Consider the following 71912-nt stretch of genomic DNA (forward strand, 5'->3'; position numbering starts at 1 on the left):
CTCAGGAGGACATGGAAATCTGTTATCAAATAAAACCTAACAAGACGAGTGCAGTAAAAACACAAAGACAGCATTCTGTTACTACGAATGATATATTAATAAACCATAACATTCTGGATAGTGATTTGAATATTTAGAAGTAGAATGTTTAGTAAGAAGTTACTCAAACATTTATAACTACTGCATTATAGGAGCAGTTGGTAGAAGATTTAAGAACTACTTTTCTTTGCACAGTTCAAAACAAAACAACACTGAAACTGTAACATACCTTCTGATGACAAAAGTTATCTCAGAATATTATTTCTGTGGCTATGGGCTACAGCCATGATGATGAGCATTTTAGAAAAGCCCTGCCAACATATACACATGCGAGTAGTCCCACTGTCTTTAATGAGACTGTATGCAGAGGCCCTTAATTAGGCAGCAAGACCCAAAGGAAAAGATATCACCAAGTCTCCTAGCTATCCAGAGAAAATAAAAGAAAAGCGTCTGATAAATAAATTACTGTCCACTGGCTTTGTTCTGTAATTTTTTTTTTCACTGATCAGGACACTGTTCAGTTTTTGGACTTTATGTCCTGGTCCCCTGTAACAAGTATTTTTCAGGGTAATATATAAAGTTCCTCAAATTAGAGCCCTCTATGGCAGTGATTTTCAAAGTGCGGATCACGACCCAGTACTGGGGTCACAGAATGGAAGGCACTGGGTCGTGGCAGCTCTGGTCAGCACCACCGACTGCGCTGTTAAAAGTCCCATCGGTGATTCTGCCCAGCTAAGGCAGGCAAGTTCCTACCTGTTCTGACACCACGCTGTGCCACAGAAGCAGCCAGCAGCAGGTCCGGCTCCTAGGTGGAGTGGGGGAGGAAGGTCCATAGGGTTCCGCGTGCTGCCCCCGCCCCAGCACTGGCTCCGCACTCCCATTGGCTGGGAACCAGCCAATGGGAGCTGGGGGGATCGGTGCCTGCAGGTGAGAGCTGCATGCGCGCCTCTGCCTAGGAGTTGGACCTGCTGCTGGCCACTTCTGGGGTGCAGCGCCGTCTGCGGTGCCAGGACAGGCAGGAAGCCTGCCTTAGCACCCCTGCTGCGCCGCTGATCAGGAGCTGCCCGAGGTAAGCTCACGCCCCAATCCCTTGCCCGAGTCCTGAGTCCCCCCTCCAAACCCAGAGACCCCTCCTGCACCCCAAACCCCTCATCCCTGGCCCCACCCCAGAGCCTGCACCCTCAGCCCAGAGCCCTGACCCCCTCCCACACCCCAACCCCCTGCTCCAGCCCAGAGTCCCCTCCCACACCCTGAATCACTCATTCCCAGCCCCAACTCGCAGCCCTCACCCCCACACCCCAACCCTCTGCCCCAGCCCTAACCCCCTCCCACACCCTAAACCCCTCATCCCCAGCTCTGTTGGGTCACGGGCATTAACAATTTTCTTCAACTGGGTCGTCAGAAAAAAAGTTTGAAAACCATTGATCTATGGCAGTGTTTCCCAAACTTGGGACGCCGCTTGTGCAGGGAAAGCCCCTGGTAGGCTGGGCCGGTTTGTTTACCTGCCGCGTCCACACGTCCGGCCGATCGCGGCTCCCAGTGGCCGCGGTTTGCTGCTCCAGGCTAATGGGAGCTTCAGGAAGCAGCAACCAGTACATCCCTCAGCCCACGCCGCTTCCAGCAGCCCCCATTGGCCTGGAGCAGTGAACCAGTGGAAGCCGTGATTGGCCGGACCTGCAGACGCGGTAGGTAAACAAACCGGCCCGGCCCGCCAGGGGCTTTCCCTACACAAGCAGCGTCCCAAGTTTGGGAAACACTGATCTATGGCATTCAAGATATACACACAACTCCCATTGATATTAACTGCAGTTTCAGTTTCATCTCCTTCAAGGACTTCTTAAACTGTTATGTAATGTTGCTGTGCAATGTTAAACAGTTGCTCCACTTCACTGCTGGGTGAAAAAAATCCTGTATATAGTTTGTAAATCTATTGGTAATGTTTATATAGCACTGTGGGATCCTTCTGCATTAAAAGTGCTATATAATGTCAATATATGGCTGTTGGAATTATTGTTATATATAATAGTAATATAGGATACCCCCAGACATAAATGTAACCATCAATTCCTTTATTAAATCCAAAGGCCCAATGGTATTTATACACTTGCTCTGAACATGTCTAAAAGCCTAAATAATCAGCAGTTACTACACCCAAACAGTAACAAACATTCATAAGCATTTGATCAGAATACTCACAAAAGGGTAAGTCCCAGAGTTAACCCTCTTAACCTGGCTTGCTCCAGCATATCAGAAAGAATCTGATAAATACTCCTAGCAAGCCTGGTTCTTTTATACAGTGTAACAAACAAGTGATGTCTTACTGACCTTTATAAAAAACAGGTTTTGGCCAGTTTGTGGTTGACCTCTTTCTTGGCCTTGGCTGAAACAAGATATGACAGTGAGGCCTCTTTCTTTCAAATTATCTTAAATTTATGGATCTTAAAGCTAGGTTCACTTCCTTACACAAGCCCATATTTTAAGATAACACTGGTATGTTGGAGGTTACTATAAGTTTATCACATCACAAGACAACTTCTCTTTGTCTATTAGAACCAGTTTGTAATAATTTCTTATAGTTGAGAAGCCCCTTTTCCAGAAACTTCCTTTTTATCTTAGCCATATTCCAAGCTCAGCATCCTCTCCAGATCTTGTCTTGCTAGATTCCACTTTCTAACTTAACATGTTATTCTCAAGGCCCTGTTACATTTGCTTAACCACATACAGACTACACAAGCTACAAAAAACGTTTTCTTAGCGAAGCTTAACTAACCCATTTATCTTAAAACCATCTTACAAGGGCCTTAAGTGCAGAGCTCAGCTTGAGCCAGAATACCCAGTATACCCAACCAGCACTTCTCCAGGTGCTAATGGCCTTTCTGTCCTCCCTAAGGAGTTCTTTTGCTTTCAGGATGGAAAGTACATGTACATGTTCCAGCCAGTACGTGAATGGACAGAAAGGCCCTTCAACTGAAAACCCACCCCAGGTGTGGGGACGGAGGAGGCCAATGTCAAACCAGTTCAGATCCAACACTTAAAACACCAGAGAGCTGAAGGCCAGTTGAGCCTGCTTAAGTTCTTGTGCTGGGGTGCCATTTTCCAACAGGGCAGAAGATACTGAGGCCAGACTTGCTGGATGAAGATCCTGGAGCCCACCAGGATAGAGGTAGAGGAGAAGAAGCCAACAGTCATACTCCAGAGCACAGACAATTGCAGAGGCGATTGGTTTGGGCTAAAGAAAGAGGTGAGAGAAGGAGCCAGGAAGACTAGAAAGGGGAAGGCAGATGGGAGTGCAGAAACATTGGCTGATTGTGTTTTAGAGAGAACTATATCAGCACTTCCTTTTCCATTAGAGCATGGTCTAAGCATCTGATACAAGTGGTCAAAATAGGGGGAGTATTTAGAACAGATCCATTCCTCCGTCTTAATCAAAAATAAAGGTGTCAGAGTACATTTTCTATGAACCTCATAAGCCTAGAGCCCAAGACAGGTCTACGAGCAAGAGTGAAAACGTAAACCTGGATTGTCTCACCTACTGGAAATACAAACAATTCAGCAACTCTGAGCAAGAGACAGCTCCTACACTGATTTGAGTTGTAGGTATATCCTGCAGCTTATTAACCCCCAGGACACTCTGGGGGGCAGGAAGGGGCAGGGGTTCAAACAACCCTGATAAAATACAATGTAGTCACCTGCAGAAATGACCACAGTGGTTAGGGTGACCAGATGTCCCGATTTTATAGGGACAGTCCTGATTTTTGGGTCTTTTTCTTATATAGGTTTCTATTACCCCCCCCCCCCCACCCCCACACACACCCCCTGTCCCGATTTTTCACACTTGCTGTCTGGTCACCCTAACAGTGGTACCAGCTACATGAGCTTCCCAACAGCTTGGGGGCTCCGAAGGAATGTAACTGTGCCCCTCCAAGACAGCCCCACTGGCTTATACAATTACAGAAGTGTAGAACTGGCAGGGATGACCTTGAGAGGTTATCTAGTCCAGTCCCCTGCACTCAAAGCAGGACTAAGTAAAAACTAGCTCATCCCTGACAAGTGTTTGTTTAACCTGTTCTTAAAAACCTCCAGTGATGGAGATTCCACAATCTCCCAAAGCAATTTGGTGTGCTTAACTACCCTGACAGTTAGGAAGTTTTTCCTAATGTCCAACCAAAACCTCCTTTGCTGCAAATTAAGCCTGTTGCTTCTTGGCCTATCTTCAGACATTAACGCGAACACTTTTTCGCCGGCCTCCTTGTAACAACCTTTTATGTAGTTGAAAATGGTTATCATGTCCCTTCTTCTCCAGACTAAACAAACCTTGTCTTTTGAATCTTTCCTCACAGCTCATGTTTTCTAGACCTTTAATCATTTTTGTTGCTCTTCTCTGGACTTTCTCTAATTTGTCCACATCTTTCCAGAAATGAGGCACGCAGAACTAGACACAATATTCCAACTGAGGCCTAATCAGCGCGGGGTAACCTGGAAAAATTACTTCTCACTTCTTGCTTACAACACTCCGGCTAAGACTTCCCCCTTCATCCCAGGGCCAGGGCCAGGGCCAGCCCCAGCCCTGCGCTGCCAGGAGCCCCGTCCCCTCAGCCCCGCCCCGTCATCCGCCGAGCCCGGCCCACTCCTCGCAACCCCACCTCAGCCCCGCCCCGTCATCCACCGAGCCCGGCCCCCGCCCCTTTCCTCGCAGCCCCGCCCCATCCCCTCAGCCCCGCCCCGTCATCCACCGAGCCCGGCCCCCCGCCCTCTCCTCGCAGCCCCGCCCCGTCATCAGCTGAGCCCGGCCCCCCGCGCTCTCCTCGCAGCCCCGCCCCATCATCCGCTGAGCCCGGCCCCCCGCGCTCTCCTCACAGCCCCGCCCCCGCGCTCTCCTCGCAGCCCCGCCCCATCATCCGCTGAGTTCCGCCCCCGCGTTCTGGCGAGGCCGGACAGTTTCCGGTCTCCTCACTTCCGGTTCGCCGTGTGCGCTGCGTCTTGCCGCTGGGAGCTGGGGCCCTCTTCCCGCACGTGGCCGGGTCCTGCCGCGCTTCCCCCGGCGGCGCTGCGGCCCCAGTTGTCACCGATTCTCGCTGACCCGGTCCCGCAGCTCTGCCCGCCATGCTGGTGCTATTCGAGACCGCGGCCGGATACGCCGTCTTCAAGGTGAGGCGCGGGGCAGGGATAGGCCGCGCGCCGCCGCCTCGCCGTTCCCCGGGCGGCCCGTAGCTCTCGCGGGCGCTTCCGCGGCAGCAGCAGCGCTCGCCGTGCCCGGGCTCTGGCTCCGGCTCCGGCTCCCACCCACGTGGCTGCGGCGAGAGCCCAGCCTCCGTCAGCCGCTGGTCGCCCTACCCAGGCCGGCCCCTCGCGAGCTGGGCCTGGCGCCCCGAGCCTAGCGCCGGTACCGAGCTGGGGAGCGGGGTCTGGCAGGAGTTAGCCTGGCTCTGGTACGGAGTCTCATCTCCCTGGCTTGCCCCAGGTGCGCAGGCGGCGGGAGCAGGTTAACATAGGAAAGGGAGGATTTACTCTCGCTCCCTGCGCCACGAAATCGTTGTCTACCTCGCGTGGCTCCTTGGAGGATAGCTCTGACCCTTGCCTATGGCAGTGGCAATTGGTGGCTCCGTCTGGTGGGGTAAAAGGGACGTACCCCCTTTGGGGGGGGAGGGATAGCTTTGTGGTTTGAGCATTGGTCTGCTAAACCCAGGGTTGTGAGTTCAGTCCTTGAAGGGGCCACCTAGGGATCTGTGGCAAAATCAGTACTTGGTCCTGCTAGTGAAGGCACGGGGCTGGACTCAATGACCTTTCAAGGTCCCTTCCAGTTCTAGGAGATGGGATACCTCCGTTAATTTATGCAAACAGGATGTTAGGAATCATTAAAAAGGGGATAGAGAATAAGACTGAGAATATATTATTGCCCTTATATAAATCGATGGTACGTCCTCCTCTCAAATACTGCGTACAGATGTGGTCTTCTCATCTCAAAAAAGATATACTGGCACTAGAAAAGGTTCCGAGAAGGGCAACTAAAATGATTAGGGGTTTGGAAAGAGTCCCATATGAGGAGAGATTAAAGAGGCTAGGACTTTTCAGCTTGGAAAAGAGGAGACTAAGGGGAGATATGATAGGGGTATATAAAATCATGAGTGATGTGGAGAAAGTGGATAAGGAAAAGTTGTTTACTTATTCCCATAATACAAGAACTAGAAGTCACCAAATGAAATTAATAGGCAGCAGGTTTAAAACAAATACAAGGTAGTTCTTCTTCACGCAGCGCACAGTCAACTTGTGGAACTCCTTACCTGAGGAGGTTGTGAAGGCTAGGACTATAACAGCGTTTAAAAGAGAACTGGATAAATTCATGGAGGTTAAGTCCATTAATGGCTATTAGCCAGGATGGGTAAGGAATGGTGTCCTTAGCCTCCGTTTGCCAGAGGATGGAGATGGATGGCAGGAGAGAGATCACTTGATCATTGCCTGTTACATCCGCTCCCTCTGGGGCACCTGGCATTGGCCACTGTTGGTAGACAGGATACTGGGCTAGATGGACCTTTGATCTGACCCGGTACGGCCGTTCTAATGTTCTTAACCAATCATGCAGTGTAGTGCAGAGATAAATTCATTCCTAACCCTGCAGAGGTCCCTTTACGTATGAGGTTTGATTTACAGCAGGGGTTCTCAAATGGGGTCGGGACCCCTCAGGGGGCCGTGAGGTTACTACATGGGGGGTCACGAGCTGTCAACCTTTGCCCCAAACCCTGCTTTGCCCCCAACATTTATAATGGTGTTAAATATATAAAAAGTGTTTTCAATTTCTAAGGGTGGGTCGCACTCAGAGGCTTGCTGTGTGAAAGGGGTCACCAGTACTAAAGTTTGAGAGCCACTGATTTACAATATTCTGTTTGACTAAGTGTAATTGTAAATGTTAGGTTTCAGCATGTAGCCGTGTTAATCTGTATCAGCAAAAACTGTGGTGTTTACCCCTCACTAGTCCTCAATGATTTCCCTCTAAATATGCTCACATTGCATCTATTTCTGGCATTTCTATTTTAGCATTTGTTGTAATTGCTATCATGCCTATAGTTCCTAAGTGAAAGGACTGAGACACACGTAACAGCAGTGATATTAATATATTTTAAATACTGCATTTACAGGGTGTGTTGAATTTAATTTTGTCTGTTATTGTTTATGTAAAATGCTTGGCCTGACTGGTGTACACGTGTATTTGCATGCTGGCTGAAATTGGGAGAATTCATCCGCTATACTTGAAAAGCAAAGATTCAGTTCCCACATCTTTCACTGGACACACAACCCTATCATTACATAATCATAGATAGGCTGATGTGCCATGCTGCTGAACTGGTGTACTCTGTAACCTGTGTGCCAGGTGGAGTCAGCAGCAACCAGGGCCTGGTTTAATGTCTAGGGGTTCCCTTTCAACAATACAGCACAAAACCAGTAACATGGGAAAATTACACACCATCCCTTGAATGCTTCTAAGAGGCAGTACTTCCCCTCTTACAAGCACAAAGTCTGAGTGTAGAAAATAAATTTTTAATGAAAGGAGGGAAGTCACCCAGCATTAAATAAACAACAATAATAATATATGGAGATATACCTATCTCATAGAACTGGAAGGGACCTTGAAGGTCATCAAGTCCAGTCCCCTGCTTTCACTAGCAGGACCAAGTACTGTCCCCCCCCCCCCATCCCTAAATGACCCCCTCAAGGATTGAACTCACACCCTGGGTTTAGCAGGCCAGTGCTCAAACCACTGAGCTATCCCTCCCCCCCATTAATTTTGGAAAATGCCACCAGCAGGATTCAACCAAAAATACCCACCCTAGGGTATGTTAAATTATTTTATGATATTCATATTGCAATAGTCTGAAGTAGAACTTCTTAGCTGATTTTACCATTTGCTCTACTTAGCTGCTGCTTCCTTCTCTAGATGTTCCTGATTGTGCTATTGCTGCTAGGACCACATTGTCTGCCTGTAAAATGATCTAGAAATCCCGAACTCCACAGGGCCAGGGCTTCGTTTAAATTAGTGGTTTTCAACCTCTGGTCCGTGGAGCCCTGGGGGTTTGCAGACTATGTATAAGGGGTCAACCATAGGTTACTATGAAAATGAAGTTTCATAAGAATGACCATACTGGGTCAGACCAAAGGTCCATCTAGCCCAGTATCCTGTCTTCTGACAGTGACCAGTGTCAGGCCTCAGAGGGAATGAACAGAACAGGTAATCATCACCCATTCCCAGCTTCTGGTATACAGAAGCTAGGGCCACCATCCCTGTCCATCATGGCTAATAGCCATTGATGGACCTATCCTCCAATAATTTATCTAGTTCTTTTTTGAACCCTGTTATAGTCTTGGCCTTCACAACATCCTCTGGCAAAGAGTTCCACAGGTTGACTGTGCGTTGTGTGAAAAAATTACTTCAGTTTGTTTTAAACCTGCTGCCTATTAGTTTCATTTGGTTACCCCATGTTCTTGTGTTATGAGAAGGAATAAATAACATTTCCTTATTTACTTTCTCCACACCAGTCACGATTTTATAGACCTCTATCATATCCATTCTTAGTTGTCTCTTTTCCACGCTGAAAAGTCAGTCTTATTAATCTCTCCTCATATTGCAGCCGTTCCATACCCCTAATCATTTTTGTTGCCATTTTCTGACTCTTTTCCGATTCCAATATATCTTTCTTGAGATGGGTCAACCACATCTGCGCACAGTATTCAAGGTGTGGGCATACCATGGATTTATATAGAGACAATATGATATTTTCTGTCGTATTATCTATCCCTGTCTGAATAATTCCCAGCGTTCCATTCGCTTTTTTGACTGCCGCGCTGCACATTGGGTGGATATTTTCAGAGAACTATCCACAATGACTCCAAGATCTTTCTTCAGTGGTAACAGCCAATTAAGACCCCATCATTTTATATGTATAGTTGGGATTATGTTTTCCAATGTGCATTACTTTGCATTTATCAACATTGAATCTCATGTGCCATTTTGTTGCCCAGTCACCCGGTTTTGACCCCCTCAGAGAATTCTAGGAAATTGGTGAGGCATGATTTCCCTTTACAAAAACCATGTTGACTCTTCCCCAACAAATTATGTTCATCTATGTGTCTTATAATTCTGTTCTTTACTATTGTTTCAACCAGTTTGCCCAGTACTGAAGTCAGGCTCACTGGCCTGTAATTGCTGGGATCACCTCTGGCGCCCTTTTTAAAAATTGGCCCCACATTAGTTATCCTCTAGTCATTTGGTACAGAAGCTGATTTAAATTATAGGTTACAGACGACATTTAGTAGTTCTGCAATTTCACATTTGAGTTCCTTTGATCCTGGTGACTTATTACTGTTTAGTTTATCAGTTTGTTCCAAAACCTCCTCTAATGATACCTCAGTCTGTGAAAGTTCCTCAGATTTGTCACCTAAAAAGACTGGCTCAGGTTTGAGAATCTCCCTCACATCCTCAGCCGTGAAGACCGATGCAAAGAATTAAGTTAGTTTCTCCGCAATGGCCTTATCGTCCTTGAGAGCTCCTTTAGCTTCTCAATCATCCCGTGGCCCCACTGGTTGTTTAACAGGCTTCCTGCTTCTGATGTACTTAAAAAAAACGTTGCTATTACTTTTTGAATTTTTTGGCTAGCTGTTCTTCAAATTCTTTTTTGGCCTTCCTAATTATATTTTTACATTTCATTTGCCAGAGTTTATGCTCCTTTCTATTACCCTCATTAGGATTTAACTTATACTTTTTAAAAGATGCCTTTTTGCCTCTGACTGCTTCTTTTACTTCGTTGTTAAGCCATGGTGGCACTTTTTCAGATTTCAGATCCCAGAAAAGGCATTCTGGTGCTCTCATCAGTCAAATGTATGTGAATACTCCAGAAGTGTTACCACCACCATAGAAACCCACACTTTAGCGCTCTTTCTCACACTGTGTCAAATGCCTTGCCGAGCACTTGCAACATTTATAGTTGAATTTTGATTAGTCAGTTTTCAGCCTAAGCCTTCTATGGCAGGCGTCTGTGGACCATAGTCTGAATTTCCAAAGGGGTCTGCACCTCCATTTGACATGTTTTAGGCATCCGTAAATGAAAAAACGTTGACAACCACTGGTTTAAATGTTCAGTTCTGAATAAGGAGGAGGAATTGGAATTGGGGAATTCAATAGAGGATTTCAACCTGTGGGGTACGCCTCCCTAGGAGGGTGCAGAGTAACATGGGGGGGGCGTGGCTGGGACCTGGACCAGCCCCCATGGATGACAGGGATGGAGGGAGCGCCACCCAGCTCCGCTCCTGGTCCCATCTGCCAGCCCCACACCCAGGGATCCACTCCCAGCTGTCTGCCCGGGGTCTTGGCTGCCCATCCCGTGCCCGGGGATCTTCTGCTGGCTCTGTGTCCGTCTGCATTTTACTAAGAATTCTTAGGCCTTGTCTACACTACAAAATTGTTGACCTAAATTAGGTCAACGTACAGCCACCACATTAATTGCTGCAGTTTTTCATATCCACACTGCCCTCCTGTCGGGGTGCATGTCCTCACCCCGAGTCCTTGTCCCAATTTAAGGGGGCAGTGTGGGGGGTTGACAGCCTGAGCTATCAGGCCTGCACGGGGCTCGCTGCTGGATCCCCCTTTCCCCAGGGCTGACAGGCTCATCGCTGGAGCCCTCCGACAGCGGGGCTTCAGCCATGAGCCCAGCACTGTCAGCCCTGGGGTGAGAGGTGGGGTGGTTCCAGCTTTGAGCCTGGCGTGGGGCTAACAGCCAACAGGCAATGTAAGTAATACAGTGTCTACATGGACACTGCATCTCCCTAACTACATTGACCTAAGTGCTATGCCTCTCGTGGAAATGGAGTTATTAGGTCAGGGTAGTGGGCGAGTTACATTGGCAGGAGAAACATTGTAATGTAGACCAGGCCTTAGTGCACTGCAAATTAAGTGAACGCAGAATACGGTGGAGTAGTTAGTATAACTGTGATCTCAACCCACCTCTGCTTCCTAAAGGATTTCTTTTTTTGGACAGCAAGCTGAAATATCAGTCTGTTAATCAATTTACTCTTGAGGTTGTATTGGTATGGCTGCATTGTACTGTAAAGAGGGGGAGCTCTGTTTTAGAAGTAGCCTCTTTCTTCCTCAAGGACCTTGAGGCTCTCTATGAAGGTGACTTGTTTTGTATTTATTTTCCCATAAGCCTGGTTCTTAAAAAAAGAGAGAGAGAATGCAGATGTTCAGAGAGGGCCTGCCTTTATTGGGGGGCGAAAAACAATACAGTAGCTGTGTTCCTGCTGAAAGTAAAACGCTGTTAACATGGTTAAATATTGGTGGGGCAGAACTGGAGAGAAAATGGTAAGTAGTGGTCAGAGACTGGATGGCTAAGAGCTAGCCCATTGACTCAACTAACATCAGCTTTCAGGCAGGATGCACCATAAAAAGTGGGGTCACGGTTTCTATACCAAACAATGATCCCAAACATCTTTAAACATTGGTTTAATGATTCTGTTTTTTATCCACAGGTCCTGGATGAGAAGAAACTCCAGGAAGTTGACAGTTTATGGAGAGAATTTGAAACACCTGAAAAGGCAAATAAAATGTAAGCAGTTTGAGGGGCTGGCAACCTGGCTTTGGAAGATAACTGCATGTTCAGATCAAGGAGCAAGGCCCTGTGTTGTTTTTCAGTATAGTTCACAGCTCTTAAATATTAGAAGAACGATCTGACCCAAGAACAAGGGGAGATCAGTGGAATTAAAAAGTGAGAAATTCAGAACTGATAAAAGGCAATGCTTTTCCCCACTGTGTGTAATTAAACTGTGAAACTCACTGCCACATGAAGGCGTTGAAGCTGAAACCTTAACGTTCTAAAAGGGATTGGATATTTATATGAATATAAAGAATATCCTGAGTTTGACAAACTTTTGGCAGGTATATTAAACGTCTGTCTTCAGGGGTTAAGCCAGTCTCAGTATTAGAGATGAGGGTGAAACCTAACATGGGTGGGTGTGGCTGTGGCAGAGTATCCTACATCTGCCCACTGCAGGCTTTTTACACCTTCCTCTGAAATGTCTGATGCTGATCACTGTCAGACAGGATACTAGCCTGAATGGACTTTGGTCTGATCCAGTTATGAAATTCCAGTGTTTCTGAAAAGATGTTTGTTACACTCAGCCTTGCAGCATAAGCCTTGAGCTGCTGTTGGAGATGACGCAAGTGCAATTTAGTAAGTTAAGAGAGGGTAGCTTTATCGGTGACCTTGCTTCTGTTACAGATAATACAGCTTTTTCTGACACAGATTAATCAGGATTGGACTAGAGTCAGAATCTAGGTCTGGAGATAATTGTCCTGGGTCACGATGGCTTCTCAAGCACAACTCTTTAGATAACAGAGAGGAAGATTACACCAGGAGGAGGAAGTTGGGCCTGAGGAGGTGATGCAGCTGATGTAGCTGGGAACAGTCCATAGGCTACTTGGACCTGGTAAACTGATGGGGAATAGAAAATCCTTCCATACACGTGCGGATGTCAGTCGGTGTTCTCATACCCTTTCTCCAGAGCCAGTGATATGCATTTAGTGTGCCTGTTCGCCACCCCTTACCTTTCGGCCTCAACAGTGTATTCTTGGTGCATGCTCCCAGCATGGCTGTTCTGTTTCTCACCCAGAAGAGCAGGGTTTCCCCAGATGTCTGCTCGTGTGGAGAGGCAGGGAGGAGTCAAACACCGTGGATTCTGGCTCACACTTAGGAAGGGAAAATGTGGGGCCCTCTTGTGTTCTCATCCCATATCCTTTCCACTTGCTCTGCCACCCATTTATTCCTGCCCCATTATCTTCTCTGCAGTCCCAGACCCCTTATCCCCTAATTCCCCATCCAAGCGAACGTTTGTATAATTTGTTTTCTTTTCAAAAATGGTTTGAGAGCCTTTTGAATTTTCTGCTATACTCAGATTGTTTCCTCCAAATAAAAAACAAAACAAAAAACACAGATTGTAGGTACATGCCTTCATTCCCCCCCCCCCCCCCCCCCCCAATGGCCGAATTAAAGCGTACGGTGCCAGGGTGTTGCTCAGGTTTGATGGCCATAATACATCCCCTTGACTCATACAGGTTTTTGAGTCGTCACTACCTACTACACCTCTTGGGCATTGTTTGCACATGCACAGTATAATCCATTTGGCTTTCGTGAGTGTTAGGAATGTGCCTATCTGAAGAGCCAAACTTTTTCATACGCTGTTTTCAATATTGTTCCTCCAAGGGGTAGTGGGTGCCATGCAAAAGCAAAACAGAAAAAAAGTAGAATCTGTTAACTTTAAGAAAAGTTGTTTTGGGGGGCCTGTGTCTCAGGAATCCCTTGGTCAAATGACCCCAAATTTGGATGTCTACCCTGTGCCCCCATGAGAGTCTGTGCATTTCAAGGAAATCCACGTAACTGAATTGTAGAGCTCTTAGAAGAGTCAACCTGGAAACAGAAAGAGTTTCGTAACCTCAATTCTAGTAAAGCTGGTGCTCTGCTATAGTAGAGGCAGTATATTCCTTGCTTTTACTAGTTAATCAAAGGAGTAGTGTTAAAATCTGAATAGTTGGTGTCTTTTAAATATGAATTGCAAAACAAAAAGATGGTCTCATGTTTAATTTTTTGTATGTATTTTTTCATTAGAAATATTAGATCTTGATTTCTCACCTCTTTGGAGATCTCTAGCAAGATCTTTGGGGGACTTGGGTGATGAAATAACAGGGGTCTGAAAGCTGATCTACAGTTCCAAGACTCGAACTCCCTTTCCCTTCATTTGGAGGTTGGGAGATCTGAAAATCAAACTTCAGCCTCCTGTGATGTTCTAGGGAAGTAGGGACCTGATATTTATGATGGGAGTTTGGGAAGTTAAGACAGATGCTATGCATCATAAAGGAAGAGGGAAGGACAGGGCTACTCTATTGTAAACTTGAATATAAAAATAAATTTCCTTTCCCCTAGAGTGAAGTTGAAACACTTTGAAAAGTTTCAGGACACAACAGAAGCCCTTGCTGGTAAGTAAAGATGAGAAAGTTAACTCTGAACTTTGCAGCTTGGTTCTTTCTGAAAAGAACCAGTCACATACTTTCATTATATGCCCCATACACTCCTCTCACTCTCTTATTATTTCTTCATTGTTTATCTTTTAGATTACAGGTGCTTCAGAACAAAATCATAAGTATTTGTTTTCTCGGGCAGCTGCCGTGCCTCTGGACACTAGATAATAATATTGAAATCTAGTTATTTGCTCCTGTGTTTATGGTCATGAGTGCACAAATCAGTAGTGAATAGAACCCTGTTGTCAATGATGCATTGGTGTTGGTACTGAATTCTAATGATTTGATTCAACATTTCGTCACTACCACTGAGACAACAGATAAAATGCTAGTAAAACCTACATTAGGGCTGTTTACTCTGCACTTCATGGAGATGTATGATGGATATGTTTGTGTATTTGATAAATGCCTATTTTTCTAAGATCATGAATTCCTGAATTTGCAATCACATGCAAAACCTGCCACTTGAGTGATTCTTAGGAATTAAGCACAAAAGCATTATAGGCTCTGAATAATCTGAACTGAAGTGATAAAAGAATATAGGCTAATAGTTATTTAGGGGTGGCCTGACTCATGTTCTTGAAAGGAGTGTTTTTTGTGTCTCCGTAACAGTAAAATCAGTTGATAAATGTCAAATGTAGTATTTTGGCCAAACAATGAGTCTCGCTACATTAGAGTTGTTAGGATCACAAGTACAAAAACAAAACAAGGAAAGTACAGGAAAGGAGACCACCTTTAAACATGGGATGGAATGAAATCATAACTGAGATTGAAATTACTGTTTTTTCTCCACCTACATTTGTGCACACTATCTAGAATGAGTGTGGCCTTGTTATAGCACTGGGTGCCAGGAATTCCTGGGTTCTAACTGTTACTGTGATACAGAAGAAGCTCTGTGACTTGGGCAAATCACCCAGTTTCTCTGCCTCAGTTGAGGAATCTGTGGAATCAGGGATACTTAAACTACCCAGGTCACATGATTATTGCTAGGATGGATTTGTAAATTGTTTTGAAGATCAGTGATAAATATGTAGCTAAGCATTATTTAAATATCAAATGGTTTAAGAACTATCTGTCAGATTTAAGGTTACATAGCTAATGTCCCAAATAGCAAGGGTGAGAGGGCATTTATCACAGCAGTTACTTTGTTCTTCTATTTCTTTCTTTCTTTCTTTCTTTCTTTCAAGTTTTTTTGAAATAATGGGTCACTGGGTTCTGCTTCACACGCTAGGCTGGAAATGTCGTACCAATCCCAGAAGGTCAATGGAGCATGAAGATAACTTGTCAAGGGAGTTGCATAAGTGACCTCTTAAAATATGTCCTGTGGGTTTGTGAAGCTTTTACAGATTTATTTATACTTCAAAATAAAGATTCTTTTAAAACTCCTCAAATCCACATCACATACCTTAAAAAGGGCTGTATCTGACTTCTGCCATCCGCACAAATTGGCTTCATGCTTCAGTGCGCTTTCATGGATATTGCAACATCCTCATCAGAGAGTATATACTGGACTATTGCCTGTGGTGGGAGCTGGTGATGTATGACTTCATGAGGTCTGAAAAGTCAATTGGGCATTGGGTAACTCAGTTATATGCTAAATCTTCTTAGTCGCTTCTGGGGATGTTCAGTACATCTCTAAAGTTGGTGGACTGTTATCTTTAACAAAGTTGGCAGAGCTAGGAGTCAATCTTGGTGATTTTCCATATATAGGGAGGAGGGAAAAATTAGAGGAGAAATATTCTCAAATTAAGAACAGCAAATGTGCTAACATTTTATGACCTTTGTTTAAATGACTGCAAGATCAAAAAATTTCAACTGCAATTTTGGTTAGTATAGTAGCTTGCAGAGGTGTGAATGTAAGTGTACAGCCTTGTGTATCAAGTTGGACATGGTATTTTTAGTACCTGTTAGATTTTAGAAAGGTTGGTTGGTTTATTTGTTTATTTATTTAGCCGCAGCTTCGTTCTCTTCTTCCCTCTACAGCATGCACAGCTCTGGTAGAGGGCAAGCTCAGCAAGAACTTGAAGAAAATTCTAAAGAAGATAGTGGCCAAAGACGCCCATGAACAGTTGGCCATAGCAGATGCCAAACTCGGTGGTGTCATAAAGGTGAAAACTGACTGCTTCTCTAATTTGTTTTTATTCTGCTGAGATGTTATGAAGAGGGGCCTCCATATTTTGTGGTCCTGTAGCCATGGATTGTGCTGCAGATTATGAGCTTTCATTAGAAAAAAGTTTCTAGTTCTGAGCTGGAAAGAGAAACTTTCAGATGAATATAAGTTGATAGGATGTTGTCTGCTCTGCAACTGGACATCCTGAAACTGCACTCAGGTGTGCACACTTCTTATTGTCTCAGTGGGGTATCAACTGTGAAAGCAGACAGCATAAATATAAATTGTTGCCCTACTGATCTTATTTATAGAAACATCCAGTTGATGTGCTTATTCCCTGTTGGTTGCTTTGGCAAGTGAGGCAGCTGCTTATTATAAGGGTAGCTGGGAGTTCACATTCCCCACAGCCCCCAAATATGTGCCTGTATTCTCCTTGTATTCTGAAAGGGGGGAAGTATAGAGGAGAGACATTAGATTTATATTCTAAAATCCTCATTTGTCTCCGAGATGTCAAAACCCCAAACCATCTCACATTCCTTCCTTAGAACCAGAGCCAGCTACAAAACCCTCCGCTTTCTATTGTGACCTGTTCGATGGCACAGTTGTGGGTTGTTGATAGAAAAATCTGCATAAAAAGTAGTGTGCAGTGTAGAACTAATCAATTACAAAATCCTGGTGTTTCCCCAGATCTTAGGTGCAGAGTACACAGGGCCTTACTTACAAGTCTTGTTGCTCCTGATACCAGGATGTTAAAGTGAAAAATACGTGTGATGATTACAGTGCTAGAAATCCTGATGTTTATTACCCGTGAAGGTTGTCATTGCTTCTGACTTTTTTTTGCCTAGCAGAAATGGGTAACAGGTATACCTTAGTAGGAGAAAAACTATAAAGATAGTAGTATTGAAAGAGAATTTGTAAGAGGATTTGATTTAACTTGGTTAACACCTAATATCCACCTTAATTTTATAGGATAAGCTGAATTTAAGTTGTATTCATAGCCCAATGGTTACTGAACTGATGAGAGGAATTCGTTCTCAAATCGAGGGGCTTATCACCGGCCTTCCATCGCGGGAAATGGCAGCTATGTGTTTAGGATTGGCACACAGGTGAGTTGCCATTGAAGCTGTAGTTCAGTACTTTCCACCGGCTTTATTCCATTCCTGCATCCTTGGACACCCAAAACTCCGTTTGATATCAGAGGGAGTCTGGGGGGTGAAATGAATACAGGATTAGGCCCAAAGTCTAAGCACATTAATTTTGGTCAATCTTGCTCTAGAAGCAAGCTCTTACAAGGTTCACTGTGTTTAGCACCACAGGTTCAAGTCAGATCTCTCAATATTTGCTGTAGCGTTAACCTGAGTTGAGTAGTTTTTTCTTGTATATTATGTACATAATTGAATAGAATCTTTAAAATGCAGTCATTGGCAGTACGAAAATGAATTTTACATTAATTCATCACCACTGAGGTATCTGATACTTCAGTGCTTAGTGTAAAAGTTGGACTTAGTGTTTCATGGATATGTAATTTATATCTCCATGTACATATCGCAGTGGCACATAATATAAACATTAAATAAAGGCAGAGTTCTTGACTGTAGATTTAAGCAGAGCAGTAGCTCTGCACACAGCCATGACAAGTACACAATTAGGTGCTAGAAACTTGAGTTTCAATCCAGACTCTGAGAGAAACTCACTGCATGGCCTTGGGCAAGTTGCTGAGCCTTTCTTGTTTACTCTTCTAAAAGGGAGATTGTTACCTTCCTTGCTGGGGTAATTGAGAGGATTAATGTTTGTGCAGCTTTTTGAAGATACAAATCCCTATGTACAGGCAGAGTTTTATTTTGGCATAATCCAAATGTGTGATGCAAGATCCTAGAATGTATTTCAAAAATATAGATGTTGGGCTTGTGCTAAAATGAGGTTAGAAGGACGAGGGAAGTTTATCTACAGTCACACTCCTGAGTTTCACTACTTTATAGACACAGTTTCCTGTGGATCAATCCCAATCGCTGCAAAACTGGCAATACTTGCTCTATTTGTTTTTGTGAAGAAATTTGCAAAAAGTAATGAACAGCAAATTTCCTGCCACTGTGTTCGTGTAGACTATGCAGAGGGACAGTCAGCCAGCCATGCTTCTCCTTTCTGGTGCCTTGGTTCAGCCCATCATCCTGGGTACTGTGTGTGCTGCAGTTGTTATGGGACCAACCAGCAGCAGTGCTTCTCCAAACTTCCCATTACATCCAGCAGAGGCCAGTCCTTGGCTTTAAATTAAACAAGTGTGAATGAGCCTACAGCTGGACTCATTCATGCAAAATAAAACAGGTGGAGAATATATGTTTTTTGCAGTGGAATGCCAGGGGTGCAGCTAATAACGATATCTTTGTTTTTAGCCTCTCCCGATACAAGCTGAAATTCAGCCCAGACAAAGTAGATACAATGATTGTCCAAGCAATCTGTAAGTATATTCAGGATTTCATCTTTAAGTATTCTGCTGGGGGTAGCTAACTTTTATCACTTATTAAAATGTGCCCTCTTCAAGATTTTTGCTAGTGTTTTAGTATAACAGGGCAGTTTGAATCAATCCAGCAGAAATTTTAAAAACTATTGCTATGAAAGGTGTTACTGTAATTTACATATCAAATAGTCGGAGAGGGTGGTATTAAAAGGTGAAGACCTCTAGTTATCCAGAAAACAACTATAGCAGATGCAGTGACAGTTCAAACTTCCCATTGCTTCAATTTCTAGTGTGACTCACCCTGACTAGTGATAAGTTAATTGTTCCCCTAAGAATTTGGTCCTTGGTACCTCTGCTGTGGGTGCCATTTGTGGTGGTAGCTTGTGTGAAGTGAACTGAGACCACAACGCAGTAACAGTTTTAAAGATGCATGAAAATAACTATAAAAGGTAGTACCACGTTCTGCATCGTGGCTTTTTTCAGGGGAAACAGACTAAAATTTCTTTGGCAAATGGAAAATAGAATATCTGGACTAATCCTTCCTTTTCCTTGAAGAATGCATGTTATAATGGAGTTGCCCAGTCTCAGGCAGTGGTGAATGGAATAGTTCAGTGCTGCAAATTCCATGATCTGTCGTTGATGGAATCTTGTTGAGCTGAATATAATGATTGAATTCACAATTTCATCACTACTGCTGAGACAGCAGATGGGAATGTCCGTATTGCATTACAAGAAAATGCTTGTAACCTTGGGGCTTTGTAACAGTATGTGCAGTGGGTGTTCTACCCTGCTGTAATAGAAATAAGCTTATAGCTCATATCTGCAGCACTGGAGTAGACAGCGCATTGCATTAGTTCTAGGTATTTTTATATTTTAAATAAGCTTAGAGGATAATTACAGCTGAAAAGAATTTTTCTGGGCTGAAACTAAATCTTTTCAGTTTCTTTCATTATTGCATTTTGGGGGGGGGGGCTATGTGGTTTCTTGACACTTAACTCACACACAAATTGTAACTTAGATTTCATATGGAGGTGGGCATACTTAGTTTACTATGCATGTGTAGTAACTTTAACATACTGCATCACCTCTACACTGTTTGTATCTACGTCTGGTTGTACAGTGCCTCACACAGCAAGGCCCCAATCCTGATCTGGGCCTCAGGGTGCTACTGTAACTTAAATATCAAATAGTCGGACAGGGTGGCTTTTGACATCTGCATCCTGTTTAAAGAAAAAAAATGGATTGGGGGCTAAGATTTACACCTGAAACACAATCCCACCAGCAATTCACACATCCACCATCTGGAATGGATGACTCGGAACTCCCAGATAGCCAAACTGCTGCTTTTGTTTCCCTATAATCATCACTGTTGCAGGAAACTGTTCATATGCAATACATTCAGTGTATGACATGTGAAAGAGGCCCATCATTTGAATGGCAGGTCCCTGTGATGAAACCTCAGGCTTTACCATCATGTTAACTAATGGCTCTTTTATGTTATTGTGGAGATGATAAAAGTTTGGCTTAAAGCAGAGTTTTGACAAAATGAACAAAAAAAAAAAACAATTCAAAATCAAAACTCATCCTTGTGCTCATATGGGATTATTCACTGCCCGAACACTGCAAAACCTAGGTGAATTGGGATGAGTTAAGACTAGAATGTTAGTCATAACCCTAAATTCCCTATTGTAGCTACCTATGGGAAACACATTAGCACCAGTTAAACTTTCAGAAAATCTGTTCCAAAGTGGCTTTGTACAGAAAATCCATAGCATGTATGTTGCCCAGTAAAATTAACAGTGGAATCATTGAGTGAGGAAAAGGTTTGAAGGATTTTCATCAAACTGTGCATTGCTAAGAGGTAACTTTCAGTTTCTGAGCCTTGTTTCTGTGGAAGATAAAACAGCTCTCTGAAAATGCAGGGTTGCATTAGCATCCTTCATTCTGGCATGTCCTGACTTTTGAGTGTTTGACTATGCAACCTTGATGTTCTTTTAACGTAGTGTGTAATTTGATCTATTTTGTTTGCAAAGTACATTTCTTCACTGAAACAAATCCTTCAATGATTTTAAAATAAGATGACGACCAACCTTGTCACAGTACATTGGTGTTTGTATTTGTGCAAAGGAAACATTGTGGAAAAATACCTTGATATTTCCCTTTGCAGTGTTCATTACATCTGACTTTAAAATGTTCCCCTTTAAACTATACTTTTTCTTTAACATGTCTGTCCTGTCTGCAGCCCTTCTTGACGACCTAGATAAAGAGCTGAATAACTATATCATGCGCTGTAGGGAATGGTATGGCTGGCACTTCCCTGAACTAGGCAAAATCGTCGCAGATAACCTAACATACTGTAAATGTGTGCGGAAAGTTGGTGAGTAACAATTTTGAGCATGCATGGGAGACTGTTGAGTATTAGTATCAATCGCAACTCAGTAACGAATTGTGGGCCAGATTTCCTGCTGTTCACTAACGTGCAGGCCATTTCACCTGTTCACAATCCTGTATCATCTCAGTGACACTCTAGAAAATGCTTATGTGGGAAATTGATGTTAGGAAAGTAATATAATTTGGCAATAGTTTGTTGTAATCTAGCAGTTGGAAACAAGGAGAGCTAGCACTGGCCAGCTCTCCCGGGACCACTAGCAAGTGCTCTATAGACCACCGTTAGTCCACAGACCACAGTTTAGGAATTATTGCTTAAAACTGATATATAGAGAGAAACATTTAGTGTTTTTTGGTGTTCCCTGAGACCACAGCTGGCTTATATTTACTCCTTGGAACAGAAGTAACAATAGGTGTAATCTTGTGGACATCTGCATTTCAACATCTAGGCATGTTTTTTCCCCTATTGATTTGTACAGTGATGTGGTAGCTTTGCAGTTCAGAGAGGAACTTAATTGTTTCTTGTAGGTCATGTTTTCTTTAATTTTTGTTGCTCTCTTCTGGGCTTTCTCCAATTTGTCCACATCTTGGCACCATAATTCAGTAAAGAACTGGACAAACAATACTCCAGTTGAGGCCTTATCAGTAGAGTGAAAGAATTACTTCTCCTGCCTTGCTTACAACACTCCTTCTAATACATCTAAGAATGATGCTTGCTTTTTAGCAATAGTATTACATGGTTGTCTCATGTTTTGTTTGTGATCCACTAGAACCCCCTAGATCCTTTTCTGCAGTACTTATTCCTAGGCAGTCATTTTCTCTTTTGTATTTGTGCAATTGATTATTCCTCCCTAATGGGTAGGTGTTTCCATGTTGACACAGTTGGCTCTTACCTCTTTATACTCTCTCTGTTTTTGATTTACTTGATCATCTTTCTCCTTTTCTCCCCACCTTCAATCTTGACCTGCAGGAGACAGAAGAAACTTTTCTACCTCCGACCTCTCGGAAGTTCTGCCAGAGGAGATTGATGAGGATGTGAAGGCTGCTGCAGAGATCTCCATGGGGACAGAAGTATCAGAAGAAGACACAAACAATATACTGCATCTCTGTGACCAGGTATATATACATTTAGAGCTTTAATTTAAGATGTGTAGCAATGTGGGCTGCTGCTTCTGCAGACAGCTGTTTGCCTATGGTTGCTCCAGCACACTTTCTTAATGGCAGTGATGATTCCTGTATTGTTGCTCGCCTGATGTACAAACATGAGGGCGCACAGTCACTACCTCATCTGATGCCATCTTGGATTGCTGACATGGAGAGGAGATGGAGGTTATTGGGTATGATTGTGAGAGGAAGGCTAACATATATTAATTAAAAAGTGCTTGGAGATCCTTAGAAAGAAGTATGCTATGTAAATTCTACGTTTAAATAGCCCCTTTCATCTCCGTTTCAAAATGCTTTATAAAAGTGTAGTGCTAGCCCCATTTTGTAGATGGAAAACTGAGGCCAAGAGCGTTAATGTTGCTCCCATTCAGTGACAGTGGTAGGATGAGCAGTAGAGAGTTCCTGGCTCTTAATCCCAAACTCAGTCTGCTGCATCACGCTGACTGACCATTGATACACTTTAATTTTTTGTGTCTAACAGTCTTTGAAGTAAAGAATATCCTGTCTTAAGAGAATGGGTACAGATATTTGTGTTAAAACGGAATGTTCCAGGTTTTGTATTACAGAAAATAGCCTCAGTAATTGTCCTTCGCTGTACTTGGCATATTGGGGTTTTACTGCTAGTAGTAGCATAGTGAAGAGAAATACAAATCCTATGCATTGTATTCTTATGGATCTGCTATGAAGCTGCCCATATAAAGCTTTCAGGTAAACCTCACTTTTGGCTGTTAGGATTTCACACCCTGTTACATTTCAGTCTGCTATAATTCACTCACATTATACATTTGAATTATACAGTTATAATTCAGTAATACAATTACAAATTCACTAACAGCCTCCTGACTGCAATCCTTGGTGCTTGAAACACACATTAATGCTTTTGCAGTTGGTTGTTAGCTGTTAGATTGCTTTAACCTGATCCTCCGCTCTGTCTGTGCCAGGTGATTGAGATCTCAGAGTATCGAACGCAGCTGTATGACTATCTCAAGAACAGAATGATGGCCATTGCACCTAACCTCACTGTTATGGTCGGGGAATTAGTTGGAGCGAGGCTTATTGCTCATGCAGGTAGGTCACTTTGATCAGTATATAGCAAGTTAGATGTGAACTGGCTTCACAAGATCAGTTCATCAACAGCTTTCCCTAAGGACCTGGTCAGTTGAAAGAATTGTGCTAAGCTCTTGACGTAAAACATTTTGCTGAAAGCCAGAAGAACCTAGTGTGATGTCAGAATATTGGCACGAGCACAGAAGTAGTCGATGATGATTCATTTTTCAGTTTGCCTGACTTCTTTTCAGAACATGAGGGCAACTTAAGTCACTACCTCTTCTGAGACGTTTTCTGAGCCTGTTGCCAACAGTTTGGTCACATCTGAGTTAATCTGTTAGGAGGTTGGGCTTAAGTTGATGTCAGACTGACTTGAAAAGTGTTAGGTTTATCTCACCTTCTCAAAGTGTAGTGCCAGCCTACAGATTGTGCTGTCAGCATTCTTACTGCAGAGTGCAGTCAGCACTACCCATTAATCCAGTGGGATGTTTTGTGTCAAGTCAGTCTTCCCACCTCCTTTCCAAATGAAACCTGGAGATACAGAATTGGTCTTAAGCATTGTTACTTAAGTAGTAGAGGATCAACACCACTTCCCCTCCCCCTCGAAACTAAGGTAAATCATCTTATAAATCCTCCACCATCAAAGCTTGAAACTTGTCTCCTACCTTCCCTCATTTCCTAGTAACGGTCTCAGACTTGTAAAGGTATGTCCACACGGCAATAAAATACCAGTGGCTGGCCTGGGTCAGCTGACTTGAGTTCGTGGGGGTCAGGCTGCTGGGTTATAAAATTGCAGTGTAGATGTTTGGGCTCGGCTGGAGCCTGGGTGCTGGGTCCCATGGGGTTTCAGAGCCCAGGTTCCAGCCCGAGCCCGAACATCTGTACTGCGTTTGTGTAGCCCAGCAGCCCAAGTTAGCTTACCCAGGCCAGCCACTGGTATTTTATTTGAGCATAGGCATACCCTTAGGCTGTTCATATTCTGATTAAGCTGATAATACTGTGACTTTTTCTGCCCTAGGTTCCCTTTTGAATCTGGCTAAACACCCAGCTTCCACTGTTCAGATTTTGGGTGCTGAAAAAGCACTTTTTAGAGCCCTGAAGACTAAACGGGACACACCCAAGTTTGGCCTGATTTATCATGCTTCCCTTGTGGGACAAACTACTGCAAAAAACAAAGGAAAGGTGAGTTGCTGAAATGATTTATCTTGCTAATTAGTTTTTTCCAATACAGGTGAATGTCTGTGGAGATTAGATGGATAACTTTAAGAGTCCTGATAGGGATTTTTCCACTGCTTGCTATACTACTTTCTTTTGTGATGGTGTGCAGAATACCACCACACCACAGATCTTGCAGTCAGCTGTCACTTTTTTTCCTATTAGAAAAAGGGAATAGAGTTGTCAGTGCAAAAGTCTGAGTGATAACTTGAGTGACAAAATCCTGCTGGATTATCTGATTAGCACTGGGTATCAAACTTTCTTAAGACGCGTTAAATTTCTTTGCTGTTAGTAAAATACACGAAGATTACATTAGGCTTCCTCAATTTCAGAGGAGGAAATCCTTGAAATCATAGGCTTCTACTCCATATTGGAACAAGCAACTTATATTTAAAGGATATGAGGAATTTTAAAGGTGTTTTTTGTAACGTGTGTTCACATTGAGGAAAAAGTTCTTCAATCGGTTTTTAAAGGCAGATAGCTTCCAGTGTATATGTCAAGTTGGCCTGATGTGAGAAGGGTGGATGGTGAAGTAAAGTTACCATATCAAAAAATCTTAACACTGAAGTGGCTGAATGGGATGTACTACTTATTTTCAGGGCTAAGTGCTACTACTAAGGGTCATTTCATTCTCTTATTTTTTGAGATGATTTGCAGATCTGAGTACATAGTGAATCACTACCTTGTGTCCCATCTTAGGATTTAACACTCTCACCTCTTTTTCCAGATCTCTCGAATGCTAGCAGCCAAAACTGCATTGACTATTCGTTATGATGCCCTTGGAGAAGACTCCAGTGCTGAAATGGGAGCTGAAAACAGATTAAAAGTAGAGACTAGACTGAGACACTTGGAAGAGAAAGGGGTGAGCCTGGGATGCAGTGTTGAAAAGATAATTAAAGATATCCAGGAGAGAGGAGACTTTCATTTTGTTTCTTTTATGTGAGGGGTGTGGTTCTGAGAAGGCACTTCTCCCAACTCCTCTTCCCTGCATAAGATTGTGGTACTTTCCCTTGCCATACTTTTCCCTGGCCTAGACTGGGACAGAAAGTGGGGGACTTCAGGGTGAGCCCATCCCTGCATTCATAGGCCACCACTTGCATTAGCTTTCCCTCATTCCATATCTACATTTAGATGTCAATGTGAAACCTCAATTCTGATTGGGAGCATGAGTGAGATGCAGACATACGTTCCACTGACATAGATGCTGTGGTTGCTTGATATTTTGTGGCATTTCTGTGTCTGGGAAGTAAGCTCCCTGGAGCTTTAAGGATTCTTCCCTTCTAATATTGCCCACTTTGATCAACGATACATGTAGTCCACAAGAGCTCCTTCTGGAGCCAGTAAACAGAGAGCCATTGTCAGCCAAAGAGGATGCAAAGTGCTCCATTCTTCTCCCATCACCAAGTACTAAGCACCTGCCTCCCCACACCAGTATTGCATCTGTCTACATAATATGTTGCACTTGTGTCAGTATCATTGCCCTCTTCTGGGTGGAGTACCCACCCTGCTCCAAGTACGTGGTCCTGTTTAGCTCCAGTGGCTGCAGCCTTTAAAGCTTAGACATTCTACTACACAAGCTTCAGTATTGACATTTCTTGTAAATTACAAAAAGGGAACCTTAAACGGGTTAGAAATACAGTGCACTTGACATCTACGTTTCTAAATCCAGATTAAGACCCCTCTCATGAGTTTGCCCCAAAAAATAAATATTGTTCAGTTATACTTCTCTGGCAGCTAAGAGCATGTGTCTTTTTTGCCAGGCATTGCATGCCTGTCTTTGCAGTTTTAATTCCTTTCAAGGGCTGTGGAGTTTGTTCTAAACTGTTTCCGTTATGAGTAATTTGTTTTTCACATCTAAATTTTTGTCCTAGATAAGAAGAATAAGTGGCACAGGAAAGGCCTTGGCCAGGGCAGACAAATATCAGCACAAGAGGTGGGTAGTTTTCTGTTCAGCTTGGCACTGTATAACTTTATTTTTATCACCCTGAGACTTGGGTTTTGATTTCTGTTGACTTCAGTTCCAGGAAACATTTTTCATGCACTTAAATACTGGCAACATGCCCATTACTAAGTACCACCTACTTTTATTTCATTTAACACAATTGTGGCAGAGTAAAACAGGTAGATTAGGGTAACTGTCCTAACTTTCTGAGAATGGGTTGCTGAGACATCCTCTGAGAGAACATTGGGTATTCTTAGGATCAATGACTAGCTATTTTATTTCATGCTAGTCAGAATTATTTAAAATTTTAGAAATACAGGGTTTAGGTAAGCTTTTTTTCCCCCATAACACGTTTGAAAGCCACACTAGAAATTTCCTTTGACAATTTCATTCTAGAAAATGCCACGCACAAAACTCCCAGGAGAAATCTTCAAAAACGTTCAGTGATGTAGATTGGTTTCATGACGTGATTTATGGCGGGGTTTTATGTATAGAAAAGCTTTGAAATGGCAGCAGGTGGAGCATCAGTGGCTTTTAGGGTGGAGAGTAGGAAGGTGGTCTGATACTTGTATATCCTCAGCCTGTTGACTTGGGGAGTCCTGACTTCCCGGCTGCACGTGTGTGCAGAACATTTCAGCACTAACAAATGGAACTCTAGGCTTAAAAGGAGAGCGGACTAAAGATAATTTCCGATCTGTGTGGCTCAGTTTAGCAGTCAGGAATAGAAAAGGTGAGATGTACATTTTACCACAAATAAACTGTAGAAATCAATATTTCTGAGTTTTCAACAAGGTGGCTACTTCTGGTAGGAAAGTAGCAGCTTTGATCATCAATAGTATTTCAGTGATGACCAAAAGGAGGATTACTGTGGTGGTGCTCTCCTCCTGTCACCACTACTGAAGCAGTATATGCATACCCATAAAATATTCTGATTGTTAGTAGGATCTATATTTAAAACTCCTTTGCTTCAGTAGAAATACTATTCTTAACTGATGCCAGAGACCGTGCCTTAGCAAGTAGCTGTCATTGGATGGGACAAGCTTTTAACTGCCCCAGGGCCTGGAACAGATGTTGCGATATTGAAGGAAGTCTGAATAGAGGAGTGAGCAGAGTGCTGAGGTGGGGGCATGCTAATGAGGGTAGCTAGAGCTGGGATGGTTTCAGAAGATGCTGGAACTGAACAAAGGAGGAGTCTCGGTATGTCTACACTGCGTTTTTAAAACTTGTGGCAGCGAGTCTCAGAACCTGGGTCTACAGACTTGGGCCACTGTGTCTGTGATAAAAACAGCAGTTTACATGTTGCAGCTTGGGCTCCGAAACACACCCTCTCCTTGCGTTTCAGTGGCTGAGCTCCAGCCCAAGCCCAAACGTCTGCACAGCTGTCTTTAGCACTATAGCATGAGTCCAAGTCTGTAGACTCAGGCTCTGAGACTCTCTGCTTTTAAAATGCAATGTAGACATACCCTAAGACACTTGAGAGCAGAATTCCCAAGACAAAAATCAGAATTAGATATCCAGCTGCCTCTTGTGCCTTTAAAAAAATCTGGCTTTTGCATGCTGTTGAGTAGACTTTCTGAATTGCAGGGGATATCTATACTGCATTTTAAAACTTGCAGCAGCGGGTCTCAGTGCCTGGTCTACAGACTTAATTCACATTTGAAAACATAATCCCGGCTATATGTACAAAAAGATGGGTCTACACTAACTGTTACCATTCCCAAAAGATATCTTGGAGTCATTGTGAATAGTTCTCTGAAAATATTTGCTCAATGTGTAGCAGCAGTCAAAAAAACTAACAGTGTTAAGAACCATAAGGAAAGGAATGGATAAGAAGACAGTAAATATAATGCCACTATATAAATCCATGGTACCCCACACCTTGAATACAGCGTGCAGTTGTGGTAGTCTTTTGCAGGGCAAGTACACCCCGTCACCCTGGGGGTGGGGCAAGGGCATGGTCGCCCCGCAGTTAAGTCAATATGGCTGCCTTCGGCTTCTGGGCTGCATGGACTGATGGCCAGCATCAATGGGACTCCCCTTGTCTGCAGGGCAGTGCAACCTAATAGATAGAGCCAGTTAAACACACCTTGGCTGTAGGGAAGCGTGGCCTAATGGCCAGAGTAGGTAGGCAGGGGTTTGGTGGGCTGCCCCCCAACTAGGGCAGCTGGGGTAGGGGCATGCAGGCCCCCCTACTACACAGAGTCCCAGCCCAGGGCCCTGGTAATGGCGAATGGGTTTGCCACTAAGCTGGCAGGGAATCTGTCTGCAACATGCCAACTGCTGCAGAGACATTGGCTAGTCCCTCCCTGGGCTACTACCTACTGTGACTCCTGCAGTTGAAGTCACAGTGCCCTCGTCTCTGGGCTCCTTGGGTGGTGACTGCAATCTCCCTGGGACATCCTCAGGTACCTGGGCACCTGCCTGGGCCTTGGCATTTCCTGCTCCCAGTGTCCGGGATCCTGGCTGCTCCTCAGATGGAGCTGACGTGGTGCATCCTTCCTCCTTGGTCAGCCCAGACTGAGCTAGGCTGCTCCCTTTTTATACTGCAGCAGCAGCTGGAGCACGCCCAGCAGGGTTGAGAGGGCGTGGCTTCTGCTGCTAGAGTGCTGCCCCTTCCTCTCCAGTGAAGGGCAAGTATACCCCGCCATATCGTCCCATCTCAAAAAAGATGCATTCGAATTGGAAAAGTTACAGAGAAGAATAACAACAAATGATTAGGGGTATGGAACAGCCTCCATATGAGGAGATATTAAAAAGACTGGGACTGTTCATCTTAGAAAAGAGACGACTTTTCTGAGAGAGGGGTATATGAGAGAGGTCTATAAAATCCTGAATGGTGTCGAGAAAGTGAATAAGAAGCATTATTTACCCCTTCACATACAACAAGACTCAGGGGTTACCCAATGCAATTAATACACAACAGGTTTAAAACAAAAGGAAGTACTAATTCACACAACACACAGTCAACCTGTGGAACTCATTCCCAGAGGATTTTGTGAAGGCCAAACTATAACTGGGATCAAAAAAGAATTGGCTGTTAGCCAAGATGGTCATGGATGCAACCCCATGCTCTGGATGTCCCTAAACATCTGAATGCTAGAAGCTGGGAGTGGACAACAGCGGACGGATCACTTGATAATTGCCCTGTTCTGTTCACTTACTCTGCAGCATCTGGCATTAGCCACAGTCGGAAGACAGGATACTGGGCTAGATTGACTATTGGTCTGACCCAATATGGCCGTTCTTATGTTATGCTTGTGCACCTGGCCACACCCTCTTGAAGGAAACAATTCTTCAGGCTCAGCTGTGGAGAGAGCAACATAATGGATGACATGTGGTCTCAGACTATAATAGAATTGAAATCTTGATTACAATGACCCTTAGAATAAAAAGTAAAATTCAACACCTGAACTGGCTTTTCTGTGCAGATGTGACAGTTGTACTCTGTTTTCAGTGGAGATGTAGCCTGGTTGGTGCCAGGATATCTTTTACTGGACCAACTTCTGTTGGCGAAAGAGACCCACTTTTGAGTGACACAGAAGAAGAGCTCTATGTAGCTCAAACACTTGTCTCTCTCGCCAACAGAAGTTGGTCCAGTACAAGATACTACTTGTTTCTCAATTGTACTACGTAGAATACAGCTCCTGTGTTCGTTTGTTTCTCGGTAAATGGAAACCAGGCCACCAATGATCCTTCACTTCCCATTAGCTGTGCTGTCTCCATTGAAAATCATACAGTGAGGAGATGTTGGTAGAGAATTGAAAGTGAGCATTTCACCATTGTATCTTATTTACAGTGCTGTTTCTTCCCTTGCAAGTTTGCAATTTAACTTACTCAGTTTTCTTCATTCCAGTGAAGTGAAGGTATATGACCCCTCTGGTGACTCTACACTCCCTGCTGTTCCAAAAAAACGTAAAATTGAAGAGGTGGAAGAAGAGGAGACGGAGGTTACAGTGAAAGGAAAGAAGATCAAAGTAGAAATTAAAGGTTGGTTACTGTATTTGTGTCTAATGCATCATTTCCTGTGAGCATTGTATAAAGGGAATTAGAGTGGCATCTGGTGGCCTTTCAGAATACACAACTGTTTTCCATGAGTTTGACATGGTTTTTTTAATCTTGTTGGCTGAAACTGGACTGCATTTGTTTTATATATATTTCTAAAAGGCCAGTGGTGTTCTAAGCATAACATAGAAGAGGTTTTTAAAAAAAAAAAAAAAATAGCCTCAAATGTCTATTACAGAATTACTTGTGGAGTAGATTAATCCTTAACTGACATTGTTTGGTATCATGAAAAGAGATGGCTCTCGCATTTAAAAATTTGGCATTGTGCTAACTTGTTTATCCCATTTACTATGAGTATGGATAAACCCCTATTATCCAAATAGTTTGGGTCATATCCAAAATTGGAGAGGATTAGAATTTCAGGATAAATATCAATTTAGAATTTCACAATCTGAATTTCAGATAATAGGAGTTTATTTGTATGTGTGTTTAAAAATAACCACTCCATTCTAGAGTGATAGATCTTTATAGGCTAGCTACCAGCTCTGAGTTACCTTGTGAAAGATCTTGGATTGTAATTTCGGAATCGTTAGTTTTTGTATTGAGAATTGCTTTGCAAACTGCCTAGGCAGCTATGCTAAAAAGCTACTTCTTCCTCTCCTCCAAAACCTCAAAATAACTACCCTAATACTTGCTCTGGTAGAGGAGCACAGAGATGCTGTTTTTGAGTTTCCCTGAGCCAGAGTTGGCTGTGAGCTGCTCCAGGTTATGTCGGCTGCAATGATCTAAATCACAATAATTTACTCCTGGGGAATTCTGTGCCAAAAAATTACAAATTCTGCACACAATATTTTAAAATTCTGCAAATTGTGTGTCAAAATAACACTATATAACCACACCAGTTTCAAAAATTCCCCCCGGAGTAGAGAGTTAAAGAAATTTCTATGACAACCCAGTTCCTGCTTCCCTGCTCCCTCCTCCCTAGAGCCCAGCCAGGGGAGCCAGACACTCCCTCCCCTCCCCCCAGAGCCCAGCTGTGGGGCCCTCCCTGGTCCAGACGCTCACCACCACCCCCCCACCCCCACCCCCCGAGACCAGCTGCAGCCTTCCCCCTGGCCCTGAAACTTGTACACCTTCACTACAGCCGCACCGCACCCCACCCCAGACACACCCTCTACCCCCTAGAGGCCAGCTGGGGGGCCCTCCGGCCCTCTACTCTCCAGAGCCCAGGGATCCTGAGGGAGAAACAGCCTGATGCTGGGTCCTAGGCTTGTACAGAGTTTCTTGCATGCTGCCACCTCCTTCCTTCAGGGCATGCTGGGAACCCTCCAATTCCTTCCCCTTCACACAGTCTTGTCTTCTATTTCCAAGCTGGGGTCTGCTGGTCCAGTGATCCCTAGTGGCAGCCAACATATCTGCAGCCCATTTCTGTAGGGGGGGGGGAAGGAAATTCTGTGCGCACATTAATTTCTGCAAAATTCTGCATTGAGCAGTGGCGCAGCATTCCCCCAGGAGTAAACAATGGCTGGCAAAGGCTCTAAGAGCAGCCAGGGCCACTACAGGGATGCCTAATCCACAACCCCCCTCTACAGCCACCATTCTCCATGCACCAACATTGGACAGTGAGGGTGATTTCAGCGCAGTTGTGCTGGCTTTGCATCATCCTCAGGTCCCCTAATGCCAAGGTGATTTTCCTGGGGGTGGCTTTATGGCATCTTGCACTGGTGGAGTGGCTCACCGGCTCTGTAACTTAGCTGAGGATTGGGGCTACCCTCTCCCATGGTACAGATGTATCTTTCTGTAGTGTTGGGGAAAAGGTCCACATCATGACTTTTGCTGTGATATTTAATACGGTAATGAAACAAGAACACATGGGAGTGGTCTGTGATGATTTTAATGTTCTTTGCCTAATTCCTTTTGGAGTATGTGGACATTTTTAGTCACTACCTCTTCTGAGACCCTTCTGAATGTGTTGTCAGCACTAAATTAACCCTTTATTATAAGCACAGAAGTGTTTCCATAGACTAACTTTCCATTATAAACCTAGATGTGAAACACTCATACTTATTTCCCTACCCCAAAACTGCCCCAGAAAACATAGTGCCTTGCTGACACTTCTCTCAAGAATTCTCTTAGCACAGTGGTTCTTACAACTTTTGTACTGGTGACCCCATTCACATAGCAAGCCTTTGAGTGTGACCCCCCCCCAGTAAATTAAAAACATTGTTTTATATATTTAACGCCATTATAAATGCTGGAGGCAAAGTGGGGTTTGGGGTGGAGGCTGACAGCTCCCGACCCCCCCCAGGTAATAACCATGTGACCCCCTGAGGGGTCCCGACCCCCCGTTTGAGAACCCCTGTCCTAGAAGGAGAAAATCTACAGCCAATTCCGTATTCGTCAGGTATAGTTCTTAAAGATTAGTTTAACGTTTTTTTTTACTCATAAGCATGTCTTCTAATGGGTTATACCACAAATACCTTTGCCTACGAATCATATCTCTTGATTCATTTGGCCTTACTGGGCACTGATGCCTCTTAACATTTTGGGGATATATAAAGCTTAATTTTGGTGAGAGCTTGGAAAATCGGAACCACCAATATCATATGTAGTGGGCAAACTTCAGCGTGGTTCAGTGGATTGGCAAAGTTACGTTGCGCATATGTTAAACTTTTGTCAGATGTCCTGGTTTTGTTGGAGAGTCCAGAGCTGAGATATGGTCCTGTCTTTCCAATAAAGAGGTGCATTGGTGAGACACACATCTTAAAAATCTAACTAGCTGCTATCATCTGCAAACAAACTTTCTTAAATTATAATTAAGGGTGTAAATGGTTCAGGAAAAAACATAAAAATGTACTCAAAAAAAACAAACAAACAAAAAAATCTGAAGAGCTGCAAACTCCTAAGTGAAGTTAGACGTGAGAATTTGAGTTATAGGAATGCCAAGTTGAGGTACCATAAACCACCTTCATGGTGTCTTTTATCCTCCACCAAAACACACAGCTGTACATCTTACTTCATGGCCAATATAAACATGTGTGTTGCGCTGTTTACAAAATTTCCCCTTTACATCTGTGCACCCTGCCCATCCAGACCTTTCTCCCAACTCTAATTCTTTTTAAGCCAGCTGTACTATGCTTATTTTAGTGCCCATATGTCCCAGTCATGACTGAGGTGCTATTGTGCTAGGGGCTGTACACACTGAGTTGGGCAGATCTGAAGAGCTTATTTATCTCTTACCATCCATGTGCAGATATATCCTTTCTCATTGTCCTCTGATACTCTTTAAAATCACAACCTCACAAGGTTCACACATTACCGTTGTATCTACGTAGTTCACAAACACCTTTCCCAGCCACCATTCTGCTCACATCCAAACGTCTGTTTATCCTTTGTATTTCGCTGTGAAATAGAACTTGACTTAGCACAGCACCAGTCTACTTTCAATCCCGATGTACCTCTTACTACTTTCCACTCACGTTTAATAAGCTATCCCCCTTACGCCCTCCCCATCCCGTGGACTGGCCATCCACCAACCTGTGTGGAATTCTCCGAAACAGGGACACATCATGACCTCACTGTTTTCAGGTAGAGGACAGAAGAGCCGACATGTCCATCGTGTGTTGTGGCAGTGGTAGCTTGAGAAGTTTGGCAGGTAGTTCTAAGTGGCATAAAGAGTGCATTGGATGGCAGGCTAGGACTGTTTATAAAGCCTTAAGTCTGCATTTCTATACTTGGACACCTAAACCCCAAATGTGTTCGGTTCCTTGGCTTTAACTTTTTTAAAAACTGTAGTGCTCTAATGAGGTGTTTTTTTTTTTAACTTAGCATTACAACCTGAAAGGGACACCAACTTAAAAATCATGTTTGTCTGATGTCTCTGTAACAAAAATAAGAGAATTTATTTTGTCTCCTCTGAGCATTTGGTAGCACTTTGGACGTCGCTTTCAGTGTTTCCCTATTTGCGTGGATCTTTCAAACAGCAACCAGGGGCGTGCACATGCTTTTTAAACACAAAGGGTTTGGAACCCCTTCAAAAATTAGCAGGGAGAGTATCTGAAGTCACGTAACGTTTTTTTAAACTATCTAGAAAATAAGTTGACACTGTCCCTTGAACACCACTATTTCAGTGGGGGGGTGGGAAACCCAGTATGAATCAATTAGACAGAATAACTTGAGGTTTTAGTCTTCTAACATGACCACTAATAGTGCTAACCAGTACCACCAGTAAAACGTTCGGCTTACATTAAAGGTCATAGTGTGCAACTATGGCTTGTCACTAAAACTCCTGTACTGCAAGAAGGGGAAGTATCTTTTTGAAATAAATTAATGGAGTTAACCCTGCAGGGCAGGCTCAAGTGATGGGGGCTACCCTATCAGGGCACATTTTAATCATATGCTATTTGACCTGTCATCTGTACACTGGAAGAAGTGGGTGGAGTATGATGTGTATACAAAGTGCTTGGTATGTAAAAATGCATTAAAGATTTTTGTATGGTAAAACACGCATGGTGGAACCCAGGGTACTGATCCCTACACTGTATAGGTACTGGTACGTACATCAGTTAAGCTACGCTATTCTGGGTGCTGTTCAGTCTGGTTCAGAGCCTGCTGACAAAGGCTCTTGCCTCTCTTGTCAACTGCTGTATTGCAAAGAAACCCTACTGGGCTGAGTGACTTGCCAGTGCCAGGTCTGGAGGGAAAGAACAGCCTCCCTGGAGCTGTTATCCTCATTCTGTCCAGGTTCGAACATGTGAAAGCTTGTGATGAGCTCTGTTGGAAACTAGCAATTTAAGTCTTTATTAAGGCATCCTGCTGCTCGCTGTGAGAAATTACAAGACCTGTGAATGCAAAATACATTATTTTGCATTGAAATTTGTGACAGTTCCCTAGATTGGTGTTTCAAAGCAGATGACACAGTAAATAACATAGGTTATTTTCCAAAGGTAACCACACAGCACATTGCTCAGTATCCCAATAGAGTGAAAACTTACAGCAAATGTGACTCAAAATAACGTATAGCAAGATAAATGCATGAGTACAATTATTTGTATGTTGTTACTTCTCTTTACATATATATTATCCATTTGTGTAGGAGGTTCTATTATATGCACACACTAGTTGCATGTTGGCCTGCATATCTGTTGTGGAATCAGTTTGTTATTGTACACACCAGGCCTTTCATCTGGAATCCTCTTCTAATGAGGGTTTGAGCATTTTTATTAGTAAACTGCATGTTTTGTTCTATTTTGCTGGTTGCAATTTGCAGGTTGCAAAAGGCCAAGGGGGAAAGGGTTAACTCAACAATCCAGCTAGGCTCAAAAATAAAAAACAAAATTGCAGCCCAAGGCCAATGCACACAAACCAGTTCTCTGCTGCCTGCCAAACAGCCAAAAGCCTATATATTAAAAAAAAAGCCAAGCCAAACAAACCTAACAAGGTTGTAAAACTAAAAAAATTGCAAAGGCCAGTAAATTAAAAAACAGCCTCGCAACCCTAAAGTCAATATGTTTTAAAAAAAAAACTAAAAAAGCCGTAAAAGGCCAGTTCAAACTAATACAAAGTGCACAAAAAACAAGGGACCCTAAACAAAAACGCCCCCCCCCAAAACCCAGGGCTTAAAACCCTCCCAAAAACTAAAGCAAGTCAAAAATTTACAGCAAACCCTAAACAACCTGTGCACAGGGCAAAACTCTCGTCTACCCTTCCCCCTCTTCTTCTTACGTTACACCCAGGCTTGGCCAGCCTTGGGTTGTGCATGTGTAAGTGTAAAAGTGGGTTAGGGCTCGAACACTAACTTCCTTCCTCGAAGTAACATGGGGTGCATCCAGCATTCACCGCTGTTATTTGGTTAATAAAGCTTTAAACTTAGTCACTTGGTGTGCTCCTTCATCTTCTCCCCTAAAAATCCTGCGGCCTCAGCCTAATCACCTAAAGCCCCAGGCATATTAGTAACATAAATCTGTCACAATGTAATCAGGCATTTTATAAACTGGAGTCAATTTTGTATCTTATGTTTGCGCTTGAGGCAAATGTTAAAACATTCTTTTGTATCATATTACTCTTCTGCTGGTCTGAAAGAGTTAACCCTGCTGCTACATTTTTGTAAGTTTAACGGAGTGTCCAACTCAGTTCAGTTTATTTTGTCTGAGATGTTTCTTTTTTGTGTTATTTGATTCACCTTCTCACTTTCAATATTGAATATGTTCTGATTTTTGGAAGTGGTGTACTAATTGTTTCCTCTTTTGAGTCATGACTACGTGCCACAAATGCTGCTGACATCAGCATCCCAGTTAGGTAGAAACTGAAGTATTGTTGCTACATCATGAGTTTACGCATTACAAGGCATTGCGTGCTAAATGCCATGGTATCCAAGACTGACTCAGTTAAGCAAAGAAATTTAATGAGGTGGGGCTTTAGTGGTAGTGTGACTCTGCTGCATAAGCTGTCAGATGAGTAGTGCTTTATGCTTGATTTCTCTATCTCAAGGTTCCTAAAGCTAAATGGTGTGTGTGTGTGTGTGTGTGTGTGTGTGTGTGATAAATTAATAGTAGATGATACTGTACTTGCCCATACATTCTGTTGGAAGACAGAACTGAAAATTAATCGTAGGTAGCTTTGTGCTCAATCTGTTTGATGAAATTTTGAGTCTTAAGCAGAATTGTGAGCCCTGATACCAGCGGGCAGTAGGCATGTGAAAAAGGGAGATATAGTGGAGTGGGAGAAAAGAGAGGTGGTGTGGAGAGGTAAAACTGCATGAAGGACTCCTGAATGCACTGTAACACGCACAGCTTCATCCTCTCATGAAACACAGACAGTGCAGCTACGGCTTTCATTCTGCCTTAAATCCTTTTGACAACTGACAGCCTGATGTTTTGCTTTTCTGTGATACAGAAGAGGCAGATGTAGAGGAAGGCGAACCGGTCAAAAAGAAGAAAAAGAAAAAGGAAAAAAAACAGAGAGCTGAGGAAGAGGCAGCTTCGGCTGAAGAGCCATCCACTAGCGCAGCGGTGGAGGTGAGATGGGAATCATTCTAAATAATCAGTTGCGTTGAAATCTGCAAGGATATTTTCTTTCCGAAACAGTGAGGGGGAGAAAAATACCCATGTCTGTATAGCTCAGTGCATGGGGACTATTGTTTTATATTCTCTTCAGCCCTTTTATTTTGTAATATTCAATATTGAAGGGTATGAGATGGATCAGCTTACAAATTAGGATCATGGGAAATTCATGACTGTCTCCAAGGCCACTATTTCCTATTCTCTTACCCTCATTTTGAAATGCGATCTCTAACTTTATACTCTATCTAAAGACTGGACAGGGTGTCCTTCAATCCGCTCAGTGGTATTCACTCAGCAACGTCCCTTAATAGCTCAGAAAGATTTCTGTGCGACACTGGGGCTGCACCATCCCGTTTCACTGCACCAGCTGGGCTGCTGAAGTGAGCCAAAAGATCTCCTAAAGGGCAATACAGAGTGGCTGCCAAACAACTAAGCACTGAATGAAGAACAGGAGTACTTGTGGCACCTTAGAGACTAACAAATTTATTAGAGCATAAGCTTTCGTGGACTACAGCCCACTTCTTCGGACTGTAGTCCACGAAAGCTTATGCTCTAATAAATTTGTTAGTCTCTAAGGTGCCACAAGTACTCCTGTTCTTCNGCCTGAGAGGTGCTCCCTCCCTCCTTAAGCATCCACTGTGTTCTAGTGACCCCAGCTTTTAGTATTCAGCCAGAGGGGTGCAACCCAACTGGCATTCCCTCCATTTCTGGGTTGCACTCCACAGGTTTACAGTATGGTTTCACTGGCACAGGTCTCAAAAAAATCCTTGTCCAACTTTACGGGAGAAACTGTAGTGAGTCACCACTGCTGGTAGCTCACAATTGTAGCTAGCATGGTTTAAGACCCCTGGTGGCCCAAAACAGAACACATTTAAAGAATGTGGCATTCATTCAGTGCTTAGGTTTCAGAATAGCAGCCGTGTTAGTCTGTATCCGCAAAAAGAACAGGAGTACTTGTGGCACCTTAGAGACTAACAAATTTATTAGAGCATAAGCTTTCGTGGACTACAGCCCACTTCTTCGGACTGTAGTCCACGAAAGCTTATGCTCTAATAAATTTGTTAGTCTCTAAGGTGCCACAAGTACTCCTGTTCTTTTTGCGGATACAGACTAACACGGCTGCTATTCTGAAACCTAAGCACTGAATGAATGCCACATTCTTTAAATGTGTTCTGTTTTGGGCCACCAGGGGTCTTAAACCATGCTAGCTACAATTGTGAGCTACCAGCAGTGGTGACTCACTACAGTTTCTCCCGTAAAGTTGGACAAGGATTTTTTTGAGACCTGTGCCAGTGAAACCATACTGTAAACCTGTGGAGTGCAACCCAGAAATGGAGGGAATGCCAGTTGGGTTGCACCCCTCTGGCTGAATACTAAAAGCTGGGGTCACTAGAACACAGTGGATGCTTAAGGAGGGAGGGAGCACCTCTCAGGCCACTTCCCTGCCTGCACAGTGCTTAGCTCCAGGGGAGGGGTAGTAGCATTTCAAGGAGGCTGTAAAGCTGGCCCTGCAGCCCCTCAAAATGGAACTCTCCAATCCTTGATGTTGATTGCCAGGGAGGGGAGGAAAAAGCATTGCTAACAGCAGCTCCTTCAGGCCACATCACCACTCACCCACTGCTCCACTCTATAGCACTTCTATAAGACCCCACCACCCAGAAGCTTCCAGTCTTTCTCTCTGTGACCCCAAGACCACAATGTTGTGGCCACAGTACATTGGGAGGCTATGGCAAGTTAAGGGATGATTTTTCAACCGTGTTGTGGGTTGTGGGCCAAAAAGTTTGAGAACCTTTGATAAATGTTACTCCTCAGATAACATGTAATAGTTATCCTGTTCTGTGCTAGTGATGGAATTAGCACTGTTTAGAAAGTAGTGTGGACATTCCCTTGATTTTTACAAATGAGCTTTGGTTCCACTAAATGCTGACATCTGTAGAAGAATCTCAATTGCAGACCCCTATTGCTGATGACTTCTTCCCATATGGATAGAAAAGGATATCTTGCTTTGTGAAGTCCATAGAAATTAGTCTGTTCTGTGGCTGAGCTCCAGGTTTGCAGGCTTCAGCTTGGCCTGCTTTGCATTGGAGGTAATTATGGTTCCTGCAGTCCTGTGAGCATCCTTTTCTTTAAGAGACTAGGGCAGGCAATGAATGAGTTTGTGGGCCCCTAACGGCAGTTTAACATTTGTAAACCACTTTGTGAATATGAGCAGCACTATCCAAGTCCTAAGTTATCTAGCTGTTCCTGTTGGTGTTCTGTTATCGTATGTTCATAGAAATATTTCCTTTGTTTTGCAGAGTACAGAGAAAAAGAAGAAGAAGAAGAAAATCAAAGTAGAGCAAGAGGACTAGTGGGGGAGAAACAATTCATTTGGACGCTTCAATTCAGAATAGATTCCCTAAAATACTTTCTCTTTAAATACTTGCTCAAACACCATAACTTCCCCCAATAATGGGAGGGGCAGGTGGAAGATGAATTTGATAAGTCTCTGCTGTCTTTTCCTCAGAACAAAATATTTAATTTGTTTTTGGCTCCTTAAGTAGGCCACTGCCTTATTGCAGTTTCTTTAATTGAGAAGGTCACAATAGGTCTTTGTTCATATGTGGTCTTTTGTGATACTGAATAAAAATATTCTTTTTGTATATATCTGGAGCCAAGATTGTTTTGCCTCTTTCTGATTTGCTGGCACACAGTAACCAATTTCACTAACGTTTCTAAGTCAATTTAATTTTGTAAAATGTGTAACCATGAAGAGGAGGATCTGGCTTTCTTACCTTTTTTAAACCTTAAAGGTTTTTGTTGTGATTGTTCTCTACAAAGGCAATTCAAAAGCTGGGGTACAATTGCAGTATTTCTCATTTAGAAGACATACCCTAAAATTAATGTGAATAGCCATGTGTTCATAAGGTTGTTGATTTCTACAGAAGCCAGAAGAATTCTGTATAGAACAGATGAGCTACATTATCAGTAGTGTACAGTGCAGTTTTCATGAGAGACCTTGAGAGAATTTGGAAGCAAAGATTACAGGGTTTTGCAAAAGACTGACAAGACAGAGACTTATGTTTGTAGTAACGTGAGTGAACTTCTAAATTGTCTTTTGTGGTTATCATTCAACAATTCCATTTTACTTGCCACTCAAAAATCCAAAGGATTGACTTCAGCAGCTGCTTAGTGACTAAACTGAAAGGGGAAGCTTTTCTTTTGTTTTCGAAATAGAAACGACTTATTTCAACTATTGTTAAACGTTTTATTGCTTCTGGGTAGCAAACGGTATACTGCACTGCTGAGCCTTCAAAAGACTTTTTAGTTCCTGACTACAGGGTTTACAGTGGAAAAGCAAATTCAACTTTAACTGTATAATTGACCTTTGCCCAATATTTAGTGTAGATTACCCTTGCATATTATCCCACACATTCCCTTTTCTTATCTTTTTCTATAAGGCATTTTATATTCCTCCCTAACAAAATGGGGGATTCTGTCTCTGGCTGGAAGATGTTTGATATCTGCTTTAGGTCATTGCAGTTGATGATTTTCTGTGGTGGATAATTTATTGACCAACTCTTCACATTTAACTGCTTACCCATGTTTGCTTTGTGACCGTGTAAATGGACATGTTTTGTTGACTCTCTAATGAAAATGTTTATCTGTTTGCTTAATTCAACCCTCTTGATATGCAGAGGATGCAAAATGCCACCTCCTTCTCTGCCCATGTGAATGCCTAGCCACTGCCTTCCCTGGCGCTCCAAAGGAGGGCAGTTCTAATTAGCAGAGGGAGGCTTCTCAGAGGATGCTGTGAATCAGCATATCGGGCACCTATCTCTGGCACATCCTACTGCTCTGAACCCCCTGCTTATCCTTGTGAGAGCCCGGGTTGCTGGTCCTTGTCACCCATATGAGGTGATCTTCCCCCACTTGGAGCTCTGTGCAGTGGAATTCTCCAGAGGCCAATGGGAATCTCCTGAATTTTTGAGTGCATTCTGATTTTACTGGCTAAGTAATAAGGCACATTAAATCTGAATCTTGCAGCAGAAAGAAAAAGCATGTGCAGTTATCCATGAAAGACAGAAATCTTTGATGTAATGCCCTGAGCTTTTTTTATTATAAATGTATTCTCAAATACAAATAATTACAGATGAGGGATTTCATTATCCTCTTTAGCATTAATGTAATCACTTGCCCAAAAGTCTTAAATAAATTATGTAGTCGATGCTCAGACACTGTCCTATATAATTTATCCGACTCAGAACATTTTCATGAACATTTTATTAGCTAAACAAAAGTTATCAGTCAGATCAGGATTTTTAAAGATTATTCACAGTTCCATGTTCTTTTAAGTGCTGCAGGTTCTTATATTGCAAAACAAAACTGTGCTGTAGAAAATGAGGTGGTGCTGAAGGCTTTCAGTGTTTGGTGAAGGTGATGGGTCTTTTGGACCAAGGAACACAGGAGGGAGACGGTTCAAGTTTTGGATCCTGGATAGGTGATACATTGCATCTCTTCTTTCCCACCATCCCTCTTTTGAGCAAGGCTGGAGATTACTTTGAAATCAGAGTTCTAGTTTGAACTGCTTGAGAGCAACTAGTTGTCTGACTGCAATATTTGGATTAAGCGTAGTTCTACAAAAATGGCCAGTGACAGTGAACGTTGTTATGTTGACACTGAAATGGTAATCACTATACTCCAGAGTTAACAAGCCTGAATCTGTTTGCTGCTATAGGCATTTAACACTGGCTTGGTTACACGGAGTTCCCCTTTTGAAGGTAGTATTCATTGCCATAATGGCTTTAGAAAGGAATTTGAGCTGTGCTGCTTATAGGAAAGTATACTTTTTAAATTTGGCTGTGTGTAAAATAAAAAAGAAACTAATAAAATGGATTACATATAAAAGACTCATGTTACATGAGTACAGAAACTTTGTTTTAGACCAGGATGAAATTGATGGCAGTTCAGCAAGGACAGTGGGACCCATACAATCACAATGGCCGTATATGCTGCCCCGTGGAAGGAGGGAATGCTATGGCCATTGTAGAAGCTTCACTTTCAAAGGGCTTTAGTTACCTGAAATGTGAGCTACTGCTTCTTACCTTTTCAACTTATCAACTTTTTTTGAAAGAGATTTTATGAATAAGTTTCACACTGATCGCTGGGTCAGGCCCGGAAAAAGGGGGAGGGGTCTTTCGTGAGGTTGCTGATAACTTGAGAAGCTATTTCTAGTCCAGTTTAGGCAAACTGATTTTATATTCTAAAGTGCTTGTAATAGAATGAAACACAAGAATCTTCTTATACCTAGACAAGATGTAGAGGTGTCTCCAGCAAAAGTGTCTTTTCTGCCTGCTGGAAAGCACAAAGTCTGCATCTTTTTTCACTCCTCGTGGCTAGCGGATATACTAAAATAAAGCAGACAAATACCTGCCTCTATCTTCAGCTGTTGAAGTGACTTCATATCATCTTGACAGAGGAGGACTGGCTGCTGTGATCAGTAATGACCTCAACACTTTATGGTAGCACCACTTGGACTGAAGACCGGAGTGGGGAAACTCCAAATAGTTTGGTATACTGTATCAGAGGGGTAGCCGTGTTAGTCTGAATCTGTAAAAAGCAACAGAGGGTCCTGTGGCACCTTTAAGACTAACAGAAGTATTGGGAGCATAAGCTTTTGTGGGTAAGAACCTCACTTCTCCTCCCTTGGTGTTCACACCTCAACTGCTAGCAGAGCACCTCACCCTCCCTGATTGAACTAACCTCGTTATCTCCATACTGATTTATACCTGCCTCTGGAGATTTCCATTACTTGCATCTGAAGAAGTGAGGTTCTTACCCCCGAAAGCTTATGCGCCCAATACTTCTGTTAGTCTTAAAGGTGCCACAGGACCCTCGGTTGCTTTTGGTATACTGTGTTGCTGGAAACACATATCATTGTGAAGGCTTCATTGATGTGTGCCAATCACTATGCTAATTCCCCGTGAAAGAGCAGATTGTATTCAAGGTCCTGATGGTGTATTCAGAGCCCTGCTTTGGACAGCCCTTATCTAAAGAACCACTTTTCCCTCCCATAGTGGTAAGGGAATAGTCTTCTACAATGGTAAAGGATTCTAGGAAGAGCGGGCGAGCTATCTGTTGGAAGACCTGAGACTTTAGAACTCCCACAAGACTTGTCACCAGAAATCAAACCAAAATGTAAGGCCCACCTTTTTGATAGCTTGTCTACTGGAACACAGCCATAGAAAATAGGAAGGGTAATTAAGGTGTGATAATACATATTTTGAGGTGCTGACAAGTGCTTATTCAAGTGTCAGAGCAATATATGTTGTGTGTGGGCCAGCAGCACTTTCTTCTCTCTCAGCCTGAGAGATTTTGCCATTTAGAAGTATGGAGACTGAATGGGTCCGGGGCTTAGAAATTGGACACACAACCTTTCCCTTGGTTCACACTTGGTCCAGGCTGGCAGTGAAAGAAAGTTACCTAGCTTAGGGTTTTGTGTAGTTCCATCACTGTAGTGCCTAAGTGCATGGCAATGTCCGCAGTGGACTTTATGGAGTTTTCTGCTCTGTCTCCCAGCTTCTAGGAATCTGTATTTCCCCCTTCAGTTCTGGTGGGGAAGGTTTAGCAAACCGTGGGGTCTTGTAGCATGTTCTCATTACCTTCTGATGTCTATTCGGGCTGTTTTTACATGAACTTATGAGCCCCTTTCCTAGTAGCCAGTACACACTGCTAGTGCTTCTGTACCTCTTGAATTAATGAATTCATTGTCTAGAGGAACATTCTGGCAACTTTCATGAGCACTAGAGTTTGTTCAAAATTAATCAGGTGATATTTTTTTTTAATTAGAATGTAAATTTTACAAACTACGTTGAAACTTCTCCCTATTAAGTCATTGGGAGAGAGGAAAATATCTAACATCTTAATAGGGGCTTTAGTACCAGGGCCTACCTAGAGCATAACTAGTCACAAAAGTGACACATAAAAATGGCACTACCTTACTGAACATATTTGCCTTTTTTCCCCTGAGATTGCTGCAAACAAAATTTGATTCCTATTAGCCCTATAGATCCACTATGGTTTAGGGAAGTGTGAGCTGGAATCTTTTCATGGGCAATTGTCCATGACGTTCTCCTTTTGTAAGTTCTGTTACTTTATATGATGCATGAGGAGAAAAGAAAACAATGTGACTTGATCTGGATGCTATTGAGAGAATAAATAGTGGAGCTCACCGGAGGATGAAGATTCTGTTTTGCAGCAACTCACAATGTTTAGACATTTGTTTGTTTTGGATTGGAATGAAAATAAAACCTTTCCAAAGATTTCATCCAAAAAGTGCATATGCATGTTAACCACTTTCTATGGTGTGGTCATTAGGGTGCTAGGCTGAGATGTGGAAATCCCAGGCTCAAGTCCATGTTCTGACTAATTCAGAGCAGGTATTCAGCCCAGTGCAACCTTTTGTCCAGACTTTACTCTGAGCTTGCTTAGAAGACACAATTTAGAATGGCAGGTGTGCCTTAAGTTAGAAAAACATTTCCTTCTGTTTTCTCCTATGGGAGAGAACTGGAATATGTCTTAGAATAATTCTAATTCTTCACAGATATAATTGTATCCAAGCCCATACCAAAGTTGTGCCTCGTTTGTACAATGAAAAATTCCAAGACTTAACCAAATCCAGGAGGTGGTGGGAAGCTATTGAAGTTAAACTTGCACGTAGAGAGACTTAAGAGTTTCAATGCAAAATAAAAAAGTTTTAATATAACCAGTAGAAAATTCAATAAGTTTTCATCATCTAGAAATTTTGTGTGCTTAAGCTCCTCTCTCCTTCTGTTTCTATTTGTGAGCACGTTATATAATGGACGTCTTTCGGTCAGGCTATTTGTTTCTCTGCCTTTATCGTTAGGATTTTCAAAAGCTATTGTTGGCCTAACTGCTTCCATTGAAATAATGGTAAATTGACTTCAAGGGGAGCTGCTTTGGCCAATGCTGAGCACGTCCACCCATAATCAATTTTTCATCCACTTTTTAATTAGTCATACATTGCAAAACAACCATTTTTATGTCTAGTATCCCCTCTTGTTCTATGGTTCTGGTGATTATAGACTGATCCAATGCTACCCACACAAGTCAATGATATCCGGTACAGCACCTTGGATTTACCTAACTATCCCCAGTGCCCCACTGGGTGTTATAATTTTAGTCAGTATTCTATGCATCTCCCTTGAGTAGATAAGTCATGATCCACCCTCCATCTATCCCATTTTCATTTCAAAAGCAACTTGCATGAACAGTTGTGTGTCTTTACCGCACGCAATACTGTCCCCTCATACAGGCTTGGTTTATTAATACATAGGTACCCCTTTGTGTCCAAGATGGACATGTGACTTTCAAACCGGATTAACATTCTTCACCCACTCTCTCTGCATAGCCTGGCTTAATTCTTAGGCAATGTCATTCCTGTCCCAGCCTTAAAATTACCAAATGTTCAATCATTCTGTATCTTCGGTAATATCAATCTACAGTAAATAGGATTTCTTGACAGTATCTCATCATGGTTATATAGAAGCTAAGGATTTTGTCAGTGGTGATAACCAAATGACAAATGGAAATAGTGATCATGTCTGTGCAAAGATGGGTCAAAATGTAATAAACGGATTGTAACTAGAATTGAATGATATGAAATTCATGATCAATACCTCTGCTGAAGGAGGGGCCGGGAGCACAGGACTGGGAAGTGGGACACTCAGACTAGAGTAGTGGGCTCACCAGACAAAGCTTGGTTCTGGACCTAAACTGCTCCAAGATGTGTGGGGTATTCAGATCTTGTATGCTGGATCAGGCCACGCCCCCTGGGTTTTGCCACAGATTTAATCTCTGCCCCCAGCTATAAGTCACTTTATCTCTCATTCCTTCTCTTTAGAAGTGAGAAGATTCTTCCCAACTCATAGAAGTGTACAAGACTTAATTCAGTAATATTGGTAAAGCACTCTGAGAACCTCAGATAAGAGGTGCTGTAGAAATGTATTATGTAGGGGGAGGAGAGGAGTCTTAGAGAACGCAGAGTGGAATACGGCTGTTTGAAACCACAATTAAATCTCTATTATAAAACTGCTGCCAAGGCCTCTGTCATGGTAGCCATCTCAGATTCACTCCTGCAGAAAAGGGAATTAAAACACCTACTTAGAATCTTTAAACGTTCTATGTTTAATGTTGTTTGGCATAATAGGAATAGCATTAACAAAATGACCCAATAATGGTCTAGACCCACTTTAAAATCTAAGCATTTAACTAAAAAGGAACACTCCAGCCTTTATCTGGTGGAGCGCAGACTGTTGCTGAACTCTGAGTTCTCCTTCTATCAGTTCTTGCTCAATTATGAGATCGTAAAGCTCATAACAAACTGCAGCCACAAAGGATGGGAGATAGACTGTTTATACAGCTGTGAATGCAACACCATAACATTACAGAGATAAGAAAAAAATAGTAGCAAGTCCCCAGAAAGTGTATTGCAACACACTGAAGCAATAACGGACAACAGTGTGGCAATGGCGAGTTCGTCTCATATTCGGTGTGTCAATATCAGGGTGGGGAAGAATAAGAACATTCAAAACAATACGTGGTCTTTATTACTATTCTCTGCATTTTTATTAGATTGGCGCCAGCCAGCCAAACTAACAAACAGGAAAACCTACCTTACCAAACAGAATGAATATCTGTAATAATACTTCATATATATGTGCTTCTCCAAGATTATCAACAGGTATTACTAGGATCAATTAACTCACAGCAGCTCCCCGAGGGATTAGCCTAACTCTGAAGAAGGCAGAGTGAGGATAAATGCCTTGTCCAAAGCTATACAGGGTGAAATTGACCCCTTTGTAGAAAGCCAGCACAAGGCCCGTGCACTGTTTAAGTCCAACTTCAGCTCTCAAAATAGAGCTGAAGCAGGCCTCAAATAGTGCATATGCATTTTAATGGCCCCATGTATAGAGGGTCAGTTTCAATTACAAGGAGTCAGAGACTATGACAAATGGAACCCAGGAATCCTTGCTTCCAATCCCCTGCTATACCCACAGAGCAACAATGCTGCTGTGCAAGTAATTAATACCCAACCATTTTAACATTGATATATAAATCAATTTGCTAAGGGTGTAATAAACAGAACAAATATAAAGGATCAACATCAAATGTCAGATAAATGAGCCTGTCACTACCAGAAAGGAGATGAAAATAGAAATCCATGTTCAAATATTTGTTTTATAGCATCACTCATTTTTCACTTTGTCTAGATATGTGTCCTACCAAGAAGCCAGAGGTTATGTTCCCATTGTACCAAACTGGAGACTGGCTGGCCTGAGAATTGCAGTAATTCTTTCCTGGAGGAAATCCTTTTTGATCCCCAATAGTTCAGGGCTCTAATTTGGAGGGAAAAAATAGTTTGGCACTCTTTCAAGCAACATGATTTTTATCTTTTAGCAGTCTCCAAAAGCCTATTGTATTCTGATCCTGAGAGTCATAAAGGGCGGCAGTCACTTTATCTCCAGCCTTGCTAGCTAGGGATTGGCTTCAGTTGGGAATCCTGTAGTATCGTTTTATGGAAATAGGGTCCTCCATCAAATCTGTAGCCAAAAGTTTTGGTGAGAGACCTCCCATGAAACTGAGAGTATTCTTGCTTTCCCTCCATCCACGGTTCCTCAGTATTCCCTCATTGCCAATGCTCAAGCATCTCTAGGCATCCTTTAATTCCTCAGGAGTTATTCAGTGGTGGTCTGGTGTATTTGCTAACTGCTACCATCCTCCAAATGACCCTGGATTCATTCTTTCTTTCAGGCAAACAGCCTATATTCTACCATCAATTTTTAACCAGGACCACCTGTGTGTTTTCCATGGAGTGTTCTGCTTAAAGTCTAATGGCAGGACATAGGCTAAGGGGAGGCAAGGGCACACTGCACCTCTCAGAGTTGAGCCATAAAGATTCTTAGTCCAGACACCACCCTACTCTACAGTAAGTGTTCAGAACTCTGAATAGCAGAGTATTCAGTTTCCGGACCCCAGATTAAATAAAATGAAATATGTGGCTCCCTCTACTCCCTCCTTGGTCCTGTAGAAGGTCAGAGGATTTGTTTGGGTTTAGCCTCTTTTTCTATCAATAACCAGGCTCTGGTATAATTAATGTAAAAACTTTTTAAGTGCCCAGTGCCCAAGGCTTATGGTAGGATAACTTCCTAAGAGTTACTGCACCTTGTTTCTCTGCTCCAAGACTAAGGGCATGGCTACAATTGCAGATGTAGAGCGCCGGGCGTTAAAGCAGCCCTCGGAGACCACAGCAGGGAAAGCGCTGCCATGTGTTCACACTGTCAGCTGCAAGCGCACTGGTGTGGCCACATTTGTGGCACTTGCAGTGGCATTGGGAGCGGTGCATTATGGGCAGCTATCCCACAGAGCACCTCTTCCCATTCTGGCACTGTGGCTTGTGGGAAGGGGGTTGGGAGGAGAGGAGCATCCTGGGTCCTGTCCCAATGCCCCATGATGCATCGCTTTGCAACCCAGCAATCCCTGTGCTTCCGTCCACATTTAGCGCCATCTTTCAACGTTTTTTGAACTGCGTCTTCCCTCTCGGTCTGCAGGAATGGATCCTGAATTTGTGAGGAATATGCTGATGGCTCTCATCAGCACACCCCGAATTGCAGTCGAATTACTCCTTAAGCTACAAAGTGACAGTGAGGAGTCAGACAATGATGTCGACACGCGTAACGCCTATGGCGTGAGATTGCTTGTGGCATTCACGGACATGCTCACCGCAGTGGAACACCGCTTTTGGGCTTGGGAAACAAGCCCTGTGTGAACACACGGCAGCGATTTCCCTGCTGCGGTCTCCGAGGGCTGGTTTAACTCCCGGAGCTCTACATCTGCAAGTGTAGCCATGCCCTTAACATCTACAGTAGGAGGAAGGGCTTTTCTGCCTGAGAAAGTTGCACTGGTTTAACAAAAGGTGTTGTTTTAAACAGATTTAGCAGCAGGCTGTGTGGGCACTCGCTTCAGTCTAAACTCATTTATTTCCATTTATCTTAAGGCCATTGGGGACGGGAAGGACTAGCAATTGTCACGCATCTCACATGCTGTGCACCTGCCTGCAGCCCAGCCTGAATCTCGGGCCTTTGCAGAGCTGAAGTTCAGCCTTTGGGCAGCAGAGCTGCTCTGGTGCTGTTGAGCAGGCAGCCAAGCACAGCTGGGTGGGGGATTCGGAGTGGGAAGCCGGGTGGGTTCGCTGCTTGGGGGCTGCTCTCTTGCCGCTCCCTCTGCTGGGTGCCGGGCAGCCAGGAAGGAGCTCTCCGAATGAGGCAGGGGCAGCAGCAGCAGGAGGAGGTGTGGGGCCCAACACAGGTGTCTTCCTTCTGGACTATTCTTGAATTCTCATGTTTGAGCAAAAAAATATATAGTTGTTCCAGTATGGTACTATAATTTTAGAAGCAGCTGTGATAAAAAGCAAATCGCTGAAATAGGCAGATCTTCCTTTTACAATTTCACCTTTAAAGTAGTACTGAGTGTCAGTGAATGCAATGAGTAATACTAAATGAACAGTATGGTAATAATTCTTCTTCGAGTGCTTGCTCATATCAATTCCAGTTAGGTGTGCACACGTGCCAGGTCCACAGACGTCGGAAACTTTTCCCCTCGCAGCTACCCGTCGGGCCGACTGTGGAGCCCCCTGGCATGGCGCCAATATGGTGCTCTATATTTGACCCTGCCGGCCTGACCCCCACCATCAGTTCCTTCTTACCACCCATGACGGTTGTTGAAACAGTGGTGTCTTGTTCTCAAATGCTCCACCACTCCCTAGCTATTCTACTTATCTCTGTATATAGTTACCCATTGTTAGTTAATTGTTATCTTTAGTTGTTCAGTATAGTCTTTAGCACTTGAAGGGGTTTTCCCTTCAACGAGTGCCCCACGGGGCTACGGACATGCCATACCAGTGCTTCAAACCTTGTAGCTCCTGCGGCAAGCCTACGCCCACTGGTGACTCCTGTCTTTGGTGTGTGGGAGAGGCCCGTTAGGAGGATAAGTGCAGGATTAGCAAGGCATTCAAACCTCGCACTAGAAAGGAGAGGGATGTGATGGATTGGATCACAGAAACCCCCTTGGGAGCTGCCACCTGATGTGCCAAGACTACTTCTACCCCTGCCTTCCCTGCCAGCTCGGGGCCCCAGCACCCTGTCTTGCTGAGCCAGACACTTCCGTCTGCTCCAACAAAAACCCAGGGTCTGAATTACTTGCCCCAAAGCTGCAGGTTTACCTGAAAGCAGCTAACAGAAGTGTTCCTGCTTTTAACACTCAGATGCCCAACTCCCAATGGTGTCTAAACCCAAATAAATCCATTTTGCCCTGTATAAAGCTTATGCAGGGTAAACATTCGCCCTCTATAACACTGATAGAGAGATATGCAATAGTTGTTTGTTCCCCCAGGTATTAATACATACTCTGAGTTAATTAATAAGTAAAAAGTTATTTTATTTAATACAGAAAATAGGATTTAAGTGGTTCCAAGTAGTAACAGACAGAACAAAGTAAGTCACCAAGCAAAATAAAATAAAATGTGCAAATCTATGTCTAATCAAACTGAATACAGATAATTTCACTCTCAGAGATGCTTCAGTAAGTTTTTTCCTCAGACGGGACACTTTCCAAGCCTGGGCACAATTCTTTCCCCTGGTACAGCTCTTGTTCCAGCTCAGGTGGTAGCTAGGGGATTCTTCATGATTGCTCCTCCCTTTAGCCAGTTGAAGATAAAATGAAGGGGTCTCCCAGGGGTTTAAATAGACTCTTGTGGGTGGAGACCCCCTCCTCTCTCCTATGCAAAGTCCAACTCCAAGGTGGAGTTTAGGAGTCACCTGGGCAAGTCACATGTCCATGCAAGACTCACAATTTTTACAGGTAGCATCCATTGTTTACATGCTACCTTGAACGTCCTCAAGTAGACTTTTTACGTGGATTGCAGCATTCCAAGATCCATTGTCCTTTAAGTGTTTCTTGATTAGTTAATTTCAACATTCCTTTCTCCAGGAACTGACCAAATGCTCTACTAAGGTTATTTAGAAACCAAGCCAGTACACAGCCAACGTTCATAACTTTGAATACAAAAATGATACATGCATACAAATAGGATTAATACATTCAGTAGATCATAACCTTTACGGAGATATGTTACATGGCATATGTAGCATAAAACACATTCTAAGCATATTTCCATAAAGCCTTATGGGAGGTACTGTCACAAGGGACATTAGACTAAAACAACTCCTCATAGAGTCTGCTCTCTGTCCGCCACAAGACTTGGACCCGAGCGCCTTGGTACGGAGCGCTCCTCCAGCACTGAAAAAGGACTCGGCCTGCCTTTCTAGGGCCCGGCAGTCTCCCGGGGCCCAAAAATGCTCTCACCCGGCACTGCTCCCACTCCCCGGCCACCCGTAAAAAGCAGGCCACAGAAAAGCCTCCTCAAAGGCTTGAGGCGGACACCGCACCCCTGTCAGGGCATGGTGCGGGCCAGGGACATAAGGCCGACAAACCTTCCAGTAGGCCTCAACCTGCACGGGCCCCCGCCTCCCCGGGAAGCTCCACACTGCCAGACTCGCTGCAGGTTGAGGAGGTCACGCTACCCTCCACACCTGATACTTTTGAGGCCACTAGAGGGATCATTAAAATGACAGCACCCAAATCCCCGGTCTCGAGGTCTCCACCATCTTGAGCCCTGGTATCGTCACGAGGCAAACCAGCAATCTTTGGGCTGTCTGTCCCCAGACCAGCATCACCACGCCGCTCCGAGTCCCAGCACTGCTCTGAGTCCCGGCACCGCACGTATGCTCCGCGCTGGTCTGACTCACGGCACCGGTCCGACTCGCGGCATTGGTCTCGCATCCCCGATCCTCAGAGCCGCTCCCGTTCAAGGTGGTCATTGGCTGATAGTTCGTCCTGCTCAAGGTTTAGGTGATATCTGAGACCTCGCAGCACCGTTCAGACTGACAACATTCCGCGCAGTGGCACCGCTTCTCATCGCAGCACCGATCGCGGCACAGCTCCCCATCATGGCACTGCTCTCCGGCACAACACCGATCACAGTTGCACTCCCGTTGCCACTCCCCACCGAGGCAAAGCCCAACTTCTCGGCACCAGTCGATCTCCCGGTACCACTCTCCACAACGGCACCGCCGATCACTGTCCAGATCTCGCCATTCCTCGCAGTACCCATTCCGCCCGTCAGGGAACGTGGACCCTTCCCTGGCACTGCACAGTGCCCCTCCTTGGCCGTCCCGCTCCCAGTCACCCTCCCCTAGGTCAGATAGGGCATCGGAGGTACCCCGATCAGGTCCGGGCAGTCCGGCTTCAGCGCTCCACTGGCAGTTCTGGACCCCCTGGGCGTACTACCAAGCCCAGGGCGCCCCTCCTGGCGTCCCTCCACCATCACGTTCGGGGTCCCGTATCCCCGAGGCAACCCTCAGTCATCCTCCTCCAGACCCTGCACAAACTCTGGCCCCAGGCCGACCCCCAGTGGAGGCTACTCAGGAGGAACCGCAACCAGTAGAACAAGGGGTTGTTTTGGATCCGGTCCTGCCGGTTGCCTCCTCCTTGTCTTCTCCTGATGAGGCAGTGGCGGGTATGTCCACATCCAGCCCCCCACCCATGGACTACAGGGCCCTGCAGGAGCTCCTACATCGGGTGGCTGTAAACATGAATGTCCAGGTGGAGGAGGTGGTAGAAGAAGAGAACCCCATGGTGGACATTTTGACACCAGAAGAGCCCTCTAGGGTGGCCCTGCCTGCTATTAAGACCATCCAGTCAAATGCCAAAACAATCTGGCAAACTCGATAGGAAAGATGCTTATTTTCATGTTTCAATCACCCTGTCTCACACACGTTTTCTCTGTTTCGTAGTGAACAAGACACATTATCAGTTCACGGCTCTCCCATTCGGCCTGTGCACAGTTCCCCGCGTCTTCACCAAATGCATGGCAGTTGACTGGCTCATATGAGGCCGGTCTCGCCAGCAGGTAGAATCACAGGTACGAATGGTCAGAGACACGTTCGACCGCTTGGGCATCATTCTCAATGTCAACAAGTCTGTTCTCACCCCAACCCGATACAGTTCATTGGGGCAGTCCTGGATGCAAACCAAGCGAGAGCGTTCCTCCCAGAGGCCCGACGTCTAGCCCTCGCACACATAATCACTGGCCTTTGCAGCTTTCCCACCACCACGGTGAGGCAGTGTCTCAAGCTGCTGAGTCACATGGCGTCCTGTACTTACGTGGTGCAGCATGCCAGGCTATGGCTACGGCCCCGGCAGGCGTGGCTTGCATCCAGTACCGCCCAGGCCGCGACAGTCTAGACATGGTGCTGACCGTCCCGGGGCATACCCTCGATTCCCTATATTGGTGGCTGGACCCCCGCATGGTGAGCGACGGGATCCCGTTCCACCCTCCCCAGCCCACTCTGACCCTAGTAACGTATGCGTCTGTGCTCGGCTGGGGAGCGCATCTCGGGAGCCTGACAACTCAGGGCTATGGCAGGTAGAGGAACTGGCTCTGCATATCAACATCAAAGAGCTCAGGGCAATCCGCCTCACGTGCCAAGTGTTCCTGTCCCGCTTGCAGGGCCACTGTATAGCGGTGCTGACGGACAATACCACGGCCATGTTTTATATAAAAAAGCAAGGCGGAGCCCGGTCGCCTCCTCTCTGTTGGGAAGCCCTTCTACTACGGGAATTCTGTCTAGCCCACTCCATCCTTCTCCAGGCCTCATACCTGCCGGGCGTTCAGAACATACCAGCAGACAGCTTGAGCAGACGCTTCCTTACACACGAATGGTCGATTCGGCCACACGTTATCCACTCCATCTTCCACAGCTGGGGGTTTCCTCGAATCGATCTGTTCGCCACGTGGGCCAACAGGAAGTGCCCAATCTTTTGCTCCTTCCGGGGTCACAGCCTGGGCTCGATTGGACCATGGAATCAGGAAGGCACCTGCAGTTAACTACTATACGCCTTCCCGCCATTTCCACTCACCCACAAGGTGCTTCTCAAGGTCTGCAAGGACAAGGCGGACGTCATCTTGTCGATCCGGTCGCCGATCTGCCTACCTCTCACTTCCGACCTCATCTCCTCCACCCGGACCTCCAGTCACTCCACTTCATGGCCTGGAGAATCCATGGTTGAACCAAGCAGAGCTTGCCTGTTCGGACTCGGTGAGGCATGTGCTCCTGGAAAGCTGCAAGCCTTCTATCAGAACCGCACAAAGCAAAGTGGAAAAGGTTTTCTATCTTGTGTGCCCAATGGCAGGTGCTCCCACTCCAGGCTTCAATTCCGTGCATCCTGGACTCTCTGGTGCACCTGAAGGATCAGAGCCTAGCATTCAGTTCTCTTAATGTCCACCTCGCGGCTATTTCAGCATTTCACCCGGGCGTTTCCGGGTGCTCAGTGTGTGCTCACCCCATCGTGGGACGTTTCCTGAAAGGACTGGAAAAGATCCATTCCCCGATAAAGCTTCCTGTCCCAGCCTGGGGGGACCTTAATTTAGTCCTGTCTCATCTCATGGATCCTCCCTGTGAGCTGCTAGCTTCCTGCTCACTCCTCTACCTCTCCTGGAAGGTTGCCTTCCTAGTGGCCATTACCTCGGCATGACGTGTTTCTGAATTACAGGCCCTCACATGTGAGTCTCCGTATATCATTTTTCATAAGGACAAGGTGCAGCTTAGACCTCACCCGGCCTTCCTACCAAAAGTTGTGTCCTGCTTCCATGTCAGCCAGGATATTTTCCTGCCAGTTTTTTATCCAAAGCTGCACGCCACCGTTCATGAGCAGCAGCTGCATTCGCTGGACGTTAGAAGGGCGCTCACTTTCTACATAGACCGAACGAAGCCATTCCACAAAACAACCCAGTTGTTCGTCGCTCTAGTGGAACGGATGAAAGGTTTGCGGGTCTCTTCCCAGTGTATATCCTCCTGGATCACGGCGTGTATTTGTGCTTGTTATGATTTAGCGAAGGTCCCTCCGCCTGTTGTCATGGCTCACTCCACAAGGGCTCAGGCCTCGTCAACAGCCTTCCTGGCACATGTACCCCTCCAGGAAATCAGCAGTGATTGGCAAAGCTGCCACATGGGCTTCGGTGCACACGTTTACGTCGCACTACGCCATCGTCCGCCAATCATGTGATGATACGGCCTTCGGCAGGGCGATTCTTCAGTCTGCAATACCTTGACTCCAACCCCACCTCTGAGATAAGGCTTGGGAGTCACCTAACTGGAATTGATATGAGCAAGCACTCAAAGAAGAAAAAAACGATTACTCACTTTTTTGTATCTGTTGTTCTTCGAGATGTCTTGCTCATATCTATTCCATCCCCCCACACACTTTCCCCTCTGTCGGAGTAGCCGGCAAGAAGGAACTGAAGGGGGGTCGGGTCAGCAGGGCACCACTCCAGGGGGGGCTCCACAGCCAGCCCGACGGGTAGCTGCTAGGGAAAAAGTTTCCAACATCCGTGCGCGCGGCGTGCACACACACCTAACTGGAATAGATATGAGCAACACATCTCGAAGAACAATAGTTACAAAAAGGTGAGTAACTGTTTTTTAGATAACTGCATTGACTTTTGCTTAGGAGAATCCATCCTCAACATACAGGATTCTGAAGACTATCCACCTTCAAGATCACCATCATTTTCTATAGTTTCAGAGTTATCTGCCAATGATAGTGTTTCAGTCACATCATGTATGTCACATAACCACAGTATATCACCTGTAGCAAAAAGAAAAACAAAAATCTCCATCATCCAGAAACAACCATAGATAAGTTTGTGAACCATTTAAGAAATATATGTTTGCTGCTGATGTTTTAAAGAAAGTCACACCAGTGAACTGCTGGAAGTCACTTAAGCGCTTGGATTCAGAGACTGTTGAAGTGATAATCTCACTTTTAACAGCAGTAGCATCTTCTGCCAGTGTAGGAAGAATATATTATGTTTTTGGACTAATTCATTCCAAATTGATAAATCGTTTGGGACCTGAAAAAGCACGAAAGCTGTGAAGACGACCAAGTTAACTGCAGAAGTGAATATATTACGTTTCTCATATTGACCTGGCTGACATAAAAAAAAAAAAACCACAAAAATTAAATCAACTCTCTCATTTAACTATTTTAGTTAAACTATTTTAAGAAAAACAAACCTGATTTAAAAAAACTTGAATGTTTAACTAAATTCAAAAATTCATATGCTTGTTTTGTTGCTGTTGAAGGAAAAAAATCCAGAATACATAATGTTGTTGTTTTAGTTAAATAAAACAATTTAAATGTCTGTCTGGTGATGTTCTCCTCCTAATACAGAATGGCAAGAAAATCCTCCAAATATTAATGATTAACCTGTTGAACTGGAGATAGCTCACCTCCCAATGACATCATAAATATCTGCTTCAATTACCTTTGGTAAATGAAATAACCAATCATTCATTTTCTGATATACTGTAAAAACTAATCTGAAAAGTTTTCAAAATAAATCACTTAAAAATGTATAGTGTGTACCTTCTAAAAATGAAACCTACATCTGTCTCTGAGTTGTGAAGCAATATGTATTAAGGTTATAACAACCAACAAGAATGCACTTTGATGTAGAAATCCATGATTAAATCAAGTCTTCTTTACTAGTGATTTAAATCAATTTGATTTAAATCAAATCCACCCTGCTCACACCAGGGCCGGCTCCAGCGTTTTTGCCGCCCCAAGCGGCAAAAAAAAAAAAAAAAAAAAAAAAAGCCACAATCGGCGGCACTTTGGCAGCAGCTCTACCGCCACCGCTTCATTCTTCGGCGGCAATTCGGCAGCAGGTCCTTCCCTCCAAGAGGGACTGAAGGACCCGCCACCAAATTGCCGCTGAAGACTCGGACATGCCACCCCTTCCCGTTGGCCACCCCAGGCAGCTGCTTGCTGCGCTGGTGCCTGGAGCCAGCCCTGGCTCACCCGGACCAGCTCTCTCTCTAACACACACTTGTATTATTGTTATTACTGCTTGGTACTTCCTGTCAAAATGCTCGTGGTGAGCCAGGAGTGGCAGGAGGGCCGTGGGCTCTGGCAAGATGCAGCCCCCATGTGACAGCGCAAAGCCTGCCTGGAGCCACTGCTGCAGCGTCTGCTGCATACGAAGCTCAGTGTGTGTCAGCAATGGCGGGGGTGGGAGGTTCTGGGGGTCTGCGGGCAGAGGTGGTGGCTGTGCCCCCTCGAAACCTGGGGCCAGCAGTGCCAGCTGGGGACTGCCTTCGGTGGAGCATAGGGGCACCAGTTTAATAATACTGCATAGAGCACCATAAATCCTAAGGACGCCCTGCATCTAGGAAAAGGAAACTCCTATTTCAAACCAAACCTGTCAGGCTTGGACAATTGACCTGTAAATCTCCCCTCATAGGTATGTTCATGTGAACTGTTGTCCATGTCAAATATATCCCCCAGAGGGCTAATGCAATGGTTCCCAAACTGTGGGTCGTGCACTATATCAAGAGGGGTTGTGCCATCAGCAAATGGGATCACAGCAATCCCTAGTATGCAGAGGAAGCCATTTTGCTCTGCACAGCATACCCTTCCATGTACAGTGCATGCAAGGTCACACTGTGTGAAGGATGCCATTTTGCTGTTCAAAATGGTGTCCTTGCTGTGTGGGGTCCCAAGAGGAAATTAAAAATGGGGTCATACCAGCAAAATGTTAGGAACCCTTGGGCTAGGGCATTCCCCATAACTGCCAAACAACAGCATTGCCTGACTCTTGTAACTGGGCAAGAGTTGCAAAAGCAGTGGTTCCCAAACTTCTGAACTGGTGACCCCTTTCATGTAGCAAGCCTCTGAGTGTGACCCCCCCTTATAAATTAAAAACACTTTAAAATATATTTAATACCATTATAAATGCTGGAGGCAAAGCAGGGTTTGGGGTGGAGGCTGACAGCTTGTGACCCCTTCCCCCATGTAATAACCTTGCGACCCCTGAGGTGTCCCAACCCCCAGTTTGTGAACCCCTGTGCTAAAGTTAAGGAAGTGAGTAAGCTGAGATGTGCAAGTTGGAATGTAGTAATGCTGGCTGGACAAAGTTTGGAGCTATGTGAGGTCTTAAACTGGAGAAGAGTCAATGTGGCATGTGTACAAGAGACCAAACAGAAAGGTTGCAAAGCCAAATTGCTTTAATTACCATAATATTAAAATAAAAGTCATACAATACCTAGAATCAAGGTGCTCTTAAAAGTTGCTCTCTTCAAAGATCAAATAGTTACAACATGAGTCCTAGATAAAATCCTGTTCGAATAACCACCAGAGGGTGTCTGAACGGGCAGGAACAGAAATTTACGAACACTAGCAGCTATAAAAAATTTTGATAAAGCTATTGAGTTTATTAATTCACAAAAGTTCATCCTCTAGTTTGCAGCAACTTCTATATTAATACAAGAATTCACTAAAATCTATGGGCCAAATTCAGGCCTAGCTCCTTTATCTTCAACAAAAGCCAGGGAAATTAAATCAGGATGAATTCTTGTATTGATGTAGCCTAATCCGTCCTACTGCAATTTGATCACCCCGAGATTATAATTAACAAGAACCACCATGTTCTGACTCTTTGACTTTGTTTCTCTAAAAATCCAGCATGCTTTGTTTGCTTTATTTTGTTTGTATCAGATCTTACTTTAAGTACAAAACACAATTCCATAATCTTAGGAACTGTTATGGAAATTTCCCATCCAGTGTGGTCTGAATAGACAGGATATAGTGCTTTATTTCGAACTTAGCTTAAGTCACTAAACTGTTCCATTGACTGCACTAAGAAAAACGTTTGTTTTGCCCAAAGACTTAGCAGAGCCACCCTCTTGAACCTTAATATAGATTTTTTTCCTACCTGGCCTGCAACAAAAAGGGCTTAAATTCACTATTTAAGGGTAAAATGCTGCTCTGTTACACCTGAGTAAGTCCAAAATACAGTGGTGATGTTAGCCCAAGGGTCAGCAACCTATGGCACTTGTGCCAAAGGTGGCATGTGAGCTGATTTTCAGTGGCACTCACACTGCCCAGGTCCTGCCCACCAGCCTCAGGGCTCTGCTGCTGGCCTGGGGTTCCGTCTGCTGGCCCCAGGGCCGGCTCCAGGCACCAGCCAACCAAGCACGTGCTTGGGGCGGCCCTTTAGAAGGGGCAGCCAATGTTGGGGTGGTGGGGGGCACTCGCAGTGTTTTTGGGTTTTTTTGTTTGGCGGGGCGGCGCTCGAGGGGTTTTTATTGTTTCGGCCGGGCAGCGCGGGGATGTTTCAGCGGCGCGGCGCTGGGGAGGGCGGGGGTTTGGGCAGCCCGGCGCGGCGCACCGGGGGTTTGGGCGGCCGGGGTTTGGCTTGGCCAGCCCGGCCTGGCCCGGCGCTCAGGGAGTTTGGGCAGCCCAGCGCAACGTTCCGGGGGGGCGGGGATTTGGGCGGCCTGGCACTTGTGGGGGGTTTGGCGGTGCGGTACGACGCTGGGGGGGAAGGGGGGTTGAGTGGCCCAGCGCTCCGGGAGGGGAGAAGTCAGCGCGGTACGACGCTGGGGGGGGAGAAGTCAGCGGCCCAGCGCTTGGGGGGGGGGGGGGTTACAGGGGGGGGGGGGCCGGGGGGGGGGGGTTCGGGGGGGGGGTGCTCTTCTTTTTTGCCTGGGGTGGCAAAAAAGTTAGAACCGGCCCTGGCTGGCCCCCTGTCAGCCGGGGTCCCAGCCGCCGGCCCCGCTCAGCCCGCTGCCAGCCTGGGGTACCGGCCACTGGCCCCCTGCCAGCCAGAGTTCCATCTGCTGGCCTCGCTCAGCCTGCTGCCGGTCCCAGCCACCAGTCTGGGGGGCTACACTGCCGGCCCGGGGCTCTGCTCCTGGCCTCAGCCCGGTGCTCTGCAGCCGCCCCCAGCTGTGGCCCACTAGTCCCAGCCTGGCAAGAGGGGGTGCAGCTCAGCACCCACATTTTAAAAATTGTTCCAGCGCCACTGGGATATTTTTAAGTCCTGATTTGCTGCTTATATCAGGCAACTTGGAACAGCGCACTGCGTTTGACGTTGTGCATGCTGTCTGTCAGTTTTTTTTCCCCACTGTGAGTTGAGGGGTACATTTGACAAAATGTCAGCTCCTAAGAAAGCAAAGTTAGATGTCAGTTCATTTCAGTCTTCTTGGACAAACATATTTGGATTTATTCAAAAGAAGGACCGTGCTGTTTGTGCATTCTGTTGTGAAAGTGTTGTTTGTTGCACATCAAGTGTTCGACGACTTTTTGAAACGAAGCACGAGAAAACCTTTATTGACGAAGCAGACAGGACTGAATTGATCAAAAAGACAGAAGCAGGAATGAGAAGCAAAGCAGTGATTTTAAATGCTTACGTGTAAGTAAAAAATCAAGCTACAGAAGGAAGTTACAAGATTGCACAGTGCATTGCAAAAAAACAGAAAGCCGTTTACAGATGGGGAATATAAAAAAGAAGTTTTTCTCAGCAGTTGGGAGATTTTGTTCAATGATTTGCCAAATAAAGATACGATCGTATCTAGAATAAAAGAACTGCCTGTCTCTGCCAGAACAGTTGAGAGACACACAAGCGAAATGGCAGAAAACATTAACAAAAAACAGACAACTGCATTAAAAGTCACAGCAGTGTTTAGCGTTGCAGTTAATGAGAGCATGGATATAAACAACGTTACACATTTGGCAGTTGTTGCAAGATATTGTGCTTTCCGATGAAATCCAAGAGGAACTTTGTTGCCTAAAACCCCTGCATTGCACAACAAAGGGGGAAGATATAGTGGAAAGTTTTGTAAACCATTTTGAAGAACGAGGAGTTGACATCAGAAAAATATTTTGTGTGACAACAGATGGTGCTCCTGCCATGGTCAGAAAACAGAAGGGATTTGTAAAGTTATTTGAAGATCAAATTGGCCGCCCGACAGTCAAATTTCACTGCATCATCCCTCAAGAAAACCTGCATGCTAAAATTTCTAATTCAAAGCTTAATAATGTGATGAATACAATGATGCAAATTGTGAATGTTGCTCAATCTGCTTTGACTCACAGACAGTTTCAAGCACTGCTAGAAGAGATGGACAGTGCTTATAATGACATCCCACTTCACAGCAACATTCAGTGGCTAAGTCGTGGCAAGGTTTTGGTGCGCTTTGTAAACTGTTTTGATGCAATCAAGGTATCTTTGTCAGAAAAAGGACAAAACTACCCCGAACTGGACGATGACAAATGGCTGTGTAAGCCCATGCTTCTAACTGACATCGCCGCTCACCTAAACGAACTCAACCTCTGTCTCCAGGGTGCAGGGCAAATGGTTTGAAGAAAATTGTGTTTGCAATGCTTTCAGCATTTGGATCCACATACCTGTGAGAACAGGTATTTTCACACATGAAATCTGTCCTTTGTCCCTCTCGGAGACGGTTAACAACTGATCACTCAGAAGCCTGTGTGCCGCTTAAAGTATCCAAATACGTGCCAGACGTTGGAAAACTCAGCAAGGAAAAGCAAGGGCTAGGATCACACTAAACTGATAAGATCTGTATTTTAATTTAATTTTAAATGAAGCTTCTTAAACATTTTAAAAACTTTATTTACTTTACATACAACAGTAGTTTAGTTAGATATTATAGACTTAGAGAGAGAAACCTTCTAAAAACATTCAAATGTATTACTGGCACACGAATCCTTAAATTAGAGTGAATAAATGAAGTCTTGGCACACCACTTCTGAAAGGTTGCCGACCCCGTGCTAGCCCATTGGGAGCCCTAAACAGGCCCCCACGACACATAAAAAATGAATAAGAGACCCCCCTTGAGTTGTTTGTGGTCCTAAGCAATTGTTTAGTCTGTTTATGCCCAGTGCTGGCTCTGCCAGAATAACAACTCCAGTAGAGTTATCCTGGATTTTTAATGGGTCACTGAGAGCTAAGGGCCGTTGCTGCCAGGTTTCGTGAGACCCCTCTTGAATGCCGTATTCTTCTGATGTGATTTCATACAGCTAACATATTAAGTGTGAGATTGTGTTCTGTGCCTCCTGGAGATATAACATGCGCGGTCCAAGGGAAGCAAAAGTGGCTTTAAGGTCTATCTATTTTAACTTTGCCCGCTGGTGTAATATATTTTTACCTGAAACCCCTCCCAGTTATTTTTTCCTTTTGAAACTCCTTAAGCATGCTGTTTCTAGTGTTTCTGACTGGAAAACATTCTAGCTTTATATTTTATTATAGTTATTTGTTTGTTTGTTTTTCATTTTAGGATGGTTGATACAGTCCCTTGTCTTTTATAGCAATGAAATGCTTCCTGTTCAAATATTAATTATTTTGTCATGCTTGTATTTGGTACCACTTTAAAAATTACAGGTTGCCAATATATTACTAACGGTAATGCAAGGCCAAAAGCATTGGCTGGGAATGGTGATGTGCTTAATAGCCCTCAAACAAACAGGAAAGAGAAGAGTTCTCCTTGAGACGTGAAAAATGTTAAAGCACTACTGCATTGAATTCATTTGCAGGCAAAAGCTAAATTTAATTAAGACTGAGTGGGTCCTGTAATTTCCAGATGCTTAAATGTAAAACTATTGAATACTAAAATTCCACCATTTACAGATTCATAGAAGACAAGATAATCAGATGAAATTCAATGTGCAGAAGAATTGTTTGAGACAATATTTGCATGCCCATTGTCAATATACTGATAGTTTTTAATCCAGATCAGTAAATTTAAAAATGTGCTTTTGTCCCTGCTTAGCTGAAACCTACAAAATAACATCCCGATTATGCAAAGACTTACACACACAAGTAATTTTACAAGTGAGCAGATCCATTGAACTCAATGGCATGTGCATCAAGTTAACTGCATGTATAACCATTTGCAGGATCAGAGCTTAAGATGTTCTTCCTTACCTCATGGGGTAGTGGGAGGATTGACTGATATTTCTAAAGTGCTTTGAACATGTAAATCATTACATAAGTGCTATGTTACTATTATTACTATTTTATTTTTCTTCCTTTATGGTGGCATTCTATACTTTTATGGTTTCTATTATACAGGAGTAGAAAATTAATTCAGTTAGATGCGTCTCAGCAGAAATATTTGTCAGGTACTAAACATATTCTAAGAAGTTTATTAATGTATCTTGAAGTATATATTATTGCCATGCATTGTTCCTGCTTAATCATACATCAGCCACACAATTGATCAAACCCTGAAGATAATATATTGTATTTAGCTTAATGTTTGTGGCCAGAGCCAGCCGGCCCTGCCCTTCCCAAAATAATCAAAAATATTTTCATTGATAATAACTGAATTTTACAGATAGGCAAAGTAAGAAAAATGGTGTTTGAGAACATTTATATTTTGATATGTGATGTTGACAAGTTGTTTTGCATCTCAACACCTATGTAATTAAATAATTGCTTTTGACCCCCTCCACTTTCCCACAACTGTGAAAATTTTAATCAGTACAAACGAAAAGAAACTTATCTCCCCCCCACCTCCCCTATCGGGGCCAGATTCACCACAGCAGCGCCTCCTGCTGGTTGGTTTGGGAATTAGCTCTTTCAACAGTGCGCCTTCACTAGTGGTGTCTCACCCACCATTACTCTCTCAGTCTTCACCGTCCTCACAGTCGAACCCACGTCACTCCCAGACCACGGTGTGTGTGTGTGTGTGTGTGTCTCAGAGCTAGTTCTTCTCCCTTTGCCCTCCAGGGAGAGACTCTGCTCCTCTCTACCCTGCAGCTGTCTTATAGGGCCCAACCTGGCCCTGACAGGCTGCTTTCAAGCCTCCACTTGATTAGCTCCCAATAAGCGTTTCCATGATTGGCTGGGGCTCTGCGCAGCCTCTCTGGCTTGCTCCAACTCCTTCCACAGCAGAGTGGGGTGGCTGCCCCACTACACCCCATAATTATATGCAACAGTGAAAATTTAAACCCATACAAATTGAAAAAAAAATGCTTAAAAACAAACATTTATATTATCTGTCAAAATTATATTTAAAAAGTCTACTTCTGCCAAGCCTAGCTAAAGGTTAGCAATGTTTCCAAATACAATATGAGAGCATATCAGTGCAGTGTTGTGTGGACTTTGTGATACTCAAGGCAAGTATCTTAAGCCACTTTAGACAAAGCAATGCATATGCACACCTTCAGTTTAGTTATACCTGCGTAATTATAGCAAAACCAAAAACTATGAAAAAAAAACCCTGTCTCATAGATCAGTCCTAATTCCTGTAAATCCTGTGCTTTTCTAATCAGCCTATTGCATCAAACAACAGTTGGTTTGAGCAGTATACACATCTGGTCTTGGCTTTACTAAAGCCTTCATAATAATCTCTAATGGAAACCATTTCTAGAAGCAAATTATGACTGCTGTTTGGACTGAATGAGCTCTGAATAGGCTCTGTAATTGCTTCTTTTATAACTAACAAAAGCTCAGTCATTAGTATTAGGTCAGGCAGGGTGAAGAGGGAGGGTTTTGTAGATATGAATAAGTTTCTAAGACCCTCTTGTACTTCAGCTAATTTATATAGATATAAATTTAAGCATGGACTAATGATTAAGTTTTGAACTTCTAAACAGAAGACAACTAGGTCTGTGATTACTGATTTTTTATTTTATTTTAAAGGCAAGCATTTTAAGCCCCGATTTATCCAAGGTTTGTCAACAAGAATCTCTAAGATACATAGAACAGCAAGTACCAGTGCTGAAATGGAGGCCACATTTGTTGAGATGTATTTGACCATGACAAATGGAAGTTAGAAAGGAAGAAAATTACTAGTGTATAAGAGGGTTAGCAGTTGAAAGAGTAGCCACTTGCATTAACTACTTGTATCTGTGGAAGCTGCGAAAGAAGATAATACAGTAGCAACAGCTGCCCCTGAAATTATTTGTACACATGTTTGGTTTCAGAGATTCCAATGAAGCTGGCTGGAGGTCATTGTGAGGGCTGATAAGGATGCAGACCAAATGCCAAAAAGAAGAGAGGACAAGGTCATAAGCCTTCCTGGTGAAAAAGCAGAGCATATTTAGCAGACAATGCTGTTTTTAAAATTTGGGTAAGAGATTTGATCAGGCTGCACGGCAGTCGGCGGGGGGCGGGCTCCGGCGGCACTGCGCGGCGCTCGGCGGGGGGGGGGGGGGGGGGGGGCGGTGCTCTGGGGGGGGTCTGGCGGCGCTCGGCGGGGGGGCGGCATGGCGCTCAGCTGGGAGGCTCGGGGGTTGGCGCTTTTTTTTGCTGCTTGGGGCAGCAAAAAAGCTAGAGCCGGCCCTGCTCCTTGGTCAGCCCAACTGAACTGAGCTGCTCCCTTTTGATTGTTCCCACCGCTGGGAGCATGCCCAGCAGAAGGAGTGTGTGGCTTCCTGGGGCCAGAGCAGCTCCTTAACCTTTGCCTCACCGGTGCGGGGTTGATACACTCCGTCACACTACCTGAGAGATGAAAGGGTGATTCAGTCTGTCTTTTCAATCCTCAATCTCTCTGCAAAGAGATGACAATAATGTCCTGCCTACTGGGGACTTAATTGAGAATCACATATTTAATAGAGCCACCACTGAACAGCCATCAGATAATAACAACTTTCATTCACTATGTATCTGAGCTAGAGTTAAACTGAGGACAAAGGAATCAGATTTTTTCTGATCAAACAGAAAGGCTCAGTAAATAGCCTTAGATTCAAAGGGCCTGATTCTCCTCTGCCTTACAGCTTTTTATATTAATCTAACCTCGTCCAAAGTGTGTGCAAAATGTCTGTAAAATGCTGCCATTCAGTAGCAGGTGCAAGGCAGTTGAGAATCAGGCCTTTTCGCAGAAACTAGGTAAGAAAACTAATGGCCATCTTGGAATGGGATACTCCCAATAACAAACCTCCCACCAGCTGCTTCCCTTTCCCACAACCTCCTTTGGGACAGACCAAAGGGGCTATGTATCAAAATAAAAAAGACTTGAGGGAGTTTAAGCTTTCCTTTTCCTTCACATAAGGACAGTGATCAATTGTTCTGCATTTCCACCAAGGAAGGAGTAACAGCTTAGTTTACAGCAAGGGAGATTTAGGTTAGATATTTGAAAAAACTTCCTAACTATAAGAATAGTTAAGCACTGGAACAGGTTACCTAGGGAGGTTGTGGAATCCCTGTCACTGGAGTTTTTTAAGAACATGTTAGACAAACATCTGTCAGAGATGGTCTAACTACACTTAATCCTGCTCGGTGAGGCAGAGGGGAATGGACTAGATGACCTCTTGAGGTCCCTTCCAATCCTACATATCTGTCATTCTATACATGTATTGCATGCAATGATATAAAAAAGGAGAAAAGAAAAATGTAAACGCTGTTGATGATAGTGTCACTATGTGACTTTACTACCAAATATGTGACTGTCTCAAAGTAAAAAATTAATCCACAGGTAGGCTATGTATTATACACTATACCTAGAGTTCTTTTGAAAGGCTGTGAGGATCATAATCAGAACTTCTGATTACCCCAGGAGAAGAAAGCAACCCAGTCCTAATCTGGAACATCAGTAGTAGAGCTGATCAAAATATTTTATTCAGAACCTTTTTTTTTAAAAAAAAAAAAAAAAAAAAAAAAAAGTGGATTATTTTTAAAGTGTAAACTTTTGCTATTTTTTTTTTTTATTTTTCAGTTTTGTCACAACTGAAAATTTCAGAATTTCAAATATTTTGGTTTCCCCCCTTTTTCTATCCCCCCGCCTTTTTTTTCTTTTGCCTTTTAATGCAATAAAAAAAGGATGTCTGGGTTTTATTTTTTATTCACTTTTTATTTTTTTCTCTTTCTACTCTGTGACTTTTCAAAATGTCCTCAATTTTGGAAAAATTACAGAGTGGCAGTGTTACAGAGATTCATTTTTCCTTTTGCCATTCTGTAATTTTTCCAAAATTGAGGACATTTTGAAAAGGTACAGAATGTTAAAAGAAAAAAATTAAAAGTGGTGCTGGGGGGAAAAACCTACATATTATTCATTTTATTGCACTCTCTACAGATTAGAACTGGTCAAAAAATGAAAGAAAAATGCCTCCAAAATGTTTGACATTGTTTCCATTTCACAGGGTTTGAAATAGTAGAAGTTTTTTATTTTTAATGTTTTTTCACAAAATATTCTTTTGAAAAAATCTAAATTTTTGACATGTATGTATTTATTTTAAAATCTGTAGGGAGATCATGATTGTTTTCACTTTTTGAAAAGCGTTTGCTAAGGCAATCAGGGGGCATGTTTTCTGCATCTATTACCACAATGGTTCTCAACCAGGAGTCCGGGGCCCCCTGGGGGGCCACGAGCAGGTTTCAGGGGGTCCGCCAAGCATGGCTGGTGTTAGACTTGCTAGGGCCCAGGGCAAAAAACCAAAGCCCCACTGCGCAAGACTGCAGCCCAGAGCCCTGCCATCTGGGGCTGAAGCTGAAGTCTGAGCAACTTAACTTCGTGGGGGCACCTTGTGGTGTGGTTTTTTTTGCACATTGCCCTGCTGGCTAAACCCTAACCCCAGCCCTGACTGTTGTATTCAGAAAAATAATTGTGTGGCACAGCTGGGCCGTGGAGTTTTGATAGTATGTTGAAGGGACCTCAGAAAAAAAAGGTTGAGAACCCCTATATTAACAGACCCTCCAAGATTGTGCGTCTATTGCAAAGTTGCCCTGATCTAAAACTTGGTGAGTGGGAGCAATGTAAAGATGTAATGCTTTTGTTTACTTAAAAAAACTAGATGGATTTTGTGCAGCTTTTTTTTTTACTAATAACTGTGTATTTTAATTTAAAAGCTTATTTTAAATAGCAAGTAGGGGAGGAGACTGCAGGGAGTCCGAGGACAGCATACTGGAAATGTCATTGGTAGATTTAAGTCCATCCGTTTTAGTCTGAAAATGACCTTTGCACACCAGTGTTTCTCTTTTGTGAATCAAAGCTTATAGACTTTTAGAATGTGGGACTAAAGGAAGTTATTGTGCCAACTAAACTGGCTATGTGCCTGGGGGACCAATCACTAACTTCATCGGAAAAATAACTTTTCTGTTCTAATATAACTTTGTCAAAAAGGCTCATTAAGAGGTGTTTGGTGGAAGGAAATATTTGTTTGGGGTTAAAAAATTATTTTGAAATATTTATACAGAATCCAGACAAACCCTAGGGATATAGTGAACTTCTATTTCTCTTTAAGGTATTTTGCTAGGATAGGAGGCTCTGACTTGGGTGAAAAAAGAATACCTGAAAATGTTACACAATAAATTTCAGGTAAAAATGTATGGAATCCTACTGATACAGGGTAGTGTTATGACTCATTGCACTCCTGCAACTAAATCTCAGAAGGCACTTGTAGGCTGCCTGAGCAATCTAAATTGTTAAAGAAGAACCTTTTTTATTGATTCTTTGCAGTTTCCAGAGCAGAAAAAGATTAAGATGTATAATTTCCTGAAAAGCAGTAGCTAGTAGCCTCTAAATGTCTGCTTAGGCCTTGAAACTCCACCACCTGCCTGGCAGTGACCTCTGGCTTAGAGAGGATAAAGACAGAATGTGTGAAGTAGACATTTTATACCATCGTTAAATTAAACTCCCTGTGGGAACTCAGAAAGGGCAAAAATTCAGATTTGATAATGACTTCTAGATGTGTTGAGAGTTCCATGGAATTTAGGAATAACTTTAAAATCACTTCCAGGAAAGGAATTTAGGAATAAACATATAGCAGCTTCCTTCTAATCACAAAAACTGAGAGTTTTGTTCTTGTGTTATCTAGAACAGATAATCTAATTTGCTTTGTACAGTACAAAACTGATAGTTTAGCTTACTTTACTTTGATAGGGATTAGTGGCCTCAGTGTTTATTGTACCCAAGACAGAAATGCTGAGCAGGCATTGCTCAAAGCTGCATCTTTCCTTTGAAAGAGATGTCTCCAACTAAGGTCTGGCCTTCATTATAATGTTTGTGATGGCAGTGAACTCTATAGTTAAAAGACACTTCCATTCTAACCTCTCTTTTCACTTGCTCTTGCCTTTTGAAAAAATGTTGCTTTGAGACTGAATCTGCACACACCTTTTCTCAGTTCAAAGGTGAACTATTGTGAGAAGTTTGAGCAAAATCTATTCACTGAAGACAGATGTTATCTCTCTTTTTAAAAGTGATGGTCCAAATAACAATGAGGTTTCTATATAAGGGAACACTAAAGGTTGAGGGATAAATTGTGGCTGGACTTTCAGTGGTCATATAGTGTGGGGATGGAATAATGACACAGGTGATTGGCCACAATAAAAGGCTCTTCACTTGAGGGAGTGCAGGGGCTGCTGCTGGATTGCTTCCCCGGGAGGTTAATTGCCAAAAAGAAGGTGGTAAGAGGTCTGGAGTAGGCAGAAACTTTACTCTGCCACCACTATCCACCAGCCAGCAGGATTAACTGGCCATACAATGGGGAGCATACTGCACCCTTTAAAGGAGGGGAACAAATTTACTCCCTGACCGACCAGTGTGACTGGAGAGCTCAGGCAGAATGCCTCTTGGTACTCCCTCCAAGGCAGTGCAGCACTATACCACTCCTTTCCACAGGCTGTGCCTAACAAGCACAATTTAGCCCTTGTGAGCTTAGTTCTGTTGAACCCAGTATCTTTGAGGATTCTAGAGAACTGGTGATTGGAGAGGTTCCAGCAGTGAAATGTGCTTCTTCGATGCATGTAACAACGAAGGCTTTGAGACCTGCAGTCAGGAAAATACGGTAAATAATGGTTTTCCATATGTAACAGAAAAAGAAGAGAATCTAAAACATGTGCCAGTTTACACCTAGGTGGGGTAGTTTTCCCACCCCAAAGCTTGGTGCCTCTTTCCTAGGAATTTAGATTCCTTTCAGTGGCTTTGGAATAAGATGGGTAGTTGAGGGTCATAGAACCTAACAACACTCAGGATATCTTGAGACATGTTTAAAGGAATTACTAGTTTAGCTTCAAGATATGTAAAGTAATAGGTCATTTAAAGTAGTAAGTAACCATTGCATTTGGTAATATTGTTAAAGAACCTGTGCTGTGACAAACTCGTGACCCCCATCCCTCCCATGGGAAATAGCTCCTATAGACATGTGATTGGCATTTGGCAATCCCTGAACTCCATGTCAAATTGAAAGCACAACATGACTGCACATGGATGCACATTTCTTCTTACTGACCTATTTTCTCAGCCTCAAATCAAATGCAAGTCTATGAAGGTTAATAATGTGGTTGGTTTGTTCTCAAAGTGTAATATTTTTTCTGAGCCATTCAAATAGCTTTCTTCTATAACTTGTGTGTTGATTATATCAATATTATTATGTCTGATTGTAAAAGCACTCTTACAGAACAAAAAGAAAGGGTAGCTTTGGAAAATCAACATGCCTTTTTATTGGGAACCAGCTGGGGTGGATAGTGATTTTTAAAAAAAATGATGTAACTATAGCAGGATTCTAACAGTACCACAGCAAATGCGAAAATATGGTTGTTGACAAGAATGAAAATATGAAAGTGATTGTGACAATGACATACCCCTTTTGTTCACAATGAGAAGGTGAATTCTCTATTTCTGACAAGGTTATTTTTGGACTTAGCAAGTAAGTGTTATTTCAAATAACAAACACCCTCTGGTAAATTTCCCACTTAATATTATGATGAGTAAGCCAAGAGTTTCATGCAAACGCTAAGGATATGTTTACTCTGGAAAAACAGACCTGCGGTATGGCCATGGCTGGCTTAGGTCAGTTGACTCAGGCTTGCAGGGCTTGGGTTGTGGGGCTAAAAATTGCTGTGTAGGCATTCAGGGTCGGGCTGGACATCGAGATCTGGGACCCCACCCCTTCCAGGGTCCCAGAGCTCAGGCTCCAGCCTGAGCCTGAATGTCTACACAGCAATTTTACAGCTCTGCAGCCCCAGCCCATGGGCTCAAGTCAGCTGAACTGGGCCAGCCATGGGAGTTTAATTGCTGTGTAGATGTACCCTTCTCACAGGACTCACTGAAGACGGGAGGTGCTTCTCAGAGGTACAATAAAAGAACAAATAAAGGAGGGCATGGGCGGCATGCGAACTGCCAGCTGGGGGAGGCTAGCCCACAGACCCACCCCTTCTGCCTGAAGCACCACCCCTTCCATGCCCCCTCTCCCTCCCCTGAAGTCCAAAGTCCCCCCTCCTCCCCCCAGCAGCCCTCACCACTACCCCAGGCTACTGCCCTCAACCCGAGTGTCCCCAGCCTCCCCCCCAGTCACGGTGTGGGCGGCGCAGCCACAGCCTCCCCCTCCCCCCCCGGCCCCGGAGCACAGGGAGAGTGTAACCATGTCAAATGAAAGCAGGGGGGGGGGACCTGGGGGCAGAGTGTGGTCGGGGCCACGCCTGGCTATTTGGGGAGGCACGCCCTCCCACGGCAGATGATACACACTGCCCATGAAGAAGGGCTACAGTTACCAAGAACTAAGCTGTATAC

At 43.9% G+C, this 71912-nt stretch overlaps 1 protein-coding gene and 4 non-coding genes across 5 annotated transcripts; all 5 read left to right on the plus strand.

The window, feature by feature from the left end:
- Nucleotides 1-4981: 4981 nt before the first annotated feature.
- Nucleotides 4982-40131, plus strand: NOP58 (NOP58 ribonucleoprotein). Its single transcript, XM_034785608.1, has 15 exons — nucleotides 4982-5187; nucleotides 11554-11630; nucleotides 14001-14053; nucleotides 16079-16203; nucleotides 17175-17311; nucleotides 18596-18660; nucleotides 20903-21037; nucleotides 22019-22164; nucleotides 23154-23280; nucleotides 24278-24441; nucleotides 25202-25336; nucleotides 26346-26407; nucleotides 30270-30403; nucleotides 37313-37434; nucleotides 39777-40131. The coding sequence occupies exons 1-15, from the start codon at nucleotides 5143-5145 to the stop codon at nucleotides 39828-39830; spliced, it is 1581 nt and encodes a 526-aa protein (XP_034641499.1). The 5' UTR covers nucleotides 4982-5142; the 3' UTR covers nucleotides 39831-40131.
- On the plus strand, nucleotides 14331-14419 carry LOC117885303. The gene has a single exon (XR_004647773.1). It is a non-coding gene; the product is annotated as a small nucleolar RNA SNORD70 (small nucleolar RNA).
- LOC117885307 lies at nucleotides 22264-22348 on the plus strand. Its single transcript, XR_004647777.1, has one exon. It is a non-coding gene; the product is annotated as a small nucleolar RNA SNORD11B (small nucleolar RNA).
- Nucleotides 23465-23550, plus strand: LOC117885305. Its single transcript, XR_004647775.1, has one exon. It is a non-coding gene; the product is annotated as a small nucleolar RNA SNORD11 (small nucleolar RNA).
- Nucleotides 32296-32379, plus strand: LOC117885306. Its single transcript, XR_004647776.1, has one exon. It is a non-coding gene; the product is annotated as a small nucleolar RNA SNORD11 (small nucleolar RNA).
- Nucleotides 40132-71912: the final 31781 nt, after the last annotated feature.

The sequence above is a fragment of the Trachemys scripta genome, chromosome 11 (assembly GCF_013100865.1).
Source record: "Trachemys scripta elegans isolate TJP31775 chromosome 11, CAS_Tse_1.0, whole genome shotgun sequence".
In the NCBI taxonomy this organism is placed as follows: domain Eukaryota; kingdom Metazoa; phylum Chordata; order Testudines; family Emydidae; genus Trachemys; species Trachemys scripta.

Coding starts and splice junctions, on each gene's coding strand:
- NOP58 (XM_034785608.1), top strand. CDS start 5,143: ATGCTGGTGCTATTCGAGACCGCGGCCGGATACGCCGTCTTCAAG. Junction 5,188..11,553: donor CCGGATACGCCGTCTTCAAG/GTGAGGCGCGGG, acceptor TTTTATCCACAG/GTCCTGGATGAGAAGAAACT. Junction 17,312..18,595: donor TGTTTAGGATTGGCACACAG/GTGAGTTGCCAT, acceptor CTTTGTTTTTAG/CCTCTCCCGATACAAGCTGA.